This window comes from Gymnodraco acuticeps, unplaced genomic scaffold, assembly GCF_902827175.1.
Source record: "Gymnodraco acuticeps unplaced genomic scaffold, fGymAcu1.1, whole genome shotgun sequence".
NCBI lineage: Eukaryota > Metazoa > Chordata > Actinopteri > Perciformes > Bathydraconidae > Gymnodraco > Gymnodraco acuticeps.
The window spans coordinates 1,550,354-1,622,442 of record NW_022990590.1 but is presented as its reverse complement, the minus strand read 5'-3'; positions in this window follow the sequence as shown (position 1 = coordinate 1,622,442).

The window sequence follows — 72,089 nt, the reverse complement described above, 5'->3', positions numbered from 1 at the left end:
CAAAATGTGGTTGAAGGTATGCAGATCAAGGGCAAAACAGATATACCCGACCAAGAATGTGAGGTGTGTATTCAGGGGAAATTTGCACAAACCAGAAATAGAAACCCTGATAGTAGAGCAAAGGCTCCATTACAAATGGTACACACGGACCTAGCCGGTCCAGTAGCTACAGAGTCAAGAGATGGTTACAAATATGTACAATCATTCACTGATGACTACTCGGGTGCAATATTTGTATATTTTCTAGGGATGCACGATATTGGTTTTTTGAAACCGATACCGATACCGATAACTTCCTGCTTCTCAAGACCGATACCGATAATACACATTTTTTTACGCCACTAATTATTTTAACGCGATTAACGCATGTGTATTTTTTTTCCTCGGCCACCCCGTAGTTTCAGAGCGCATCGAGTTTAAAATACCATCTACAAGCTGATGCTGACATCCCCGCTCCTGTCGCCCGCTTGTGGCAGACCACACTTCCACGCTCACCGGCAGGCACCGACTGGCCATCTGGAGGACCGGGAGGGTGTGTGTATGTTTGGCCCGAGCGAGCGAGAGAGAGACCTTACGTGCATTGTTGTTGTTAGCATCTGGTGCTAGCTAGCTGCGCTAACGGATATACGGAGCTGTTTAAATGAAAACAGAGGAGCGACATTTCGCCACAACTGCGCCGAGCACTTGACTTTATGCAGGAAGTAAAGTCAGCACACTCAGCACGGATAGTGCGCAACATGATTGCAGCGTCCAGGCAGCTCCGGTTCGAGCATATGCCTTGAGTTGCATATAGCTCCAACGCCCATATCACCGACGACATGTTTGTTCACTGTCCTGGCTTCACGGCCGCACACCATTTACGTCACAGCCAGGCATGAGTTAGGGAGCGCTGGATTTGTGAAAAACTCCCCTCTTCAAAAACCACTAATACCACAGTACTGAAAAAACGGGAGGAGCCGAGTGAAAAACAAGCGCCCCTCATCCCAATCCACCCACACCGCAGTATCTTTTTCTTTTTTTTTACCCAAAAAATATATTGTATATTATCGGGGCTATTAATACTGGTATCGGGTTTATCGGGATGACGTCATAATTCCTAATATCGGACCGATAATTATCGTGCATCCCTAATATTTTCTAAAAACTAAAAGTGACACGGTACAGGCAACGGAAAAATTCCTAGCAGATACAGCCCCATACGGGAAAGTGAAGTGTATAAGGTCAGACAACGGCACAGAGTTCACATGCAGGGATTTCCAAACGTTGTTAAGGAAAAATAGGATAAGACATGAGACGTCAGCCCCGTACTCACCCCACCAGAACGGTACAGCTGAGAGAAGCTGGCGTACTCTTTTTGAGATGGGTATGTTTATGCTAACTGAAAGTCAGCTACCAAAACAGTTATGGAACTACGCAGTCCAAACAGCAGCCATAGTACGTAACAGATGTTTTAACAGGCGTACAGGACAAACCCCTTACCAGATGCTGACAGATAAAAAGCCTAACGTCTCTACAATGCAGAAGTTTGGGTCTGTATGTTACACATACAAACAGGACAAAGGAAAACTTGATTCCAGGTGTGATCAGGGGCGTTTTGTGGGTTATGACAAGAACAGCCCCGCGTATTTGGTCTATCACCCAGATACTGAGAAAGTACAAAAGCACAGGCTAGTCAAGTTTGTAAACAAGGTAACTGTGGAGAAACAGACACAGACATTTGGGTCAGACCCAAATGATGACAAATACAGTGTGAGGCAGCCTAGGGCTAGCAGGGTCACACAGGAGATACATGAGAGCACAGAGAATGCTAAAGAGACTAGTGCACAAAGTGACAGTCCAGTAACTATGTCTGACGACAGTAGCCAAACATAACCAAGTGGGACAGATGATGAATCTGAGGGTGAGAGATACCCGACTAGAGACAGAAGGAAACCTAAGTCACTTAAAGGACTTTGTAACTGAAGACGGTGATAGTGATGGGATTCATACTACCGTAGACTACTGCTACAGAGCAGTATGTGGCATTCCACAGACATTTAAGGAGGCTATGACGTCAACTGACTCAAGAGAGTGGGTCAAAGCCATGGATGACGAAATCCAATCATTAAACGACAACAACACATTTACCCTGACAAATCTGCCAAAAGGCAAAAAGACAGTGGGGGGAAAATGGGTTTACTCTATCAAAAGTGATATTGAGGGAATGGACAAGTACAAAGCAAGGTTTGTGGCCAAAGGCTATAGCCAGAGGATGGGGATTGACTATGGAGAGACTTTTTCCCCAACGGCCAGCTTGACGAGTGTAAGAGTGTTGTTACAGAAAGCAGCACAGGAGGACTTGCTACTGCATCAGATGGATGTAAAAACAGCGTACTTACACGCTCCTATAGATTATGAAATCTATATCGAACAACCAAAGGGTTATGAAGAAAGAGGGGAAGGTCTAGTGTGTAAGCTAGAAAAATCTCTTTATGGTCTAAAACAATCCGGTAGAAATTGGAACAGGATTCTGCACGATTGTTTAACTGAAGACGATTTTGCACAGAACCCAGCAGACCACTGTGTCTATGCCAAAGAGACCGAAGGTGGAAAGGTGATAATAATCATCTGGGTCGATGATCTGATCATTGCAGCTAGCAATGACAAAATAATGAAGGAAGTGAAAGAGATGCTCTCTGCCAAATTTAAGATGAAAGATTTAGGCAGCCTAAAACATTTTCTGGGTATCGATTTCAAACAGTCGGATGGATGTGTAAAGATGTCACAGGAAAAATATGTTAACAAGATACTGGAGAGGTTTAACATGCAAAACTGTAAACCCAGAGAAACACCCTGTGATCAAAAACTTGACTATACAGAAAATGCAGTGAAAATGGATGATGTCAGGATGTACAGAGAGGCGGTAGGTAGCCTTATATACCTGACCACATGTACAAGGCCAGATTTAAGTTTTGTTGTGAGCAAACTATCACAATATTTTGCTGAGCCTACAGAGGAACAGTGGGTAACTGTGAAACACGTGTTAAGATACCTTAGAGGCACTATAGAGAAAGAGTTGTGTTTCAGAAGAAATGATAGTGAGAAGCTAGGCTTACTAGCCTACAGTGATGCCGACTGGGCAGCTGATTTCACCGACAGGCGCAGTACCACAGGATACTGTGTAAGCCTCAGTAAGAACAGCTCTTTAGTCTCATGGAAGAGTAAGAAGCAGCCTACAGTGGCACTTTCCACCTGTGAGGCGGAATACATGGCTCTGGCCTCAACTATACAAGAGTGTATATATCTAGACCAGTTACTGGAGGGTATCGATGATTACAAATATACACAAACAGTAGTGTATGAGGACAACCAGGGAACAATTGCCCTAGCCAAAAACCCTGTAAGCAGACAGAGGTGTAAGCACGTGGACATAAAGTACCACTTCATAAGATCAACTGTAAAGGATGGGAAAGTAACTCTGGTGTACTGCCCTACTGAAGAGATGGTGGCAGACATAATGACAAAACCTGTAACTAAGCTGAAACTGAAGAAGTTTGCAGGAATAGTTTTTGGAGTTTAAAATGTGTGAGGAGGTTCACATTTTCATTTTGTTTACATTTTTGGAGTACAGCAACCTGAGAACAAGTGGGGGTGTTAAGGGAAATGTTTACATATGTCCTCAGTTATTGTATGTATAGACTAGAGATTGTGTCTATTCTGTACTATAGGGATGTAATACTGTTATTGTACCAGTGTGAGGCACTGTAGTATTACATGCTACGTAATGACCAGTCTTGCGTCATGTAAATGAGGGTGTGTTCACCTGATGCACGTGTACACTGTCTATGTTTGTTCTCTTCTAAGTTAGCTCGGCTGAGCGAAGGAATCACCTGTGAAGCAGAGGAATAAATCATGCTCAAGGGCTAAACAGTTAATCGTCTCCGTCTCCAATATTTCTCTCCGAGTGCAGCGTAAGAAGAAGCTGCCATCCTAAACCTCAACAACCCCCTCTTCCTTAGTAGCAAAAACTAGTGATGTTACGTATTGCGCCGAGGCTTCGGAGCGTGTGTCGAGTAATCCCCGAAGCTTTTTGTGAAGCATGTATCGAGGCTTGTATCGTTTTGGGCCAGTGACGTCATCGATGACAAACGAAGCCTCGCTGCCTGTCGATACCACGTGACTGCTTCAGGAAGCGATTCAGATCCGTTGAACCGTTGAACCACAACGCTCATACCCATGGCCATGGATGTATACTAAGAACCATATTACCCCTCCTGTACCCGGGCCCGGTGACACGATGGAATTAAGAGAGCTCAGACCCTCACTTATATAGAGGTCGGAACATGTCATAAGTATAAATAGATACAAGCATAAATAAATGAATAAATACAGGAATAAATATCGTGCAGTGTTTTCAGGGAGATTCAGTGTGTGGGCTGCGGCTCAGCTGGAAAGCAGTTGACTCACGACCGCAGGGTCCCTGGTTCAACAACTGGTCAATATGCCTACGTATTTTTTGTTGTTTATAAAAGCTACAGCTAAATGAGATAATGTAGTTAATAAATGTATTCTTTGATATGGTTTAGCCTTTCTTAGGCTACAACATGGTTACGTTTATGAAGGAATACAAATCCCTCTTTGCAATGTTTACCAGCCTCCATCACAATCATTCAACTGGAATAAAAACAATATTGTTTACATGAAAATATGATTTAATTCGTTGTTTAGAGTTATTCTAAGGCTTTACTCATTGGGAACTCGGTATGAGATAGAGCACACTGTTGAGATGTCCAATCTGCCTGTTTTACACACTTTGACCAACAGGGGGTTTGTGTTCAAAGCCTCTATTGCCGAAGCCGCGGCGGGGAGCTGTGGTCTCAAGGTCCTAGGTGCCTCAAGGGGCGGTAACCCTCGAACCTCCTGGTGGACATCGGTGGTCAGGGAAGCCGTCCGACTGAAGAAGGAGGCCTTCAGGGATTTGTTATCCTGGGGGACTCCCGAGGCAGTTGCAAGGTACCGACAGGCCCGAAGGGCAGCAGCCTCATCCGTGGCCGAGGCAAAGCAGCGGGTGTGAGAGAAGTTCGGAGAAGACATGGAGAAGGACTTTCGGGCGGCACCAAAGTTGTTCTGGAAAACTGTCTGACACCTCAGGAGGGGGAAGCAGGGAACCATCCAAGCTGTGTACAGTAAGGATGGGACGTTGTTGACCTCAACTGATGGAGTGTTAGGGCGTTGGAAGGAACACTTTGAGGAACTCCTGAACCCGACAACTCCGCCCTCTATGTTAGAGGCAGAGCTGGAGTATGACGGGGGATCAACATCAATCTCCCGGGGGGAGGTCACTGAGGTCGTCAAACAACTCCACAGTGGCAAAGCCCTGGGGGTGGATGAGATCCGCCCGGAAATGCTGAAGGCTCTGGGTGTTGAGGGACTGTCATGGTTGACACGTCTCATCAACGTTGCGTGGAAGTCGGAAACAGTACCGAAGGAGTGGCAGACCGGGGTGGTGGTTCTCCTTTTAAAAAGGGGGATCAGAGGGTGTGTGCCAATTACAGAGGCATCACACTACTCAGCCTCCCCAGGAAAGTTTACTCTAAGGTACTCGAAAGGAGGGTCAGGCCGATTGTCGAACCTCAGATTGAGGAGGAACAATGCGGATTCCGTCCTGGTCGTGGAACGACGGATCAGCTTTTTACTCTCGCAAGGATCCTGGAGGGGGCCTGGGAGTACGCTTATCCGGTCTACATGTGTTTTGTAGACTTGGAGAAGGCGTATGACCGAGTTCCCAGGGAGTTACTGTGGGAGGTGCTGCGGGAGTATGGGGTGAGGGGGTCTCTACTTAGGGCCATCCAATCTCTGTACTCCCAAAGCGAGAGCTGTGTCCGGGGTCCTCGGCAGTAAGTCGGACCCATTTCCGGTGAGGGTTGGCCTCCGCCAGGGCTGCGCTTTGTCACCAATCCTGTTTGTAATATACATGGATCGGATTTTGAGGCGTAGTCATGGGGGAGGGGGTCTGCAGTTCGGTGGACTAAGGATTGCACCACTGCTTTTTGCAGATGATGTGGTTCTAATGGCTTCATCGGTCTGCGACCTTCAGCATTCACTGGATCGGTTCGCAACCGAGTGTGAAGCGGCTGGGATGAGGATCAGCACCTCCAAATCTGAGGCCATGGTTCTCAGCAGGAAACCGATGGACTGTCCACTCCAAGTAGGGAATTAGTCCTTACCCCAAGTGAAGGAGTTCAAGTATCTCGGGGTCTTGTTCTCGAGTGAGGGAACAATGGAGCGTGAGATGGGCCGGAGAATTGGAGCAGCGGGAGCGGTACTGCAGTCGCTTTCCCGCACCGTTGTGACGAAAAGGGAGCTGAGCCAGAAGGCAAAGCTCTCTGTCTACCGGGCCATTTTTGTTCCTACCCTCACCTATGGTCATGAAGGATGGGTCATGACCGAAAGAACGAGATCGTGGATACAAGCGGCCGAGATGGGTTTTCTCCGCAGGGTGGCTGGTGTCTCCCTTAGGGATAAGGTGAGAAGTTCGGTCATCAGGGAGGGACTCGGAGTTGAGCCGCTCCTCCTTCGCGTCGAAAGGAGCCAGTTGAGGTGGTTCGGGCACCTAGTTAGGATGCCACCTGGGCGCCTCCCTAGGGAGGTGTTCCAGGCACGTCCAGCTGGGAAGAGACCAAAGGGTAGACCTAGGACCAGGTGGAGGGATTATATCTCTTCGCTGGCCTGGGAGCGCCTTGGGATCCCCCAGTCAGAGCTGGTTGATGTCGCCAGGGAAAATAAAGTTTGGGGCTCTCTGCTGGAACTGCTACCCCCGCGACCCGACCACGGATAAGCGGGAGAAGATGGATGGATGGATGAAGCCCATGATGAAGCCTCATGAACCAACCCTTTTGCGAACCAATTGGCTGGAAAGCTTCAAAGCTTCATAAGGCTTCATCTCGCCATCACTAGCAAAAACTCCTGTCTCCTTTAATGTCGACACTATAGAGTCTTTTATGTTGTCTTTCACCCTTCTATCACCGACAATAGACACAGAGAAATGCTCAGCAATTAAGAGCTGCTCTCTTGAGAAAGTGGCAAGAGACTCCTGAGACGGAGCTTCAATAAATGCCTCTACGTCAGCCATCTTAATTTACACCGACCCCTCACCGGAACACAACACCGGACCTTTAAACCGAAAGAAGAGAACAAAAACTAAAACACAAAAACAAAAACAAACCGGACAGATACCACCACGTTTATTATGCATCCAAAGTGGAACACTAATTTTTTATTGGAGTTTCCCCACTAACTCACCATCCCACTGACCAATCTCCTCCCTAGTCTTCATGCAGTTACTTGTGGTGGGTATTTATGCACTGGAGACCGTTGGTCCAGCAAAGCGACTAGCAAGCTAGCAACACTACTGAGACCACGGCCATGCTCCCAAGCCGAAGCTTCAACCACTTTCTCCGCAACAATACACACCCCGCTCAACGATCCCAAGGGAACCGCCGCTTAACCTGCCAGGGAAAACTCTGCACCGTTCCGCACTGCTCCACATGCAACGCACCAACAAACCCACACAAGAGAGAAAGGAAAAAAACAAAACAAACAGCTGACCACGGCTAAGAACTATAGCAACCACTCTCCCGAAATATAATACCAAACAAATCAAAGCCTCACAAAGTAATAAAATCAGTCCCCAAACAACAATCTGAAATATAATGTCCTTCTATACACGCGCACCAACTCCCAACACAAATCTCACCTATCCGTTGCTGTATCCAGTGGCGCCTCCAGAAATTTGTCATAGGGGTGGCCAAATGGGACCACTGAAAATCTTGGGGTGGCCCACCAAAACCAAGAATTTAATTGTTGGAAAAGTATAGACTAGATGAAAACAATGGCAAAGAGAATCACCTATTGATATACTTTGGTTTCTTATTTTACATTTTCTGATACTATTCATCTGAAGTGAATATAATACGGATAGTTAACATTTTACTTCAAACAACATTTAAAAGAACCTTGTTTTGTGTTATGTATACATGTGTTGGTGATTTATTGTTTTGTTTTTTATATATGCTTGTTGTTCTTTCCTTTTAAAAAGACAAATACAGCTTAATCTAAATAAATTCCTTTATTGTAAGGCACAAAATGTTCAGCATTCTCAACTTTTGCAGCCTGAAACGCCAGGAAAGCTCCGCTCTGCTTCCCACAATGCAGTTCGGCGAAAAGTGACGTCACCCCATTCAAAGTGAATGGGCAGACGCGTTGGAAACCGTTTTTGAAGCTGTCGAAGCTGTAGTGTGGACGGGCTGTGACTGTTTCAGAGTCATCATTTTTGAGAAAAATCTCTGGAATCCATCGATCTGATTGATTAGTGGAGCAAATGATCAAAATAGTATGGAGGGAAGATATTTGCGTTTGGATTACTGGTCTGGGGGAAGCTCACGAGTGTGTGTGTGTGTATACGTGTGTGTGTTTGTGTAATTTTGCATTTGTGTGTATTGTGTTTGTTTCCCGGGGAAAACACTCACGAGAAACACCGGCTGTTGTTGTGCCTGCTGTGACGTCAAGTTACTCCGTTCTCCACTTGTAATTATGCTGTTACAAGCTTCAAAGTTGTATTTATCATCTGAATTTGCCGAAACAAGTTTAATATTCTGAAAGCCAAGACTTTGTTTAATTGAAATCAGATGAAAACAAACTGTAACGGACCCTGCCGTGTTATCTATGGTTACTATACACCTTACATTCATAATTTCAGCCGGAGGGAGGGGGGGGCGGTGCTGTGGAAGTGCAGGGTGGCGAGTGAGAGCTGTCATCTTCCCTTTACAAGCTTCAAAAATGTATTTATTGTGTGATTTTGGAAATAAAAGTTTCATATTCTGTTTATTTAAAAATTTTAAAAAAACACCTGAAAAAAAAATATATATATTTTAATTTTTGTTGTTGTTGTATTGGCTCATGATAGGCCCCCGATCTCCGTAGGCCCCTGGGCTTCAGCCCAGGTCATTCCGTGCATTAAGGCGGCCCTGGATATAAGAGGGATACATTAGCAAACATCTGTATATATCTAGGTATCATTAAATAATGCTGTCAGATAAATGAAGTACACAGTAATAGTCAAGGTTATTTTCAATATTCTGCACTTACACCAGCTGATAAGATATTTGAAACGTCTTTTGTTTGTCCTGAAAACGACATTTAAGGATACACACAGGCTATTTATAGATGATAAAACACCAGTAATACAATCTCAGGACTCTTCGATATGGCTTTGATTACAGGATCGTTTACTTTCAGTCAACAAATCCTTTGGAAAGACAAAAAACAACTATTCAATATCCTGCTTTAACGCGACCGCTATAACTGCCGAAGATGAAGTCTATGACGCTATCGCGTATAGCTACGTCGATCCTTGCGTAATGCGGAAGTGGGCGTGGTTACATCTAAACTGGGTTGGAAAAACGATAGACGCGTACCGGTCGCCAGGTGTCCTCAATCCCAGCTGATAGACCAAAGGGAAAACCCTAAAGGAACACACACACACCACACACACACACACACACACACACACACACACACACACACACACACACACACACACACACACACACACACACACACACACACACACACTAGAGATAACAAGGCAGGGGTCGTCACAACTGTTCGACATGAAGCTACCTTACAGTACACAGTTGATCCTGAGTCCTGTCAGTTAAAGTGTTTCATAGTTAGCTTAGCTAAGCATCAACCTAGCACTGAAATATATTTCATTTCATTTATTTGTCCCGCTCATGGTACGCAAAACCAAATGTACAATAATTGCCACAAAACATGACTCTACCATTTAACGAAAAGGAGCAGGGAGAAGAATAAAATCTTATGTGACCTGCCCCTTTCTAAAAAAAACAAATAAATACAAATAGATGGTCTGCCCTTCATAATAATATATATTTTTTTCACAGCCAAACATAACAGTATCTTAGGATACTAAGAGAAACACACAAAAAAAATACTTATTTCCCACTTGACGGTTAACGGAAAGAAACAAAACAACACCAAAACATCACATGTATAAGGAAAAGAAAAGTGCAACACCCTCATCTGAGTCCTACTGGAGAAGAAGGTGGAAAGCGACACATGATGATAATAACAATAACTAAATTTGGATGTTATGTCACAGTATTTCTGAGAAAAAGTAGGCTGAAATGGTGGCATAGTTGCCACTGCTTTACGTGTCGACAGCATGTTTGAACGTATTTGCAGCAGTAAATGTGGCTGTTTGGCCACTGACGTTGCCATAACAACACCTGAATTTAAATGTGCAACCTCTTTTTGAGACAGATTTTTGCATGAAATTATAATTCTTCTGAATTATATTCCTATTGACAGCTAGTTTCTATGTGAACATTATGAGATGGACAGCCAGAGAGAATACATGAAAAACAGTTATCCATAGATCTCTTAATTTTGTTCTAAATGCACCAGATTGATGCTTTTAACATCAATATTTAAAAAATAATCCCCCCCAAAACAATAAACAGAAATACGTTAAAAGTCTTCGTAGAGCTGATAGAACCGCAGAGTTACAGAATATTTGTCTTTGGGTCTGCACATTGAGCCTTTCTATTACGTGAACTTGTAATGTTGTTGTTAGTCATTTGATTCATTGTTATTGTACAAAGAGATAAGTGTTGCTAGAGTGATTTGTGAAAAGCTAAATCTTTACACCACTTTATTTTCTGTTCACTTGATGCAAAACTGAGGCAACCATGAGTCACATGGATCCCATGATGCATCCCACTTAAGTATTTATCATAGGAGCATGTTGGAGTAATAAACAGCCTACACTTGAGCAGCCATAAGTATAAAAATGCTTGAATCAGCCATTTGCAGAATCGAGTGGTGGCCTCTAGTGGACATGAGCATCTGCTGAGGAGTGAGTGATTCTCTACATATAAATTAATGAAAACATAGGCAGGGAGAGATGTGTATGTGGGGATGCCTTTAGGCACGGGCCAGGATATTACACTGACAGTGCGTAATATAGTGCAATATGTCTCAGTGTCAAGTTTGAGCACTCTTTGGCAGGTTAAAGTAACAGCTTACATGTGAAGTTTCCACAAAGCAGCAAGTGAAATCATCAGCTGTTTGACTTTTACTGCTTGACTTTGTATGATCCTGCACAGAGTTTTTGAGTAGTAAAGCACAATGATGCAATTCTATGAGCAAACCTCCCCTGTAGGAATATAAAGTGAAGGCAGGAGGGAGTTCTGCTTCTTAAGACTTGACCCTGCTCCCTGGTGATACTGCATCCAGGAAGACAAGACTATACAGCTCATCCTTATTATTTCTAACTGATGGGCCAATCCATCAAGAGAGACAGTCTTAAAGAGGGAGGGGAGGAGGAGGAGTAGGTGGGGGGAAACAGGGAAGGACGGTAAGAACTCATGCTGAGGCTCAAATGTATTGTTTTTTACCTCTTTCTTTTTCATCTTTCCCCTTTCACATCTTTTAGTGCTTTCTCACTTATACAGTCATCTCATGCTTTGCAGGAAAACATTCTTTCTTTAGTGTCACTGTACATCATATTTGGCAGGTTGCAGCCGCTAACACAAGTAAACCAGGTTGTCATGTCCGAGAATATAATGCACAAGCAAGCGATCTCCTGTCCAGAAGAGTCAACGTGACTTCAGAAAACCTATTTAGCTTTATTCCTCATGTGAGGATTCTATGACAAATGTCCCGGTACATTGGGTCATTAAATTCAGATTTATAAGATTGATATCAATACTTATCAAAACACCAACGCCCCCTTACGCCATCAAAGCCTCCAGGCGCCAATTCTCTGATGAAGAGAGAGACGGATAGTCCCAGAGAATGGAGCGAGAGAAAAAGAAAGGGATAGATAGAGGGAAAAAATATCCTCGGCCACAGCAGCTGAGTACGATTCACCATCGCCGCATTAACTGACGTCTCCTGATAACAATGGTAAGGGATTAATCAATATTCTATGCATAGTTTAGGGCTGTACTAGTCCTTTATCACAGCAGCAACTGCAGCCTTCCTCTAAAGGTAAGGTTAAAATGAAGATTACGCTTTGTTCCTGCTCACCTCCTCTAATGAACCTTATCTCCCCTCACTACCCATCTCTTCATTCTGTTCCACTCGCACAGAATAACACACCTACTGCCCCTTTTCGCTTCTCAGGAGAAAAACTGAGAAACGCTCTCGGTTTTCTCTGTCTCTTTTTAAGTGCATTGGGCTAGTCACCCTGTTGCCTCTTTCATTTCCACTTTCAGTCATTCACATTGAAGCATTTACACTATTGCGCTGCTTAGAGGCTATCCTGTCCAATGTCTAAATACTGTCTAAAAATCCCTGACCATTTGCTCTTAATATGCTTGGAACAGGGGCGGATCTAGAAAAATATTCATGGGGTGGCAAGAGGGTGGCAGGAGAATTTGAGGGGTGGCATCCACTGGCAGAAGTATATGCTGATTTAATTGCAGTCATATCAATCAATGTTAACTTGGAAAGCCACAATATTGATATTTTAACTCAATAACATTAGGTGACATTATTGTGGCACATCAGTATAAGGTGGCAGACATAATGTAATGAATTTTAACTGAATGAGTTGGTTTCACTCTTAGACCAGCAGGGGTACCAAATCTATGCAGACTGCTGCAATAAGTACATTAATTAACTGTCTCATCGATGTTTGTCTGTATGAATATGATAATATTAACAATCATATTATTCCTATCAGCTGTCAATCACTGTTATGATTCACATATTCAGTATTATTATTAAATAAACTATATTTTTTGGAGGAGTTAATGATGAATGTTCCTCAAGATGATTGCATGCTCACCCTCCTTCAAATTTGAAAGACAAGTAATTACTATCATAAATCAAAAGAACAGTTCAGCGCCCCACAACTTCATTGCAAACAGTTACAACCTTGACTTTACATCAGAAAGAACAAACATTAAAGAAGTGACTAACTGAGGGTTAAAAACGTGTATTCAGCTAAAACATATACATCGCTGCAGTTATTATCCAGTGGAAAGTCCTTACCTACTGGCCTAGTTAAATCAAAGTGGTTACTTTTTCTTGGCTGGGCAGTGTAGTTTTACACCGTCTTATTTGACTTTCTCAGGACTTGCAACTGTTTTTTGGGGGCAAACCCCCACAAAGACGAAAAATATATTTACACACGTAAGGTCATCGTCTTAACAGTTTATTATTCTCATCGACTCATCCATGAGCAGAGCATCAAGTTGGCATGCCTATAACAGCTGAATGTGGCGATTACCATCTTGTTCAGCAAAACGCCTCACAAACTTATTAAGATTTAAAGCTATGGTGCGTTTTGATTCAATGCTGAGTACAGCCAAACTTGACAGTCTCTTCTCTGTCATTGTAGACCGCAAACAGTGGCGGCGCCAGAGTATTTGTGTTGGGTAATCTGTGGTAGGGCTAACCCATACAGTGGTGGGGCTCAAGTCAGTATTTGCAATGTAATTACATACACGCTCCCCTTGACAGTGAAACGCCACGCGTGAGGTTTAGATTATTTCCCTGTCTCAATCCAAATTGAACTGTATGAAATAAAAAGGCTCGCGTCTTGTGCTGCATTCACTTGCACTCGGACATTAGAGATTTTCTCTCATAAATGTCCGATGAGCCACAACTTTTCTTTCAAAACAAAGCTGCCAACTGGGGTGGCAGCTGCGGTGGCAAGGCATTTTTCTGAGGTGGCAGCTGCCACCCCGTGCCACCCCGTAGAACCGCCACTGGCTTGGAATTACTTACTGCTTTCATCGAAAAACTAAAGTAAAATCCACTCGTGCAAACCAGTAAACACTATGTATTGTCTACACATGGGATGGAAATCAATTTAGTCTGACTGAGTAAAACATATTGTTGCTTATCCAATCCCATCCGTCTCAGTGGCAAAGAAAAAACAAATCACATGTGCTAAATCACTGCAGGAAGATATTATATTAAATTACACAGCCAACACCTGAAGGGAAGGAACAATCTGTTCATAATTTAAAGCATGTGACATCAATTTAACCTTGAACATGTCAAAGAATTGGGAGTTGTTTTCAAAAGCTCAGCTATTCAAATGATGAATCATAACAAAACATGTTTACCAAGAGGATATTTATGTATCACATTTACATATCAAACAGTTCACACTACAAAACAAGCTTACAGCATACTCTTACATAGAAATTAGTTGATAAGAAATGTTAGGTCTATCTGCCAGGTGTATTTAATATAGGCAAACTACAACACTAGTGTTAGCTTGCTAGATATAGATGACTCAGATCCTGATTGTATACAAATTCTGTTTAATAATGGTGTTCTCAACTTATCAAATACAAAAAACAGTAAGCTAAACATGCTAAAGGTTAAGTTGCCTCAGATAGGTTGGCAAAAATAGGATATTCCCACTTAGGCTATTTCTACATTGCAAACTAACCTTCTAAATATTCCATGTACACATCAAAACAGACTGATACCCGAAAGATTGCATTTTTCAGTAAATCAGTATTTTTTATTAAGTAAGTGATAGTTATCATCTCTTTGCATCATTAGCACTTCAGAGGGTTCCTAGCATACTGTCTTTTCTAGCTAAAACATTTATTAAGTTTGATGGTGAAACTCAATTCAGTAAGCCACCTTATTAAAAAGCTAATTGTTACTAAGAACATGTGGAAGCACCTTACACACAAATGCAGGGATGGATTTACGGGGCAACCCACTTCCCAGTTCTCACACATGCTAATGGTAATCAGTAGGTATACTATGGCTGTGTCAAGGCCACTTTCGAAATGCCACTGATTACATTTCTTCAGAATTCATCAGGGTCACATCAAGATATTTTAAATGCACAATTCATCCCTTTTGTTCAATGTTCCCTCTTGTTTTCACCTACATGGTTAAACAGCAGCAGGCTTAAACGTAAGCAGGTCTCAGGCATATGTAACATGGTGATGTAACATCATGTCTCTCATTAAAGAGCACTTTGTACATGGAGGTTGCATCTTTCAGAACATCAAGCTTCATCCTCTCAACTATTATCAGGCTGAAAAGGAGTTGCAATGAATCACACTGTAACTGACTTTTAAGGGTTCCCTTTGAGAAGAAAAGTGGCGGTGAAGAAGCTGAGACACCAACATATACAAAGATAACATCCCTATAATGTATTGTGTTGTTCCTCTGTATTTTAAGACATGTAAATATCATTTCAGAAATATAAAACAGAGATTTTCTTGCAGAAGGGAATTGCATTACCTTGATAAGGCGGTATTCATATTGGCAATGTTGAAAGAGAGGTCACAAGAGATGTTAAATGGGTATTCTTGAATATTAAGTAATGTTGTAATGTCCTTAAGTTTCTATCACTCGGCTACAATTTAAAAAAACATTTTCTTATCTTTACGGGGGCTTTGTACAGCCTTTCTATTTCTCGAGACGAGAGTGCTGCTGAGGGCCAACTCAATGAATGCTCAGGCAATTTGGGAAATTTTTTAGCTTTTACCGGTCTGCTCTTAGAGGGCAATGGTTTCTCTTGAAAGAGTTCCATCCCAATGTATTCATTGTTTCTCCATTCAACTGAGGATGTATCCTCATCAGTCTCTAAACCAGATGCATGTCTTCTCTGAACGCAGAGGTTGCTGATTTTAAGGAATAACTGCAGAGCCATGAATCACAAGCGACAACATCGGGTGTGATGTGAATAAAATGCTGCAAAAAAAAGCACTGAAAGAAAAGCCACAACACATTTGTCTTTCTATTTACTTTTTGCTTTCAAATTAGCAGCCTTTGATATGACTTTTACTGAACTTTATCTGCATCACAACTTTCCCAATTGTCCATTTTCTTTTAAAAAGCGTCTGTCTTATATTTACAGGCAACTTCCAGTGCTACGTAGAAATTATGGAAGTGATGTTGTGGTTAGCCTGTTACTTATAAAGTACTTTTTTACCTTTCTATGCCTGGAAAGAAGGTATCACAGTCATATTTTAAAGGGGAATTCCAACCACTACACTCATAAAACATGGAACAAAGCCTTTTCGTGGTTTCAGAGGGTGCAGTAAGAATCCTGATGAATGCCTTATGTGATGTCACTAGAGGCAGCATTGGTTGGTGCCGAAATAACATCAACTACCTGTTTGTAAGTGCGTAGGTAAGTGCGGAAGTGTCTAAGTATATGTTTGACTTATATTGCACTTTTCCGATATGTCATTTTCTTTTACAATTTCTAACCTTTTCCCTTTTTGTCTTTACATGGTATCAGTCTGGTTCCCTTGTTGTGTGCAGCTGAAAAGAATTTCACAGGAATCATTTCCATACAAAATTGTAAAAAGAAATCTTCGGCTACAGGCGACATATCTTTCATACATGCACTATTGTTCACGCCGAATCTCTGCGAAAGAAGCTCAAGTCATTCTTCTGCATGAATGGCCTCTCTAAACCAACAGGCTTTAGATGAATTATAAATCACTCCACACTTTCTCTCTCAGACCACTCACATCCAGAGCTGGCATGATAAATCTGTATGCACATCTGCCAAACCATCCCTGTCTCCTCTCCATCTCCCCCCCCCTCCCTCTCTCACTCCCAGACTCATTTGATCTGGGGTGTAATTGCGGGTGCAGATCTGTGGCAGGGTGTGGAGAGGAGTGATTGCTGTGCTCCACTGAGTGCTGAGGATGAGAAAGACGAGAACAGTGCCCAGGAGACGCCATGCTGCTATAGCTGGTTACCTAGACTCATACCTAGCTCCAAGCGCACTACAGTGCCAACGGGAAGCCGAGGTTGGCTCTGCCAGTTTAAGTCACTCTGTCTTTGCTTTGCTCTCCCTTGTTCTCAGTCTCTTTCACACATGAGTCTCTGCCCTGTGGTACCTCCTTATTCTCTTTTAATCAAGTATCTTTCTATCTAGCATACAGGTCCAAGATGTAAACCTAAAATACAACATATATCTCTGTCTTTCTCTTCCACGCTCTTTCCTCAATGCATTTCTTTGTTTGTTGAAATGGATTTAGTGCCTCCAGATTTACCCTGGCTAGAGCTGGAGTTACCAAATACCACGGCAGGTGCCTTCACATTTTCCATTTACACATTCACTTGGCTAGAAAAGTAAACCAGAATATGTGTGAATGCATATTACAGTGAAGCCCATCAGGGAACCAGACTAACCTTGAACACAGGAAACATTTTGTAGGTTTACTTGCAAAAGCTGACATGATCTTTTGAAAGAAAACAGCTGTGCAGCTTCTCCATGCTAAACAGGCTGTAAGCTACGCCATCAACAATGTGACAGCGTTTGTGATGATGTTTACTTTACTATAATGGCTAGCCTGAAAACTGGAAGCTGGTAATCAAGTCCCTCAAACTGGATAATTACACCAACAGCCCACTGTTAGAAACCATCAGCCTCCTGCGGTTCCATGACAATGTATTAAACAGAGGTATAGCCTGTAATTATAGTCAAGACACAAAGAGGAAAAAGTGAAGTGCCTATGGACAGAGGAAAATATTAAGCCAGCTCCCCTGTGAGTTAACACCCTTGCAATTAAGTCCCAACATGCCACAGTACATAGCAATCAGACACTGGGTTATAAGGCTTAATTGCATGACATTGACATGCAAAGCTCTACCTAAATTGGCTTCCATAAGAAATGATCTGGTGCTTTGATAAATATTCCGAGTCTATTTCAGTGAGGTGAACATACAGACTCAGCTCCCTGCTCTCTGTCGCGGCCTTGACATCCACGCAGGAGAGATTCAGGAGGGAAAAGATTTTGAGTGCGGGAGCTGTTGCTCCGCAGGACACTCCAGGCCTTCACAGGAAATTATTCATTCAGGAAGTAAGCGCAGCAGCGGGCCACGGGGCCTTCCCTGCCATCATTTAGGTGCCTGGGCCCGCTTAATTTATCCTCCCCCTTTTATTGATTAATTCATGGCCCCGATTAAATTTTCACAAGTTTCCAATTGTCCTTCACAACGTCTGACTCCCCTGTCGATCCAGAGCCATTGGGGATGACTGCCCTCCTGGTAATGGGAGAAAAATATGCCACTGCTCTGGAACGCTTACTCCCTCATCACAGATATGAAGCTGCTCTCAGAAATCCCTTCTCTGAATATTTTACAAATTGCAGCCCATTATAATCTTCCTTTTTTTGTAACCCAGCGAGAGATTATTTAATTATTGATGATATGGTAATTCATCAATAATTGCCGGCTGCTGGGATAACAGCCCACATATAGGCAGAGCAGAGTATCAATTAAGCAGTCAGTCATTTCTCACAGAGTGTGCAGTGATTCCTCATTAGTCTAAGGTGTTTGGCATTATGTTTGGCATTAAACAGTGTTATATAAGTGTTATATGGTGAACATGTTGGATACCCCATCTCCACTGAGATGTATCTCATTAGTCATAAGGCCTTGAAGACGTTCTGGAAGGAAAATAATGTGCAAATACTACAATTTCAAAAGGTAATTATGCAGATTGCAGCTCCACATCTCAGATGGAGCAGTAGTGCAGGAAGCTCTCAGAAAAGCTGTGGTTTAAGATTTAAATTAAAGCCGGATGGCAGCTTGAGCACCTTAATACACTTAATGACCATGTTCAAGACGAAAATATTACAGGTTTGACAAGAGCTACATTACTAAAATAAAACTGGAATTTAACAAAGTTTCCTCAAAGTAACAGCCTCTGTCACCTGAACTCTTTTCTCTTTCATGTTCCTTTCCATGTTCCTAGGGCTACGACATACGCATGCGGAAACCCTTCTGACTATGAGAAATCACTTTCATTTCTTTGCAATAAAAGAATCAAAACCTACAATTATTCCCATACTTCTCTACCTGATTGCCCGATATGCAGCAGTGCGGGCACACTCAATCCCAGAAAAAAAGAGAGAAAAGAAACGCTAAGCTAACTTTGAATTATATCTCCACAGCAATAGATCAATCTCATTCACACAATACGGTGCAACTTTGGGCTGCATTATGCCTCCACACATCTGGAAGAGAGTGCATTTCTAGGTCAGCTGTGGATCCGCCAGCATCACCAGCCTGTATGGATAAGAAACAGAGCCACAAAAGCAGCACAACATCAACATGTATTATTGAGTCCCGCTGCTCATGTTCAGTGAAATTACTGTCGTGTCACAGCTGGGTTTGTACTGTTTTGTTTCACTGGAGTTGAAGATGTTGGCAATCCGATACCACACCATCCGAGATGTCTGAGTTGGACCGGCAGAAAACTGCTGGTACATTTCTGTTTTCCAGACGCATGAGGCTGTACAAGAATGAGCAATTATTGGATTCTCTATGAGTCATATAAAACAAAAGCATTTCTGATCAAAGGATGGATTTTGAACAAGTTCTGCTGGATAATATTTCACATAAAACAATCTACAACAAGGGAATGACGGATGTGCATGCACATCCGACAGGCTGATAATATAGCTACTGGTTCCTTCAGTAGATGCTCTGGAGCTTTCAATCACCTTACATTAGCATTTAATTCATTTCACTCATTTAGCTTTTGATGGAAAATACTTCTCATCCAAGTCAGTTTGAACGTTAAATGAGGATTACAGTATCTTCCTAAAAAACTATTTCAACTCAAAATAATCCCTCTCAATCATTATTTGGTGTATCGAAGTGACCAGGTGCCAGATCGTAAGCGTTTTTCCAAGTAGAAACAAGGAAAATGGCACAACCCAGCAAGAATGCAAATATAATGAGAAGATACGCCAGGAAAAACAAAGCTTATTCCAAAACAAGAGTGAATTGGCTTTCACTCGCTGGTGCTGGCTGGTGTTGTTTATTTGGGTAGGTAGGGGCACACTTTACATTTTGGGTTTACTATCCGCAACTAACAAATGCTACTGATTCTGGCTTTAAAAACAGGATGTAGACAAAATACAATCAAAGAATCCACAACAGGTACTGGACCTTGCGGTGAGATTTGTGTTACCTGCTGTCTCCAAGATCATGAAATAACTTAAAAAAAACCTTTAGATAACTGTCTATGAATGCCTTAAAAGCTGCATTCAAGGCAACACATACCAGGAATTTGATTCTGCTTTGGTTCAGTTTTTAGAGCTTTTTCACTGAAAACTACCTGCTGCATCTGGAAACAAAGTTCATGTGAGCTGACTGGCAAACAAAACCAATATCCAAAATGAACAAAAAAACAGTTATACAGTATAGTTTTGATGTGGTTCTCTCATGCAAAATGTGTGAATCCGGGAAATCCTGATGAATCACTTGGATTTTAATAAGTGAACATCGTAGACTCGTTGTATGGAAGAAGTGTGTTAACATCCCTTGTTCTGTTCAGAGACGGCACAGCGCAGAAGCTGTCGGACGGGTATTTAATAACTGAAGTGTTATCCAAACCGCAACCCTGAAATTAGTCGCCACGTTCAGTTGCCATGGAGAGTATCAGACGGGGCTTTGTCTGTGTGTCAGAGAGAAGCATAAACCCCACAGCCTTGCGATAAAAGCCACTCGATTATAAACAGGAAATGTGCTGAATGCATCTTTTCTATCTTTCTCCTTTGTTGTCATGTTCTTTTTCACTCTTCTCATTCCAATGTCTCTCTTCTCACCACCTGCCTTAAAGAGCAACTTGCAGGTTTTTTTTTTTACTACATTTATGCTTAACCTTGCCTGCAAATTACAATTAAAAATGTTAATGCAGGATTTCATATGTTTTACAAGACATAAGGGCAGGAATTCAGAGGAAAAGGAGCCGTGTTGAGCTCTGCTACTACAGTATAAACTGCTTTTTGTAAACGTCATACGTCAAACGCGTCATATTACGTCACATGGGGGAGCAACTTTCTCGGACTCGTTGTCTGCCCAATCCGCGTTAGTAGTTTGTAGTTGGTTTGAGCGGTTGTGATTTAGTGAGCTGGTATTTTTTCGGTAATTTTACGTTGCATTTCACCATTTGTAATCATGGTGAGCTTGTGTTTGTGCAGGTTGCACAAACTCGAGCCTGTCAGGACATCGAGTCCACAGTTTCTCTCACGGGAAAAGGACCGGAGCTAGCGTTCGTTCCTGGGTGCGTTGTGCATCCACCTCCCTGCAGCACATACTCTCCACAGCTTTATCAGGAAACCGTATTACATCTCTCTCCCCCCCTTCGCAGCTCTCTCTCTCCCCTCCGGTACACGGCACCGTAAGACGTAGTGTGGAGTTGCATTAGGTAACGCTGCTGTGGTGGCTGTACTGCTCCAGCCTTCTCCTTTGTATTTGTTTGTTTCCCCCTGTCTGTGTTGTTTGTGTGGGCGTGGTGGCTGTCACTCCTGGCTCCCGGCTCAACCTCCACTCACCTGCTGCAATCAGCTGTGCACCCTCCCCGACTACACACCTGCTTTCCATCAAGCCATTTACAACGGCATATCAACGGAGGCTCCACAACCTTTCTCCGCCAGATCGTCAAGTATCAGCCGTATCTCGCGTCTCCCCTCCGGTACACAGCACCGTAAGACGTAGTGTGGAGTTGCATTAGGTAACGCGAGATACGGCTGATACTTGCGCATTAGTTTCTGTTATGGATCAGTATCAACAGTCCTGCCAGTAACGCGTTTACTATAGTTACTATATTATCAATACTACTTTAGTTATAGCCTGATATATGATTGCTAACTTTACAATGTTGTGATGTGACTGACGTTAGCTAACATTAACTGTAGCTAACGCCGGTCACTCACCAAGACAGCTGCCCTGTTCTCCACTGGTTCTCCACACACCAAAGCTCCATTTCTCTCCGATGGCCGTTATTTTTTCTAATCCTTGGCTGCTCCTGGTCTCTTGGACACATAGCAGGCTCATAATTATAATCCTATGCATTCGACTATATATTTTCAATCTCTTCTGTGTCAAAACTAGCATTGTGAACCATGTTTATTCATACGTTAGACCGGCCGCTCTCCCCCATGTTACATCACACGCGGGAGGTCACGTGCGGAGGCTTTTTTATGCGGAAGTGAAAATGTCTTACTAAAACGACGCCAGATGTCACTGTAGTGTATATTTCTGTATATGTTTTTGAAAATCTAGTGTATTCATCATTTTCCTACACATTTATGGTGTCTCTAACCTGCAAGTTGCTCTTTAAGGGACAAATGGACTCTTCTTGCTGCTTTTCTGATATCAGGCAGACTAGTCTGGTCTGTGTCACTGTGTCCTCCAGTATGAGCCTTATATCCACACTTTTTCTCTCATTCTCTCTATTACATGGGCACTCATTTTCACACCTTATTTTCTTCCTATTTTGTTATCCTCACTTTTGCTTTCTACCCTTCCTCCTCCAGTTCCCCTCAGACTGAGGGGTTGCATGGTGTTGCCCAGGCCCGGACTGGCCATCGGGAGGACCGGGAGGTTTCCCGATGGCCTGGCCTGTTAAGTGGCCTGCTGGCCTGAGGATTCTTTTTTTTATGTATGTATAGTGAACGCAACGCTGCGCAAATGTGGGTCTTACTCTGCCTCACAGACACCTCATACACACCAACGGTGTTTCGGGGCCGGTTCGGAGCTGGAGCTTGAAAAGCACCGGGTTTACCTCTTCACACCGCAGCGGAGCAGCCTCTTAGCTCCGGAATCCGGTTCGTTTCAAGCACCAACAAATTGTCCGGCCAGAGCAAAAGCACCACATACGTCACGCTTACGTCGACGCGGGGGCAGGGGCAGGGGCGGGATCAACTCCTGAACAACAACAAGAAGCCCGCGTTTTATCCAGCTTGTACACAACGATGGAGAAACTTAACAAGCAGCAGTGGTCCACTGAAGAGACCAGCTACCTACTGGGAATCTGGTCTTCCGAAGAGGTGCAGAGGAAGCTGGAGCACAATCGGCCATTGTTGTTGTTGTCGGTGTCAGCTGTGAGGGGTTTCCGCGCGGTTTGGCTTTATGAAGCAGGCACGCAAACGGTTACGTCATGACGCAAACGATGACGCATTGACGCAGCACCAGTCGGACTCTGGGCGGTGTGAAAAGAGCCGGAGCTAAACCGAAGAACCGGTTCTGAACCTGAAAAGCTCTAGCACGCAGTGGCGTTTTCTCCCGGAGGCCAAGGGAAGAAGGCTTCCCCTGTTTTTTCGGATTGTAGTTATAATTTAAATAAATAAATAAAAACACTTTGTTTTGTTTCAATAATTCTCCTTTGCTGTGTGTTGCTGCCGGCCCGTCTCTCCCCCATTCTCATTGAGTATTTTACAAAGAGTGAAACAAACAGCGCCCCTCTAGATGTTATGGTGAAACAGTAGATTGCACTCACTGTTGCGATGGAGGCCAGCCGAATCTGGCTTCCCTTGGTGAAAAAAATGGAGGGATTGACCAATCAAATGAGGCTCACGTGATGCCCCTGCCAACCTGTGATTGGTCAGGGCCATGCCAAGGGAAGCCAGAGGCGGCTGGCTTCCCTTGCCTCACAATCCAATCAAATCGCATCAACTTAGTGTTGCCGTGACGCGTCCTAAAATCCGGAAGTAAGCTGCTCTCAGTTTCCCTCGACAAAAAAGCAATGGGATTTCTCCATAGGATTTAGGAAAATAGCTCGAAATAAGGTCAGTGGAAAACGAACCTGTTAGATAAATGCACGTTTTGTTCAGTCGGATAATATTCACATGTCTACACTACTTTTATAATTTCTGAATCAAAATTCTAATCGATAGAAGATAGATAGCGTCACTGCATCACTCTCACCACCGTTAGAAAGTAGCAAGCAACTGAAGCAAGTGCAATTATGGAGGGTGGAGATTTGGAGTATTTCATCAAAAATAATTGTACTAAACTTCCGCTACAGCAGCAACAACAAATACAATCTGATGACAGGCATCATGCCCAAACTGGAGCTGTGTACAGCGAGGAAAAAAGGAGCGAATCGGACGTAAAACGTTAAAGGTCTCCTGATTTAGTTTGTGAATGAATGCTTATTAGAGTTTGGGCTGGAGAGTGCGTGCGGACCTGTCGGTTAGATAACAGGCGTGTGTAAGTCCTGCATCTGATACAAATGTGTGTAAAATGATACCGGGTGCTGTAATCACTCATCTGGTTACGTTATTACATTGACCACCACACCCCGACCCAAAAGAAAGGACGTATTATTGGCTTCCCCTAATTTTTTTCCCACGCCACGCTACTGCTAGCACGGAGCTTGAACCGGAGTTGCGTTGGTGGGAATGAGGTAAGAGGGTGACTGGCTGTCTACATAGATGTGGCCCGCCGATATGGCCACTTTCATACAGATCATACACTAAAGCCCTCGATTGGTCTCTGTGTGTCATTCAAGCTCGGGAGGGTGTGTGTATGTGTGGCGCGAGCGAGCGAGAGAGAGAGCGCGCGCACCGGTTACTGTATTGTTGCTGTTAGCATCTGGTGCTAGCTGCGCTAACCGATATAAGGAGCTGTTTCAACAACAAGGTGGAGGAGAGTCCTCTCCAGTCAGACTGAGAGACTGATAACTACAGCTCAGGTGCTGGTGAGGTAAAGGACTCTCTTGAGTGTTTAGATAGTTAACTTTGTCTAAGTTATCTCTGTGGGTCTCAAACGGTTTGCTCTCCATTTAGGTAAACACATATTTCCATTTGAGGGGGGAGTGAGATTAATTAAATATGCATGAATAATAATAACAAAAAACGTTAACTAGGTGAACAAAGGTAAGATAAACTTTTAAAACTTGTTGAGGCAGGCAGGCAGGCCAGCAGGCAAGTTTATTTATATAGCACTTTTCAACACAAGGCAATTCAAAGTGCTTTACAAAAAATGAAAGACATTAAGAAAATGGCATTTAGCTCTCATTTAAAAAAATTGAGAGCTAAAACTAGTCTTTGCTTCTGCCTCAAAGAGGAGCAGGGGGGAGAGGAGGGAGACAGGAGAGGCTGATTCAGGAGCACAGACACACTCACAACTATAAATGAACCAAAAACAAATAAATAAACAAGTTCAAATGTTTTTAAATATTGGATATGGTATGTTATTGGTTATGGCCATATTCTTATGATTTTATGATTATTGAAATGTATACAGTTCTGTTTCATATGGGTGTTTCCATAGATCTAGTCTCTTTATTTCCCCCTCAAAGTGCACCAGATTGATGCATTTAACTCCAACATTTAACACAAAAATCTTGACCCCCCTATAGGATTTGAGGTCCACCCCCACTTAAAATATGTGCACATGGATAGGTTCCTAAATAGATTTTCACATTTTTTTTAAATAGTAACCCATGTCCATATGTTTATTTTTTGGGTAGTAGATTTAAACTATAGGGCTATCACTATGGGCAGCAACGCTGTAAATATTGACAAATAAATCCAGCAAAATGGCACAAAAAAAAAACTGGTAGTGGCCTGGCTGGGTGTATAATTCCCGGCCTGACTTATTGTCCCAGTCCGGCCCTGGTGTTGCCCCTTGTGAAGGCACCATCCCACTGTAAACGAATGAGTCTGTCAGACGGCAAACAATCTGCATTCATCATGTCTTATCTGCCTCGGCCTCCGCGGCAGCAGTCATGATACCCGGGCAGAGCGAGTGTGCCTGTGCCTGGGGTATGGAGGGTCAAGGTCTACGGCACAGGGAAAGAAAAGTGCAGGCTCAAGGCTTATTTGGGGAGCGGGTGTTGGATTTAAGCATCAGGCTGTAGAGGGGGAGCACGGGCGGCTTGACTCATCCTTGATGGAGGATAACGTTCTTCCTCTATTTTCCCTTATTTGTCTAGGGATGGTTTGCTGACCATGCATGCTCTTTTCAAGCAATGCACGGTTTCATATCCACACTGCTGCAGCACACACATTAACATCTGGCAGGATAATAGGATAACCAGAGTCTTAAACCTAAACATAAACAGTTTTAAGTGCCTTGCTTGAGGGCTTATCATAATTAATTGTTGAGAAGAGCGAGGAGAGAGCCCTGCATAATATCTTTCCCCATCCCGAATTTCTCCTCCAGTTGCAGGAATCGCACTGGAGCATTTTTATTCACATCCACTTTATCATGCTGCATTGATGTTACACATAAAAAGAAATGCACAGAGTAGTTTGGAGACAGCATGTGTAAAATCGGTGTTTACAGCGACCAATTACAAGGTGATGTATAGTTTCAGCGAGGCATAATAAGTCAAACAACACTTATGTTAGGACTGCTGCTTATCAAAGTCATTACCTCAGACAAAAACATGCAAGCTATTTCTGTAAACAGAAGGAGCCCCACAGTGCTTGTATTGATGGCCTGAATCATGAATATATATTTACACTGTCGAAGCTATTTTTCAATATCGGTGGGATACCTGATGGAGTTTTGATGGAGTTTACTGGATACAAGAGCGTTTTTGGACCTGATTTGAACTAGGAGGGCTTATCCTGTGCTGTAATGGCGCACACAGACTAACAGAAATGTTGGAAAAATCTGGCTAACAAGGACTACATTTCCGCAACTGGCCTTGAAACACTAATAACGACAAGAGGAAGTGTTTATGATCGCAATGTTTTGAGGCGAAATTGAATGATAGCAGAGGTTTGAAGGTCAGAGCGGCAAAGCTGACCGAGCAACAGAGTCACTGACTCCACCTGCTGCTTGGCAGACCTCTGGGCCCCCGATCACTCACCCACCCAGTGTACGGCTGCACCCCGGCCTGGACTACACCTCCCAGCTAGCCACTCTATCACAGCAGACAGTGCTCGCGGGAGCGTGGGCAGAGGGCATGTTGGAGGTCGTAGCCGAGTGCACGGCACAACTGTTTCATCTGGGGATGAGTGAGGGGGAAGCAGAGAGGTCAAGGGTCAAATGGACATTTTAATGGACTGATGAGTGGAAATTAAGATTTAACATGGCGGAGATATCACATGACAAATGCAGCTATTTCCGAAAAATAATTGCTGGTGTAATAATTAGGATGTCTTTAGCTGACCATGACCACATATGTTTATGTGATTATTGAAGACGGCAGTTGTGGCTACCTGCTGTCTAATTAAAGTCCCATATATTTCCCTTTTTCAAGTCGCTCAAACAAAGCCAGTTGTCTGTTGGGGGAGCAGAACAAAACAATACATCTCTCCTCCACAGTACATTCTGCAAATCAATTTTTCATTCCCCCTTTTTTGCATTCAAGTGAATTATATATAATATCCTTGAAGTAACAGGCAGGAGTTAATTTAAGTGCTCTGGTTGTGCAGTGATTGTTTCTTTTGTTGTGCATGTTTCTTTTATTTCCATTAGTCTAATCCCTGAATGGGAGTTCCTCGCTGCGGGGGGGTCATGCAACACCAGGCCAGGTTCCCAGCTTGCGACGATGTGCACAAGTTAATGATCACCTTGAACAATGATCCTCTAAAACAAATTGAGTTAACCTGCATTTTACTTTAATTCGCCCTTCGATTGAGTTGTAAACGCCGGTTTTCCAGCTGCATGTAGGGCATGAAAAGAAAATGCCTCCTTTTGTACTTTTGGCTCATTCTTCTACATGCTGGGATGTGAATGGATTCACTGATGGATGCAACATGAATAACAATTAATACAGATAATAGTAATGACCACTAAAGTTACTCCCTATACTAACAGTGATATTTGAGTGTTTTGTATCTGCCCACAGCATTAGCTGATGACGAACAATATCTAAAAGCAGTGGCCTTTAAACAGATTTACATTTCACCTTAAACAAGCTCCATCCTAAAGACCATGTGGCTGTCGACAGTGAAATGCACTATTCTTGACTGATAGGGGACACTGCTCCGCTAATGCATATTTAATTGTGAGCCATTAAGATGCTGGAATATTTCAATTACATACATGCATTATACTTTCCTTGGAGGAACAGCTCTGGGTTTAATTTGATTCCATATAATTACTGGAAAATGAATTATAATTGTTATATCCAATCCTTAAAATAAATTGGCATATATTTTCGGCTCCCTGCAGTGAGGTGCTTTTTCATTTGGATTTGAAACGTCGCAATCAGACTGTATTTGGCTGAATTAAGAACATGGAGTTCATCTAGATAACTTTGTTTAAGCAAAAGCTTGAAGAAAGTAAGTGCGCTATTAACCCACTTTGTAGCAGAATCGAGCCCAGTGGAAATCTCATCCCTGAGGGGGGGAAGTCGCGAAGTGAATGCATTTGAATGTAAAACTGGGACATGTGACCTTTTGTTTCACCAACATGAGACAACAGTTGTAGACCAATCCTATTCTAATTGGCCATGTTTTTTCTCCATCCAGACGTTGTCAAAAACATTATGGGTGTCACAGTCGCCTTACCCCCAAAACACACCAGGAGCGTCTGCGCCGCGTTACGTTGCGGCTGCGCCACGCTGCGACCTCCTCCTGCGACAACACACACCAGACGCGTTTCAAAACGTTGCGGAAGCGGAGCGTCGTGTGTGCAGCCTCGCAGTTGTTGTTGATTTTGGAATATTTCCTGGACATTTGTACTTCTGCAAGTAAATAGGCTATACGTAGTTAAATGGTTTATGTTTGTGTCTGTTTAAATCGTGTTTATTGTTGTTATTTCCTATTTTGTTGTGTTGTAGACTACAGACACAGTTAATAATAATTGTAATATTCCAGTTATAAACGACATGAATCAAAGATGTGTTGCTGTATTTTAGTGGTAAAAAAATATGCATTCATCATCATAATTATTCTATATATATATCATTTACAGTGCCTGTAAACCGGAGGAGAACGCTGGCATGTATTCTCCTACTTGAAAGACTACGGGGGGACGGGGGGAGGAGTTTACCTTATGGCTGCGCCGCGGCAAAAATAGGATTCATCCTAATTTTAGAGAAGCGCTGCGCCGAGCCGCTTCTGGGACGCGTCTGAGCCGTAACTCGCGCGTGTGGTGTAATAGCACCCATTGACTAGAGTGGCCGCGATCCTTACGACCGCCGCGGCGCGGCCGTAACGCGACGCAGACGCTCCTGGTGTGTTTTGGGGGTTAACATCTGCCATATTTATTACACCCGGCTGCCTATTTCTGTTTTAAAATGACAATGGCACCTGGGTCTGCTCTACTGTTAAAAGATGTAATATATGCACCTCTGTCTATCTCACTCCCTCTGTCTCTCTCTCCATCGATGACTTCTGTTGTCCGAGTGGATCCAGCAGGTTCCGCCGGGTAGAGATGAGCTTCCCCTATTCGAAAATCAGGAGACAAAGCTGCCTCATAATTAGATTTGCTTTCTGTGTGGCGCCAGTTGCTTCAATCTAATCTATTTATGCATTCCCTCTTTCAGGCCTCATTGAGATTCTATCGCCTTGTATTTGTACCCCGCCTGTCAAAATGGCCTTCTTTTCTTCACAATTTTGGGCTCATTTCACTGGCGGAGATGGGCGATGATTGCCTGGTGGACTCATCGCAAAAGCAATGTGCTGGAACTTAAGAGGCTTCTCTCCTCTCTTTATAAGGCTTGTGTGTGTGTGTCTGTGTGTGCATGTTTGTTTAGCAGGATGAGACATATGCTTAGCTGTGGGATGTGTTTGTGTTTTTGTGCATGTGTGCACATGTCCCGCTGTCTTTATAGGATTGATGTGGGCATCCATAAATAGTGTGTACGTGAGTGTGTGAGGAAGAAGTGAAGGGTGATGGTGCTGGCGGTAGGAGGGAGAAAGAGAAGCTGCAGTGTTAAAGTAAGATTAACTTTATTGATCCCTGGGAGGGAGAATTGGTTAGTGTAGGAGCAAACAATGGGCTATGGATGAAAATGCAATAAACTGAACCTGCAGATGGGTGCCATTGTGCCAAAAATAGATGTCCTACTGGCTTAAATGGATTCTTAAATCACAGATTATTGTATTTCTCAGAATGATGAAACCTAATGTTTTTTTCGCCAACAACACAACACGGACATTGCTTCATTACTATTCTCTTTGTACTACTGTAGCATAATGTTATACAATTCAGCATATCGTTTTAGAGGGGACTACACATGGACCAGCCCATTCTTCTTACAGCCTGTTATCCCAATATCAAATGCTAATTTTTCTGAAGACCAATCGCTCCTTAAACACAGACTCTCTCTGCAACAACTAGAACCATTTAGATAATTATTATGCAGAGATATATCATCAGACTTTGATGATTGCAATATTTGTTTTGTTTTGCTTCTACACCAAAGGCATGCCCTTCCTATTCTTCCTGATTGACTTACCCTGACATTCTTGACAAATTAACAGTGATTATCAACAAAGGCAACATACTAGCCAATCAGTCATTCTGCATAATGATTACATATGTGCTTATGGTTGTCTCAGGGAGGATGTGTATTTTCAAAGCAATGGCCTTCGGAACAATGATGTCAGGAAACAGGCTTGACATTTTTGAGGCAATAATAATAATACATTTTATTTCTATAGCGCTTTTCTTGAACCCAAAGACGCTTTACATTTGGGAGGGAGGGTAGACAAACAAAACAAAAACAAAACCAAAAAGAAACAAAGAAACAAAACAAAACAGAAAAGCAGTCAGGAGGAAGTTGGTAGAGAGGGGAGGGGGGGCTTATGGATACAGAGTTGAAGAGGTGGATTTTGAGGCGCTACTGAAACAGGGTGAGGGACTCAGACTCTTGGGGGAGGGAGTTCCAGAGCTTCGGGGCTGCCACAGAGAAGGTTCTATCCCCGAAGCTCCGGAGTTTGGCCTTGGGGATGGAAAGCAAACCGGCTGAGGTGGATCTGAGGGACCGGGGTGGTTGGTAGAGGATGAGGAGGTCAGTGAGGTAGGGGGGGGGGGCTAGATGGTGGAGGGCTTTGAAAGTGAGGACCAGGAGTTTGTAGTGGATGCGGTGTGAAACGGGGAGCCAGTGGAGTTCTTTGAGGACCGGGGTGATGTGATGCCATGATTTGGTGTGGGTGAGGAGTCTGGCGGCTGCGTTCTGGACACGCTGGAGTCTATTGAAGGATGTAGTGCTGATGCCGTAGAGGAGTGAGTTGCAATAGTCAAGGCGGGAGGAGATGAAGGCGTGAATGAGTCGCTCAGCTGCAGGGCGGGTGAGAGAGGGACGGAGTTTGGCAATATTGCGGAGGTGGAAAAATGAGGTTTTTACAACTTGACGGATGTGGGGCTCGAGGGAGAGGGTGGGGTCAAATATAATGCCAAGGTTGCGTGCCTGGGTGGAGGGGGAATCAGGGGTGCCATCAATGATGACTGTCAGGTTGGGGGTTTTGTTGAGGGTGGATTTGGAGCCGATGAGGAGGAGTTCAGTTTTATTGCTGTTGAGTTTGAGGAAGTTGTGTTGCATCCAGGATTTGATTGCAGTCAGACAGTCTTCGATGTGGGTGAGGGGTTGTGGGGGGATTTGGTGCTGAGGTAAATCTGTGTGTCGTCAACGTAACAGTGAACAGTGGGTGATAATGCTTAATGCTAACAGAGTTTTCAGGAATTTCTATTATACAATAACATATAGCTAAAGTAGCTAGCTAGCCAACCCTAACCCCAATGTCAAACAAATGAAGTTACTGGTCATATTAGGCAAGGCTGTTGCGAAACCGAAACCCCTCAAGTGTGTTAAACTTATGAATTTGCTTATGAATTCAAGTTTTCATTTGTGAGAAATAAAATGTGGGATTTCATACTTTAAAAAAAACATATTCTTGCTTAGTACACGTTTAAGTCACAAATACACTGTCAGTTTCTGGTGGTGAAAATAGAAAGTGGTTTTCCAAATGACATGACAGGCACATTGCGTCTGTGCCTCAGGAGGTAGAGGGGATCATCTAATTATCAGAAAATCGCCTGTTCCATCCCCGCTTCCACATGCTGAAGTGTCCTTGGGCATAATACTGAACTTCAAATTGCTCCCAAACCATTGGTGAGTGTGAGTGTGTGATTAAGCATCAGATTAGATGATGAGCCGTTTGGCAGCTTGTTTCAGTGTTTGAATGTGGGTGTAAATGGGTAAATATTGGCATGCAGTGTAACAGAGCTTTTAGAGGTCAGATGATTAGAAAGGCTATATATAAATACACGTCAAAGTGCAGTGTTTTAGAAGATGCACATAGACTTGCATGTATGTGTGTGTCTTTTGTTTAGATGTGTGCTGAGAAGTGATGGACATGTTATTTGTTCACATGAAAAAGAGAGAGTCTGAGAGCTCCAGGTGACTCGAGGCGTCTCAGCTGTCTCAAGTGTTTCACTCTGTGTTTGTCAGAAATGAGACGCGTCGCAGTTTGTTGCCAGTCCTATCAGCGTGAATGGCAATGTCCCCAGAAGGGCATGGCAAAGCTTCAGTACATTCGAACAATAAATTACCACGATAACAACAATGAATGCTGTTCCTGACAAGTCGCTTGCTATTCTATCATTGTCCAGCTGACACCATCTCCGGTGCCAAGCTGACATCGGCACCCAATCAAACCAAATCAGGCTTTGTGGTGAAGCCACCTGCATAGAAGGACAGAAAGAAAGAAAGACACTGTGAGTGAAGGTTTTGTAACAACTGGATTAACAGGTTTTGGTAATCATATTTTTAAACTTTGGACAGATCCAAACTAGCTGTCCCCTCTTTAGTTCCATTTTTAATGCTAAGCTAAGCTAATCGCCTCCTACCTTTAGCTCAGTACTTGACACACAGATATAGGAGTGGTATTGAACTAACTTTTAAAATTGGATTAGAATATTTCCATAAATACCTAGCTGTTCTCCTAAGGCTGGATATTGTTTTGTTCTGTGAGGCTTATCTTTAAAACAAATTACTTTTACAAGTTACTTTTTAGCATCTTTTAAGTCAAATAAATTGTGCCAGAATTGAATGAGAGGAAAAAAAATGATTACGGTAAATTAAATAGTTACCCTTTTACAACATCCACAGATTCACCTAGCAAGGACCATAACCTCAGACTATACAGCCAGTCGCAGAAAACAGCATAAGACTGCGAGTACAGGGCAAAAATCCTTGTGTGAAAAAATAGTCTGTATTTGAACTTAGGTGTACCTTTAAATGTTCACTCCTTCCCTGCTTAATTTAAATGGTGAAAAAAGCTGAGCATCCTGCAGCAGCCATTTTAATTGACTGCATTGAGTAGCAGCTAAAGCCGGTAGGACAGCCTGTTTCTGTGATGCTTGTTTCCTGTGCGTTCAGATCTCTTGGGCATGTAATGCAGCTATGCTTCCTGAGAGATGCAACTGTAACAGCACTGTTCAACTGGTGACACCATTACAGTGAGTGATGGTCTGTCTGACAGGGGCTTCTGTCACTACTCGCAGAAGGAGTCAACGAACTGAATAGTCTCTCAGCGACTGAGAAGCTCTGCTTGTTGCCAGAGGGATAAACAGTTGCTTTTAATTTTAGTCTGTCTAGTTCAGCATTCGTCATTGGAACCACTTGATTGTTGTCTCCAAAGCATTTAAGTCCAGTATTCACTTCTTGTCACTGTGAAGGCTAATGGTTGTGATTTCCTGGCTTTTAACACTCATGGAGTCATGGTTAGATGCCCCTGTGTATGATAAACATATGATCTCATCTGCAAGTTTAATTGGGTTTCTGTAAACACGTTAACATTTGTGTAGCTTTGCACGTCTTAGTGCTGCAACAAAACCAAAGTTCACAGGTGCACCTTGAAATTAAACCTTGCAATACTCTACACATACGATTAGAGCAATTTAATTAGGCAGGAAGCCGCAGTAATAAAGCTATTAAATTAGTCACTGGTGCAGGACAACAGTGGCAAGGAATCCCACTAATTAAACTGCGTCTCTTAGACTGTTACAGCACAGCTTGTCATGGTGGCAAAAGCTTGATGCTGCGATGACCCAGATGTCCTGACCTTGTCCAAAACACTTAAATTATCGTTCTTAGCTGCACATTTGGCAGTGTTAAATGGACTGTACTTTTATAGCAGTTTTTTTTATTTTTACGACCCCTCAAAGCGCTATACATATACATGTCATTCACCCATATTCATACAGAGCAGTGTATGTTACTCTAGGAACTAACATTCATACACATTCACACACCGTTGGCCATGCCATCGGGAGCAAGTCAGGGCCCCATATCTTGCAAGGATACATCGACATGTTGGCTGCACGGGCTGGGATCGAACCCACAACCTTCTGGTTGAAAGACGACCGCACTGCCTTTCAGCCACAGTCACCCTGTGTGCATTAGTATAAATACAGAACAACCTTGTCTTGTTCAGTTCATCTGGGCGTTTGATGGGTGTAAAATGTAAACAGTTATAATAACCTCATGTGAATGATCGAGTTTAGGTGGTAATACATTTGTGCATTCATCGTCATCATTTATTTATTGTTAAACAGCATTTTATTTGAGCCTTCTGCGTGGATTTCAACTAATGTTTACTCCACAAATTGACCCTTTTTGCTTGCCATGTACACAACCTAACATCCATCTTTTTGGGACACTTTGCCCTGTGATGCAGAAGAGAAGCACAACATCTTCTTTTATTTAGTGAAGTGGATCAAGCAGCCGTTTTTCCTCTGAATCACTTTCTAGTACTTGACCCGCAGCCATGCCCAAAGCTCAGAATCAAAAAGATGAAAGTATTACAAATAAATCTCAACTCTAAACTCAAAATGAAAGCTGAGCTCGATTGCAAAAATAACATCTCGTGGCTCATCACCTTGTGAACCCTCTTCCACATCCCATCACACAGAACAACACTTTAAAGTCATTAGATGATTTTTTAAAATTCCCATAGGACTTTATTTGAAATGGTATTAATAACTTCACACATCCATATTTTCCTAACACTGCAGCTAGAGGGCAAGCTAGCATAGAGAACCATACTGTATGTCTCAGAGTCATGAGGGTTAAACTCAGCTACTTTCTACTCTGTGGTGCTAAAAGCCTGTATGTTAACATACCATCATTTTATCATAAATATTAAGGATGGCCAGCATGCTAACAGTAATAATGCACTGCGCATCAATATGCATTTCCCTTATTATCCCAGCTGAGGATGATATTTTTCTCTATTTTTAAATAATGAGAGGTGCACCCTTCAGATTATTTGACAACTCAAAACCATGGTCTTATCTTTGAGGCTTAGATTCACAGATATACCCTTACACGCAAAGCCCTAGCGAGAATCTCTCAGACGTGAAACATGACATCTTAAAGATTTAACATGAACGCCTGAGCAGCGCTTTATGTTTCTGTTGGTCTTTGACACATTATCCGTTTTGGGTGGGTAGTGCTTCTGGCATGCGTCGGCTGACTGCAGCACCCATGGGACTGTGCATTGCCCCTGGCATTGTCATTCTTCATTGATCAGAGGGGAGAGGCTAACAAGGTCTCCAGGCTACATGATGCTCTCTGCCTGCCGTAAGAAACCTGCTCCAACTGCTCAATCCTAGCTGGGCTTTAATGCCTTCTCACACGAGACCAAATACTGTCTTATTCAGGGTCTATATTTCTTTAAAGGGAAATTACAGTACATGACAACTTAGGTCAAGTATTGTAGCTATAGTCGTCTTTTCTGTCAGTTGTTATAACGTTCTCACAAAGCAAATTGCTGAAATAATGTTCCTGGGATTTCACAGTTGTGGGCTTTTTCTTATTCAGTAATGAGACAAGGTGAAATTTGAGTTGCCTCAATGAGACTCAAAGTCACACAAATGTGTGGCCTACTGTTGCTTTACATCAAAAACTAAATGAAAGAAAGTCGACACAATTAAGAATACAATTAATGCATTATACTGTATTTCCTGATGATGCTAGCTGTCCTTTCTGTTTGTTCAATAACAAATTCAATTGGTATTCTTCCGCAGCGCTTGCTCTGTAAATGGGAAACACCATTGCATAGTTTGGCATGGCTCCACTCTACTATAGTTCCTTTTAGGCTTCCATTAGCAAAAATAGTTAAGGTCACTTTGAATTGTTTTGGTTGGTATCAACTCAATCAAGATTCAATGCCAGTTGAGGACGGTGGCATTAAAACAGTGCAGACCACTGATTGGTCGGAGATAATGGTCACATGAAACACGGAACATCCTGCACAAAGCCGCCATTTCTAAAAAGATAAGCTACCATATATAGCAAACTTTCTTTTTATCAACACAGATTTAAAAAAAGGTTATCCCACATAACTATGCCTTCCACTATGTCGTACAGTTGATGAAGTGCAGGAGCATCACATTGAAAATTATGTCACGTCAGTTTCACAGTGTGATGCCAAGGAGATCTGTTAAGAATCCTGCTTTACCTGGGCTATTATTCGCAGTGGATAACAAAATATAGAAAAGGACCTTGCACCAAAAGTAAGTCAAGTTGCGCAGAAACATACCATGAAGTGTTCTATTCCAACCAATTAGCAACAAGACGCGTTAATGCTCATTCACAGGACACAGGAAAGGCCATCGATGTATTTGCTTGGGAGTTCAAATATCACATTTTTTTCTCAGATCTTGCTGACTGCTTCTTTAACAACAGTAAAGTGATCCCCTCTAATGTAAATTGAACATTAGCATGGGATACAAATACAAATGCATGGGATACAGTGCCAGCACAGATTCAAGCAAAGTTATGTACAGGGCACAGGTTATTAGATTGCCTGCAAACAATCAAATCCAGTGTGGTGATCCTGGCCCTCCTGCCTACACCCTGCATAGCAATCATCCTCCCTGTGACCTACACAGCCGACCCACCACTTGCCCTCTCTCTACCTGCCTCCTCATTAGTGGCTGGCTCTCGATGAGGACAATCCATTAGTAATCCTACTGTCTCACATAGCACAAATCTGGATCTTTCCACTTTTTTTGTGTGCACTCAATACATTTCTGCTTTCGGTCTAATTGGCATGCAAACAAACATAAGCACAAGGCACCCTTTTTAAACGCTTCATGTTTTGCTATTCTCTCTCGTGGCACTTTGTTTGTCTCTCTCCACGGCTTACTTTTTCTACTCTTCATCCACATGTCTGCAAAATACCCATAGAGCGCACATACACGCTTACTCCCACGCACTCTTCCTCCGGCATGCTGCATCTCAGCTTGGGTGAAATCATGGTCAGAAGATGTCTTTGCTGCTTGGATCTAAATTGGCCAGTCCTGAACTCCGAGCTTCAGAGGATAGCCTCTAACAAGCGGGAAGAGGTGAAGCCCTAAAAAATATGCAGCATCCATTACTCATTACATTTGCTGGAGAACGTTGCTGTTCATGAGATGTGGAGGAGGATTGTATAATCATTTGTGAATATTCAAATGTAGGCTACATAATGGCTCACGTGAATATTTATGTCATCCATCTACGAAATGAGAGTATGTTTGCAATATCAGAGCACACAGATGGCTGACAGGCATGACATGGGGAAGCCTTGTAATAAATTCGAACATGAGGAAAACAGACAGACGCTTTAAAAAATGCACTAAAAACACAGATGATTTGAGAAAATGCAGCCTGATATACATCCAGTATTTGGATAGTAAGCATATAACAAAGAAATGTTGCAAACTCAGATAAATGGAAGCAGATTGGCTAATCATGCAATTAATCTAGTTGTTACCTGTATCACCCCAAAGCTACATGATACAAAGTAGAATAAATTACACCAATTAGTTTGCTGTGTGCTCTTCATCTTCTTCCCCTAATTAGTTATTTTTGTGCTGCAATTTTTTCTTATTGAACACGTCAGGAAAACGCATTTAGCACAAACAAAGCGTAGCTAATTGTGGTGTGGAACAATGGCAGGGGCAAGAAATGAATTAGCTCGGATGACATGCGTGTGTGTGTGTGTTTGTGTGAGAGAGATAGAGTATAGCTTACAATTTACCTTGTGTGAAACATGGTGGGGTGTTTCCATGCAAGTCACGAGTGCTTATTGATGGAAATGCGTATATAAGCACTTTCAACTGGAACTGACTGGTTCTGTTTTAAAAAAAACATCTGGGTAATTTTGCACCTTAAGCCGACTAATTATATTTGTGTGTACTTTACATGACTGCTGACCATTCTCTAAAGCATGCCATAGATTTTTTAGATTGATTTCCTACCTTCTAGGCAGCCACTGGCTTCCATATTTTCAGGACTTGGAAACTCAAGTGTTCTCAGAGACTGTAAATATATATCACCAATTAGTGACTGAGAGGAGTGCTCATACCTGTCCATCATTGCCTCCCAAAAGGACATAAGCATTTTTCTAGATGGTTAGTTTAGACATCGACCAGATTAAGGTAAGGAAAGGATTGGTGTCATGGTTTAAAGATGCTAACAAGCTGCTAACCGTGTTTGCTTCCACAGCTCTGAATCACTGCTAACATTTCTGATTTGTTCAGAGATTATAGGTCTCTTGTTGTGGTAATTGTTGGCTTTTACCACCGGTTAAAGATATAGATAGGCCAATCAGATTGTATGACTGGGGATAGGATCTTGCTACATAGCTAGCTAGCTACTTACTTAAGAAATAGCAACATATAAATGGCAACCAGGGTTTATTAGATGAGTACAGCTGCACCAGTATAAATACAAATTCAACACAAAAAATGTCATCATCAGGGAGGTAGAATCACTCAATAAAGCTTGGTAAGAACAAATGAAACTCTTCCTCTCCCCTAAACAAGTCCGATTATCAGGCTAATGCTACATTTTTTCTCCTCAACTACATTATGCTACTTCTACCTGGGCTTCTTAAAAAAAATATTCTAAAATAAAGTACTTACATTTAGGTGTCAATACTCTGATGACTCTGTATAGAAACCGTGTAAATGGTACATTTACACGGTTTCTCCTTGAAGTTTGATTTTCCAACAAAGTTAAAGCATCTCGGCTTCAAAAACAAATCTTAAATAACGAAGTATCCTTAAAGTATATATACTGATGACTCTGTATAGAAACCGTGTACATGACTGAAATCCTGGTCCTCTCATTCGTCACATCCCGGATTGATTACTGCAATGCACTTCTGACTGGCCTTCCCATCAAACTCCTCAATAGACTGCAAATAATCCAGAACTCTGCTGCCGACCACATCACCCCCATTCTCCCTCAGCTACACTAGCTTCCTGTACGCTACCGTATTGACTCCAAAAATCTTCTATTCACTTATAAAGCTCTCCATAACCTTGCCCCCATCGACATCCCCGACCTCCTTCAGGAGTACACCCCCTCCCGCACCCTCCGCTCTTCGTCCGTAGGACTTCTCCCGTCACAAGCTCTCGCCTCAAAACCATGGGTGCTCGAGCTTTCAGCTGCTCGGCTCCCAGACTCTGGAACTCCCTGCCATTACATATCCGACATTCTGATTCCATAACAACATTAAAAACCCAACTGAAAACCCACCTGTTCAAACTGGCATTTTCTTTATAAACTGTACCCTGTGTCCTTTTGTGTCCTTCTGTAGTCCATTTCCTGTTGTTTGTCTTGTTTTACCCCGGCTGATATTTCACTAAATCCACTGTTTTAATTGTTCCCTATGCCCTGTAAGGTGTCCTTGGGTGCAATGAAAGGCGCCCCCCAAATTAAATGTATTATTATTATGAAATGGTAAATGTATACAATTTCTCCTTGAACTTTTCTGTGTTTGATTTTCCAACAAAGTTAAAGCATCTCAGCTTCAAAAACAAATCTTAAATAACGAAGTATCCTTAAAGTATATATACTTTAAGGATACTTCGTTATACTTCACACTTATAAGTGCCTACAATATGCTCTCTAATAGACTGCATGTTTAAATGTAAATGGTTCAAACAGCTGCCCAACACCTACTGGTTTCTTTCAGTTATTTGAAAATCACAATATTTACTGAAAATGCGAAGAAGATATTACATTTACCTCTGATTTGAGTGCATTTTTTCACACCAACAAAGGCCAGATAATGCTGGAGGTTCATTCCAGCTGTCACTTCAGCGATGCCAGCAGATTGACTTCACCTCGACCTAATCTTGTCATTCCTCCCATTGCGCCCACCAGTTAGACTCTCCCATTTTTCACTCTCAGGGGCTAAACACACGTAGCCTTTATTAAATCTAGCCCTTGATCATGCAGATAATGACTTTAGGGAGCTAGTTAGGCCGAGAGACATGAGGAGGCTCTGTGCGCATGACAGCCAGCAGACGGGATAAAGAGGCCGGTGGTCTTGCCAGGATGACATGCTGAAGGCTTTCCTATTCAGTATGCAGCTTCTTACGATAGGATGTGTATGCAATCCAAAGAGTACGTGGGCGAGGTAAGACTGTGTGCTTGCATATGTGTGTATTTACTGTTAAAAATGTGCCTCTGTGAAACTGCATGTGTTGAAAATACACGTTGAGATTGCTGAGAGAACATGTTTAGCTGAACTGTAATTGTGTGATGTGTAATATTCACAAACATAACTGCAGGCAATGTCAACAAAATGTCAGGAAAAAAAACTTAAATATGCAAACACACTGTAAAGTACAGTAGTGCTGCTGTCCCTGAATCTGCAAACTGTACTTGTGTAGAGTAGATTTAGCACATGAATAGTAATGCAGGTCATCTCCTATTAAGTCACAACCAGGGAGAATCGTTCTGACACACACTTGCGTTAACTCTTAAATGTCAGAGCAAATTTACTCATTCTCTCTCGCCCTGTCCCCATTTATTTCATGCCATCTTTCTTTCCAGCACTCTATCTGGCTTGCACAGGAAATTGAGCAGGATGTTCATCCTCCAGAGACGACACAATTTCCCTCTCTCGTCAACATCTCTCACTCTACATTTTAGCGTGGCAATCATGGGGGGAGAGAGGTGGCTGACTTCTCCATATGGGGAGGAAGAGGCTGTCAAGTGTGCAACACATGCAAATTGAGGCCTCATTTTAACTTGAGTCTGAATCTTTTTGAGATTATTTTCTTTACCAAACCTAAAATTAGGTGGTATTTTATATTTGATAGCCTCTCTTTCATTAGGGTTAGGGGATCAGGTACTCTTGCACCACTTTAATATCAATATGTAACTTTCTATTTTTATATATAAAGGATAAGGCTATTCTTGATTATTTTTTGCCAACAAATAGCAAAAATGTAAACAATCCAAATGAGTATTGTCTGTGCATGGTGAGAATGATTTAGCATATTCCTCATTGCTAACTGTTGTCAAACATATATTAAAGAGCAAAATGTTGCCACACCGTTTCACATGTTCCTTCATTGCACTACTCCAGAGTAGACCAGGTAACACTAGTCTCAGGACATTGAAGACAGCTTCCAGGACAATGAGAAAGCTGGGGTAGTGTACCTGGACCTGACTGCCGCATACGACATCGTCTGGCACCGTGGACTCCACCTGAAGCTGGTTCTCTCGCAGATGCTGTTCTACATATATGTATTGTACAAGACCGACACATCATCCAGAAAGTACGGCTATGCAGACGATCTAGCCATCGTGCTGAGACAACCAACATGGAAGGCGATGGAAGATGGCCTTAACAACGACATGGGCACCCTGTTGGCATACTTTCACAGGTGGCGTCTACAGCTCAACATCGGAAAGACAGCAGCGGCATACCATCTTAGCACCAGAGAAGCTAGGAGGGAACTTGAGGTGCACGTCAATAACAAACGTCTGGAGGTCCAGCAAGCCCCGAAGTACCTTGGTGTGCGTCTGGATCGGACACTGTCCTTCAAACAACACCTGAAGAAGTCAAGGCCAAGGTAACATCAAGAGTCGCGCTGATCCGCCGCCTCGCTGGAACAACCTGGGGAGCCTCCGCTAAGACGCTCTGCTAAGATGCTGCGATTATCAACCCAAGCCCTGGTCTTCTCTGCAGCGGAATACTTTAAATTAAAATAAAGGGCGATGCCGGCCGTAAGCGAACCGAGCCGGCCGTCAACGGCCCGCTGACGACCTGCCGACGACCTGCCGTTCTGTGATTCTCCAGAACAAACGGATGGCCACTCAGTCCGCCCCTGCCCCGGTCCATGAAAATCCTAGCTTCAAATAATAATTGTCTGCCAGACGCTGTCTCCTCTCTCACTTTAGGTAGACTAACTTCACTAAAAATCGATCCATGTTGCCACTCGCATAAAGTTAGCTGAAGTTAACTCGCTAGATTTCACTGTTTTTATTTTGTTCTCATGCTGTGCCTCCCCTGAAGCTCTCTGGCGCCCCCCGGGGAGGCGCACCTCACACTTTGAAAACCGCTGCTCTGGGCATTACTCTCCAAGAGTGCAGGCCTTTTAGTAATGCCCAGAGTCCGGAAAACTAGGAGTCAGAGCTTTCAGTAACCAAACTCCCTTTCATTGGAACCAACTTCCACTTTTTAAAAGGGAGCCAGACAGTGTCCAACATTTCAAGAGCGTGTTGAAGACTTTCCTGTGTAATAAAGCCTTTAGTTAGAGCTGGTTTTAGACTTCCCTATGTTTGTACTCATGAGTCCTAAACCGAAAAAACTGATACGTTGACTTTAATTCAATGTATTAGGTCAACAAATTTCACATAACTCTATTTAGTTATTTGAAAACAATTATATTAAGTTCAACCTAATATTATTGCTTTCAACTAACCAAACACTGTTGACATATACATTTAATTAAAGTCAACATTTCAGTTTTTTCAGTGTGTTATTTCATTTAACTGTTTTCACTGTCTTTTTGTGGTATTTTATCACGTTACATTTGTAGCTATTTTATTTCAATCAATCAATCAATGTTTATTTATATAGCTCAATATCAAAAATGTAAAATTTGTCTCAGTGGACTTCACAGTTTGTACAGAATATCAGTATGACAATACGACACCCTCTGTCCTTGGACCCTCACATCGTACAAGGAAAAACTTCCAAAGAAACCCCACAGTTTAAAGGGAAAAATGGAAGAAACCTCGAGGAGAGCAACAGAGGAGGAACCCTCTCCCAGGACGGACAGATGCCATGCAATTTAGATGCCGTGTGTAAATTGAAAAGATAATACATTTACAACATAGTCCAAATGTTTGGAAATGCATGTGTCTATAATAATAAGATGAATCCAGGACGTTGTCAACAATCCTGTGGGAGCCATCAGTATGATGAGAGTCAGGCAGGACCACAGTGACAGGTTCAGCCACGACTCAAAATCCACGACTCAGGATGCAGGACTCACTTATTTGTATTTCACGTTCTATCTATTTTATTTATTTACTTTTACTATATTTTACGCTGCCATCTATGTTTGTTATTCTTTAAAGGCTACTGTTTTGTGATATTGGGCTATATAAATAAACTTTGATTTGATCATCATCACATTAAACTGTTAACTCCCACCCAAGGGTCCCACTCGTGCACTTAATCCAAGACACAATATGTGTTCATGCATTCAGTGGTTGACATAGATACGCTCAGAACCATATGGGCCTGGGGGGGGGGGGGGGGGGGGCAGCTGTGGCACATTGGCACTCACGCTCTTCTGCTCTGGGTGACCCTCCCCTGTGCCGGCCCGAGTAAACACTGCAGCTGTGGTGAACCTCTGCTACACGCTCTCTCAATCCCCCCCACACTCTCTGATGCGCTTTCCCTCACACACACACACAGGCAAGTAAACAATCTCTTAGCCTCTAGGGATGTATATCTTCATCTGTGCATTCAGAGAAAAACAAACCGCCATCAGAAAGCAACATATGGCCCGTTTCTAATGGAACACATCTCTTGGGGTCTAACTGATACAATAACACAAAGGGTCCACTGGCTGGAATGTTTGCCACCTCTGTTTGAGCTTTGGGTATAATTATTTGTTGTGAGACTTTCTTTGTACAGTCTTCAGTTGTGCATTGTTAATTATTTCTTGTCAACTTTGAACCCCAAGGACCCCCAAGGATATGGGAGAGAATGACAGAGACGGAACTTAAACTTTGTAAAGGCGACCAAAGGCGAATTGAACTTCTGAATTTGATTGTGCTCTACAAGCAGGAAAAGATTCTGTCATGACAGAGAGCTCGAGGTGACGTGTTGTTTAGATGGGTTTCTTGTAATATGGTATATGCTAGAACCTCATATTTTAAGTTTAGTTTTGGCTGTAAATAATATATCAAATATATTATATATTATATCTAAGAGTAATTACTTTGATTTAATATACTATTTGACCAAAGTTATGCAAACAACAAGAACAAGATGCAGATACCTGCACATGTGGGTTTATAATGTGTCATGTCTCGGAAACTTATCATGAAAGTTTATTCTTTGTATTAGTTTCGTCATGTCCCTTTGTTCTGTGCCCTCTGTCTTCTTGTGAAAAGTAATTCTCCCTCTCGTTTCAGAACTCCATGCTCCCCGCCCCTATCTGTCTCCTGTGTTCGTGATTGGTCTCCCCGCCCTGATTGTTTCCACCTGTTCCCCTCACCTTGTGTGTATATATATTGTGTTAGTCCCCACCTGTCCAGTGCCAGTTTGTTTCCTCATTCATATACGCTCTAGCCTGCTCCATGGTCATATCCCGTTTTCTCATGCTCCTGATGTCTACTGATAGTTTTTCCTCGAAAGAGTGATTTTGTGTTTCCTTGTTTTGTTACCTAGTGATGGCTAAATGAAGCTTTGAATGAAGCATCGAACCACTTGGACAATTGTGTCGGAAATAGTATGGAAGCAAACAAGAGACAGAAGTATTTGAATTTTATCAGACACCGAATTTATAGCATTGAAAATAATTACTTTGAAAATCATGTAGGCCTATCTGAATTTTTTTTTGCTCCGAATTTACCTATGTGAAATAAAAATGTAAAAATTCAAGTTAAAAAAATTCGAATGTTCAAATTCAGATCCCAAAAATTAAAGTGAAAAAAATTCGACGTCAAATATTTCGGTGTTTAAAATTCGATGTCAAAAAATTCGGTGTATAAAATTCGACGTACAAAATTACGATGCAGTATCATGCGGGCTACTCAGACAGGATAAGCAATCGAGCCTGAATAAAATCAAACCGACTTCTGGCCTATCAGAGCCAAGTGGCGAACCCCGGGACAGTGCGGTGAAGACCAATGCTGCAAACTGTAGGCGATGGATGCAGATGGGAGCAATTCCCGTAGAACCTATGTTAAAATGTCCAACTTAACATCAGAAAATGAACATGTTTCTAGCCTGGATCCACAAAAACATATTCTGTATATAGTTAGATTCCCCCTTCATGACAACGGGACTGCTGCTCCTAGCTCCTCTGTCTCACTGCTAGCTCCGTTAGCTCCATTGGCTCCGTGATGCTACAGCGGCTCAGCTCATGAGGAGAACACTACTTGAACTCGACCGTGTTTGTTGTGTTGGTTCCTGGTGGACTATTCGTCATGCAAATATAGGATTTATCTGCGGTTAAAACAGACCGTCCATGAATGCAGTTTCTTCGGTAAGTCAACCCTGCGTACTTTACGTTATGTTACTGGTGTTTTTATTAAGCTAACGTTAATGAATGTTTAGAGTTGGGTTAGTATTTGAGCAATCGTAGTTCAATCTGTGCTAACGATGCTATGCGTAGCATCCAAGAGTGTAAAACATTAAGTGGGATGCTACTGTATACCAAAAGGCTTCTGTGCGAGGTTGCTAAAATAAGGTCATCCTTGTACGTTAGATAGTTAGTTTGCTAGTTAGGTTACTGTATACATTGTTAAGGTTAATTTAAATTCGCTATGCTCTACTATAGCATAAAATAGACTAGCTAACGTCAACGTATTGTTGAAGAGAGTTAGTGTATATTAAATCAACCTCACAACGAAATAATATACATAAGTTACACTAAATGTTAATCTGTTAATTGATTAAGTAAACACATTTTGTCAAATAAAGTGACAGGCTAGGCCTGTGTAGGTGTTAACAGCTATGCCCAGCATGGGCTAAGTTCTGTAGGTGCAGCTGGTGCAGGTCCTCCTCCCTCAGGCCTGGTCCTCCTCCATCAGGCCTGGGGGGTATACTACGAAGCAGGATTTTCGCTTAACCGGCTAACTTCAGGGACAACTCGGGGTTTCCGGTCCTACGAAGCTGGTTCTCTTTTTAGCAGGCTAGATCTCCATGGTAACTTATGCTGTGCGGCTAACCTGGTCGGGACCAGGGGGGTATACTACGAATCTAGTTCAACCTATCCTGGATATGTTTTGAGTTATCCGGTTGACTTAATCCAAAACAAAGCCGCTCTCGCTAAACTGTCCTACAACGCTGGCTATCAACTCGTTCGCTCAAGCCAGCCGTGTCCTATCTAGTTAGGTGCGCGTTCACATAAAAGGGGTGGTATCTGCAGTGGCGACTGGTCATTAGGGGCAGGTGGGGCACAGCCCCACCTAGTGTCAGCAGAAAGTATTACAAATAATGATTACAAAAAAATGCTAAAAATAAATTAAATATATTTTAAGATCATGTTTAATCATCTGATTCGTCTGTACATTGCTGTTTTAGTCTGTTCTTCTAATTGGTGTCTACAGTGTGTGCCTATTGAGCTGTTTAGAGCCATGTGGGACAAAACCCGATCCTGCCCCTCCCTCTTACTGTCTAAGTCAATGGTGACTGTAAAAACTACTCTGCGCATGCTCAGAGTATTTTCCTATTTAATGTGTGTGGCAAAAAAATAATGACCATAGGGGCATAGAGCTGCCATCCCCACCATACGTCATCTCACATAATTCAGAGCTGATTGGCTGTAAGTACGTGTGCCGCGAAAAGTGTGGTGTGTGAAGAGGAGACGAGAGAGCTGCAGTGACGCATCCTAAAACCCGGAAGTAAGCTGCGCATGGCTTCCCTCGACAAAAAAGCAATGAGATTTCTCCATAGGATTTTAGAAAATAGCTCCAAATAAGATCTGTGGGAAACAAACCTGTTAGATAAATGCACGTTTTGTTCAGCCAGATAATATCCACATGTCTACCCTACTTTTATAATTTTCGAATCATAAATCTATTGATTAGATTAGATTTATGATAGACTTTTGAAACTACAAGAAGATAAGGAGGACTTTTTACAAAAAAGTAATAGAGATGTTTGTCCAGAAGGATAGGCAAATGGACTTCATCTTCAAGTCAAGGTAAGACTTCAATTTGATTGAAAATGGGATCTTACTAAGAGAGAACAATTCAATATTTAAATGATAAAATTACATTTTTTGGGTATCCTTCTGTTGAACTGTCTGTTTAAAATTAATTGAAGCATCAGACAAAAAAAGCTTTTGAAAATAATATTATATTTTGATTTAGGTCAAAATATAATATTTGTAAACCTGAAGAGTCAGTGCCAGTGCCTCACCAGCCATGAACCTCACTGCAGAAGCGTATAGACATCTACGTTTTTTGTGCCCCACCACTTTTGTACATATACAAACGCCACTGGGTATCTGGAGCATTCGACCAATCACAAACATGGAGAAGCGTACTGACAGTGCAGCGTCATACTTCCTGAATGAAAAGTCAACTATAATATTAGACATATGAAGAAGTTAAACTTTAAACATCCATGACTTAAACACTTTATCCAGGATAAAAGCCACATAGCTGCACCTGCAAGGTGAATACAGCTGGTAAAATAAAAAGTGTTTGAATGTGTACATTAACAGGTTTATGATATCACTGCCCCGTCCAAGACACGAGTGGATCTGACTTTAATTACATTTGACTCGAGTGTTTCGTCAACTTAATGTGTTGCTTAAAATAATACTTATGCATACAGTATGTGACACTGTGAGTGTTGCACAGCCAGATACGGCTCAGCTGACTCAGATAAGGAAATATATGATACATTATGATGTGATATGAATGATAATGGGACACATCACTGCGGTCAAGCCAGCCTCCACTTGGGAAAACACAGTCAAGCCAGCCCGCACGTGATATTGGGGTGCGTGAATATTAGAAGCATTACGGTAAAATCCCAGCGCTTACTTGGTCAATAATAAAAGCACCTATAAAAACAAACCAAACATATTAAATTAAGAAATATATACTATATAATGTGAACAATAATTATTTAAAACAAACTACGTTTAACTACCACGAGTAAATGTAAAATGTAAGGAGTTTCAAAATAAAAGTCCTTTGAAATCTCATATTGAAATCTCATATATGAGCTATCAGCCCTGTGTTTAGATAAGAATAAAACGAAATCTCTCCCTGATCCAAGACTCATCTCACTGCAGGGTGATAGGACACCCCATCTACTCACCCAGAAAAAATCAGGACATTCTGATGTGGAGTTTCAAAATAAAAGACCTTTGAAATCCCATATATGAGCTATCAGCCCCGTGTTTAGATAAGAATACAACGAAATCTCTCCCTGATCCAAGACTCATCTCACTGCAGGGTGATAGAAGGACACCCCATCTACTCACCCAGAAAAAATCAGGACATTCTGATGTGGAGTTTCAAAATAAAAGACCTTTGAAATCCCATATATGAGCTATCAGCCCCGTGTTTAGATAAGAATAAAACGAAATCTCTCCCTGATCCAAGACTAATCTCACTGCAGGGTGATAGAAGGACACCCCATCTACTCACCCAGAAAAAATCAGGACATTCTGATGTGGAGTTTCAAAATAAAAGACCTTTGAAATCCCATATATGAGCTATCAGCCCTGTGTTTAGATAAGAATAAAACGAAATATCTCCCTGATCCAAGACTCATCTCACTGCAGGGTGATAGGACACCCCATCTACTCACCCAGAAAAATCAGGACATTCTGATGTGGAGTTTCAAAATAAAAGACCTTTGAAATCCCATATATGAGCTATCAGCCCCGTGTTTAGATAAGAATAAAACGAAATCTCTCCCTGATCCAAGACTCATCTCACTGCAGGGTGATAGGACACCCCATCTACTCACCCAGAAAAAATCAGGACATTCTGATGTGGAGTTTCAAAATAAAAGACCTTTGAAATCCCATATATGAGCTATCAGCCCCGTGTTTAGATAAGAATAAAACGAAATCTCTCCCTGATCAAAGACTCATCTCAATGCAGGGTGATAGAAGGACACCCCATCTACTCACCCAGAAAAAATCAGGACATACATTGCAGTGCACTGTCACAACCTACTGAAAACTCCTTAACATATAGCCAACATTTTGGTAAAACATATTCAACATATTCCACTCAGTTAAACGTTGAAGGCTGGCCAACCGTCATGGTCCAGAAGTAACAGGAAATAAATGTTGAACTACAATTTAAGACCAAATAAAAAAAATGTGGCCAGCATGGCAAATGCTGGTAGGGCTGCTCATGTCATCTCTTAAAGATTTTTTGCAATAAACACCAGCCTGTTTACATGGTCTGGTTTCAGAGATGAGCGCAGGCAGGTGACAATATTGCCACCTGTTCTGAAGACCCTATCTGAAGAGGAACTTGTGGCAGTGCTGCCACATATGACACAGGAAAAAAAGAAAAGACTCTGAACCCTTTCTTTGCCATTATATAAAAATAGTGTTGCTACAAAAGTATAAATTAGGCTTACTAATAAGACAACTCAGATCTGAAGCTACAGGAATCTGCTGCCAACGTGCAATAAAAAAGACAACATTAATAGTATCAAACCCTTTTTTTGTTGCATTTTATTAGAGTATAAAAATAAATGCCTTTAAAAATAGGATGCAAGCAACACTAGTTTCTTAACCTGAATTGATAATAGACTATAATCAATTTAAACAGAACAGATCTTAATGTTTGCATTCTTATACCATTTTGTACAATAATTATAATGAATAAGTTCAAACAAACTAAAACTTACAGCTGATTAATAACGGTATCTAACTTGAGTTTTTATTATATCAAAAACCTGTTGCTTCTGTTATTTTTACTGTCCCCAAAAAGCGCGTCGGCAGCCTCCAGGAAAGCTTATTTCACAACTTCGCCATCTTTGAAAGACGTCATGTGTTTCCCAAGAACGTGACTGACACGATAAGATGCTCTGGTAGCAGCCTTGCTCTTGTTGTTGGGCCTGGTGAAAATGGACTGCTGTGCATTTAGCTGTCCTTTCAGGTCCCTCCCCTTTTGGGAGCGTAGGGCAGAATTAGGAGGGAATTCCGTCTCGTAGCGTTTGTGCACTGTTATGAAATGCCGCTCCTAAATTACCCTTCTTCGATAAAGCCACGCTCGCATTGCAGATGAGACAGATGGACTTTGAATTGGAATAGATACAAAAATAATCATCCTCCCACTCGGAGTGAAAATTATATATTTTGGGCTTTTTTGCTTCTGCCATAATTGCGGTCTTGTGTGTGTGCGGACTGTCACTGCACTGCCCACCAGCCACGCCGGCCAATCACAAAGCTTTGATACGTTCAAGTGCATTATTCTGGCACGGGAAGATTATGTTACAGGACATTAACGATAAAACAGAATATTGTTGTTCTATTTTTAGACACATCTCGCGATCGACTGGGGATCTCCCCGCGACCATTCTTTTTAACGAGTTGCTGCTCTTGTTCTGACATCTTCGCTCGCGCTGAACACATGTCACTCCCACGTGGCCGAGTGGGCTTTTAGGGAGGGGCGAAAGCACACCCAGCAAAATAATCGTATTTTGTCAATTATGCTGTTTTCATAATCGTCACAAGCCATAATCGTAATCGTGATTAAAATACGATTAATTGCACAGCCCTAACTCACAGTGTCACATACTCTATGCAGAAGTATTATTTTAAGCAACACATTAAGTTGACGAAACACTCGAGACAAATGTAATTAAAGTCAGATCCACTCGTGTCTTAGGCAGTGTGTGGGGTATCTATATTACTTTGTAAGGGTAAAACCCCAGCTCGGTTCAATAACCAAAATCCAGTGAACAGAGATAACAGTACTCGAGTTTCAAGTTTACTTGCTGCAAGGAGAATCGGCGAGTGACATGCAATGTCCACTCCTTAACCAACTCTGCTCGCCTTCTCTCAGTGCATTCTTTTTATTTCAACAATACAGTAACATGACAATCATGTGGTGTTGACCAACGCCTTATTTGTTAGTGTGAATCTTGTGACTCTCAGTCATGTGAATCTGTGTGTGTGTGTATGTGTGCCATTTGAACAGACTGTTCTCTGTTCCTCCATTAACACATTTATGAGAATATATTATGAAAACACATTTATCCTTCAATAAACTCTAACATTCCCTCCTGTTTTTCATAATTACTAGCTGGTTACAATGTCTTTATTACTTTCAGAATTAATTCACTTGTTTTTGACATTTTCGAACCATTCGTCATATGACAGACAGTAACCTAGCTTTAAGTCTTACACATTGGAGGTTAGGTGAGTATATTCGTCCTTCTGAGAGGGGTCTGTGTCATATAGTCACCGTTATCTGTCTGTTGCAACATCGTTGAGTAGTGACCATTTTTTCTCTCGATGGACTTCTTCTTTTGTTGAGGATTCCTCACTCAATTGTCTTATAGTCATTAGCGTCAGACCCAGCAGGGTCACTACAAACAACACCTATCCCAACATAGTCTATTTGTGATAGTGGTTCTGTTGTTTTCTTCACCGGGGTTGAGACCAGTATTTCCTAATGAAACACCGCCCTTTGTAGCCGGACTTCCACCACTTATCCGTCGTTAAGTTGGAGAGGTATTATCTTTTTGCAGTGGCTCTGATGTATCCACGTAGTTCTTTCGGCGATTTTTAGTGCAGTCGGTGTTGTCAGCAGTACCGTGTAGGGACCGTCCCACCGTGGACAGTGCCAATGCTTCCTCTTAATCACCTTCACGAGGACCTGGTCACCAGTCTGCACTCGAGTATCCTGTAAGGGAGTAGAAATGTCTGGCAAGTTATTTGTTCGAGCTATCTCATTGCTTCTGAAGAGTCTGCTCATCCATTCAGTTAATGTAGTCTCTGCCTCAGCATCATCCTCCTCCCTCACCTCGTCTGTGATTGGTAGTCTGAATTGCCTTCCTGTTATGATCTCAAAGGGAGACAACCCTTTTGCCGTGGGCGTGATTCTCATGCATGTTTCTACTAGAGACACACATTCCACCCATGGTCTTCCTGTTTCCTCCATTGTTTTCCTTAGTCTTAACTTTACTGTTCCGTTTGTTCTTTCCACTAAGCCTGCACTCTGTGGATGATATGCACAATGGTTTTTTAATGTTATCCCCATATGTTCGGACAGTTTGGTAATAACCTGATTTACAAAATGGGAACCATTATCACTGTACAGTTTCTCTGGAATACCTCTGTTTGGTATTATTGTCTTGCATATGGCTTTTGCTACGTCTGCGTGTTTTGCTGGGAATATTTCAACCCACTTTGAAAACGGACATATCATTACCAAACAGTATTTGTACCCTTGGCATGATGTTAGTTCGATGAAGTCCATATGCATGTGTTGAAACGGGTATGTTGGTGGAGGGAACTTTCCTCTCTGTGGTCGCTCATTGCCTTGAGCATTGTGTCTGCAACATACTACACAGGCTCTACAAAAGTTTTTAGAAAATGTAATGTAGTTGTATGTATGGAAGTGTTCATTTATTATTGTCACCATCCCTCCTGTTGAGACATGGCATGGCCCATGACTCAAATGAGCTGCTGTTTTGTAGAGACTAACAGGGAGTACTATCTTGTTGTTTATTCTGAATGTTCCCTCAGGGTCTGTGGTTAGTTTTTGGTCTAACGTGTACAGGTTTTGCGTTCACCATGCGACCTACATCACATTTTCCTTGTGACCATACGCATGGCGGCACCGTTTTCAGGACCTCTAAGGCCTCTTCACTTAGCATACATCATTGTTGTTCAGGGTCGTCTAGGTGGGCGCGTGGTGTCATCACTAGGGTAAACCCTAGAGTTGTGCGCTTTAACCCGCCTCCAGTTTGCCAACCGTTTTTGTCATCTGTCCATTTTGTTATCCTGTTACCTCTAGCCACTAATAAACCTAAGTCTCTCCATGAAGTCCCTGGGCCCCTAGCTACTGATATGTGTGGCGTGGAACCTGGTTCCATTATCAAGGCAGTGGTTGATGGGACCCTAGCGTCAATTACAACATCCCCGTGTTGGTTTGCATACATCGAGTGGAACACTACCCTCTGTGGTGTCAGTCGATGCACGAGCACATCATAGTCTTTGTCTGGGCCAGGGGTGTTCTTGTACTTTAGTGTAACGTGCAATGCGTCAGGTTTCATTACTTCTTGGCCATGTTGTGGGGTGAATAGTGTTAACAGGTGTTCACCTGTGTTTGTCACGTCAGGTTGTGGCATGTCTAGTGTAGTTGGGGGTGTTTATGGATTTTTGAAGGAAGACCTGGTCTTCCACCTTTTCTCCGGGCCCTACTGCTCGCATTCCCCCTTTGACTGGTACTACACTGATTTTTAACATTTCCATGCCGTCTCTCCCTAGCAAATTGACAGGGCAGTTTGAGATGAACACAAATTTGAGGGATGCCTGGAGGCCTGACCTTCTATCTTCCATAAAAAGTGGCTTTGAAATCGACCTCTGATTTATGTGTCCATTTGCTGATTTTACAAACATAGTGCCAGTTGGTGGCCACATTCTTTGGACCTCTTTGTTCACTACTGATGAGTCTGCACCGCTGTCACATAAGAATTCTAATTTTTCCCCATTGATTTCGATTGTCCTGGTAGGTTTAATACTGTTTGTTGTGGAAATATTTTCCAAGGCCCATAACTTTGACCCAGTGTATCAGTTCAAACTGTCCTGACTGAGGACAGGCACCTGTAACCTTGGCTGCTGTGCTCTCAGTGTTTTGTCTCCCTGTTCCTGCCTGTTGGCGTCAGCTGATAGAGGTGTTATCATTCTATCTTGTTATGCAGCATGTTGATGATGCTCTCTGAACTAGCTAAATACATGGGTCTGGGGTAGAGTTCTTCAGAATTGACGTGGCAACTCTACCGTGAAGTCAGAACCTCTGACTCTTGGACTTGTGATGTGAATCCTCCGGCCGTTAACTCCAAATAAACCATCATGTGTTTGACATCAAAGCTACTGCTCTTCCCGTGTCTCCTTCCTGAGTCGGTGACTCCCACTGCATAGCTACACAGAAGTTTCCTCTACAAATTGGCGTTGTCGGCAGGATGCCAACAGATCTTCAGATTCTGGTAAGTGTGATTTTCAAATCTACTTTGGACATTGCCTTATCAGAATCTGTGATTGACGGTATCCTAAAATTACCTGTGAAACTGATCGGCTGCGTTTCCTTTTGGTTAATGAACATTTGGGGATGATAAACCCAGGGGATCAGTGTTTGGGGACTCAGTCCTGGCTTATTTCCTCTGTGTATGCTGCACGGGACGGAAGTGCCATACAGGCATACACAGCTCATGTTTAGAGATACCTTAAAGAAAGGGCATCAGTGAAGTGGAGCTTCTGTGTGAATTAAAAGCAATGTAAAAGATTTGTACTGGACAAATCGCCGGATTTTGAGGGTCTTAGCGGCCAAACATAGCAGTTGAAAATAAGCAGCCAGAGATATTTACTGCTATCACCTCTCTGTAAAAACACGGCTCCAGCTGCAGCCTTGCGTGTGTGTGTAAAACCTCCCCGTGTGTGTGTGGGGCTGGAGCAGTGCAGGCTGAGAGGGAGAAAGTCACAGCTTATTGCCTATAGGCTTTAACTCACGGCACCACCGTCCTTCAAACGGGACGGTCTAAAAGCACTCGTTGTTTAGGACCGCTTTTCTCATGGTTAGACGGGCCAGCGCGAAGTGCGTGCATCACCCGATGCGCTACGGCTCTCTGGAGCAGGTGGCGGTCAGGAGTGCATACATACAATTATAGGCTAATTGATCAGAGGTGTGTAGTGGCAAGCAAGCATAGGCAAACTGTGTTTCACCTTGAGGTGAACTCGATGGCGAGTAGATATAGGCTGGTCGTACGGACTACAGTCAACTGAGCTGTTGTTTGGAGAGAAAGGGCAGGGAAAAAGTCTGTGGGCTCCGATCGGGGGGGCACAGCGCCACTAGAAACAAATAGCCTAGTGGTTGTCGCAAGAGGATAAGCTAGTTACCGCTCTTGGACGGCTTTCAGGCACCGATAAATCACTTGTATACAAGGGTGAGGCGTGAGAAGACGCCCCACTAATTCCCCACCCCCTCTAAGATCTCTAAAATCCGGACTAAATTGAGCTGGATGAGCTTTGCTGTCGCGCTGGTGTTTATTACGAGTTCATGTTTTGTTTGTCTGATTGTTTGTATGGGGGTCTATATTGGTTTGTCCCGCCGTCTTGTGTATGTTTTGTAACAACTAATAATGAATCAGTCCATAGACAGGGTAAAATGAACTAAACTGTAGTTATCTCACCAAAAGTAAATGACCTGAGAAAAATAAAAAGTGTTTTTATGTCCTGCCTCTGAGTGCAGGGGAAAATGTAAACAAGAAGCACACTGTTCAGGGTGAGCTATAGGTGTAAGAAGAAAATAAGATTATATTGCTTTAAGAATCCATTCTTAAATGGTATTGCTGGTATGTTAAGATATCTTTGTGACCTTGTATAAACCCTATGCCCGTCCTGCGCCCCGAGACCCTCAGAGACCTGCCTGAGGAGATCAGGGTTGCAAAATCTGGTTTTAGGTCAATGTTGTATTATTTGTTTCATTTATTCTTAATCTATGTATTGTATAGTAATAATGAATACAAACGTAATGTATTGAACACATTCCGAAACAAAGCAGATAAGACAGAACTAGACTCAGACATAATACTAATTGTTGTTGAAACCTTTTGCGCTGTTGCAGCAAAATGGAAACTGTGTTAATTATTCTGTTCCAACTGGCCACTGGAATCAGGTAATTAATATAAGTTGAAGTTCAATTACAGTTTTAAAAATTGTTTAACATTCTTTATTAAACTGCTTCAAATTATTTCTAGTATCAACCAATTGGTCTCCATAGACAATACTAAAATTAAAATAGTTGTTAAACTACTGACAAGTTTTCTGAAACCGAGCTTATGAACAATAGAGTAAAGGTCGCTGGTTAAGCCAGGATCAATATATTTGTTGAAGTTTTTATTGTGTGCATAATAAATGTGTTAAATTAATTGAGCAATTCTTTAAAAGTATAATGTTGCAATTTCTTTAAAATAAGTAAATACAGTTACAAAATAGGTGTTGTTGTCCAAGGGCCTCTCTTTCACAGGCCCACACTTTGAATCATAACACTTCCAAGTCCTACAGAGATCAGTATCATTTTGTGTTGCAAGCCAAATCCAGGGGTTCTACTCGAGCCCAATTTTAAATACCATAAAGAAAAGTATTGAACCCAGCTCGAGCTAAATGTGAAATGTATTTAATTAATGTGCAAGTGTTTTGATTTATTTAAAATGTTCCAGTCTAGCTTCCTTCGAGTTTAATATAAACAACAGATTGGTTCTCATAACATTCTCACTGCTGTGCTGTCCCAAATGTTTTAAACCTTGGGCAGACAAGCACACACACACACACACTTTGGATGAGTAATCACTTCATCCAAATTGTAAATTGTTGCCTTCTTTAAAGTTATTAGTAATTCAAGATTAATTATTAAATTCAATTAGGTACATAACAATAAACAAAATAACTTTGACTTGATCATTTTGTTCACAACATTAGACCTTGTCCTCTAATCTCTACTAGAATAAGATAAGTGTGCATGTTTGGGTGTGGAACACTCCTGTAATGTACCTAATCTTCTTATCCTTTTCATTACAGAGCTGGGAAAATGGTGTATTGATTAGATTCTGACCCGTGCAAAGTCCAATTATGACTGACTTTAGTTCTAATGTTAATTTGATTTCAACCCATAAGGAATTATTTAGATTAACTCAACATTTCACATGATGGATTAGTGCTCCACATTTTTCCCACTAATTTGTTGTGCAATCAGGCCAATGGTAAAGAGAGACATTGATGACCTTGTGTCCCTTTTGTTGGTACGTGGTTCCATTCTGTCTATGGCCTTGGACGGCTTCACTAAGAGTCACCCAGTTCTGACAGTTCTGAGTGCAGTCACAGAGATGCTATGGCTGCTCTACATGAAATGACATTAATGGTCTGGTCTGAGAATGGACACCATTACCTGCTTCCAGAGACAATGCCGCTCCTCAAACTGAACAATACTGTCTCACGTGGGCCACTCCCCCCACCAAGCCATGAACTGAAAGCTTGACATCTGCTTTGAACACCTGGAAGCCTCCCGGTCACACCAGCACCAACCCTTGGGTCAGTCAGATGGGACTAACGGCTTAACTTAGGGCATTTGGTTCAGAAATATGACTCTCGTTACCGCAGAGTGGGTTTTTTTTTTTTAAGGCTATTCATACTGCTATGCAGAGGATGCCTGTAAGTTGGCAAGCTGTTAAAAGCCCCTACTATTTTTAAAATAGGCCTAATGTCAGGAGCCTCTTAATGTCTAGTTCTACATGTATTCACATTATATGGACAATGTTTCCACCTGGTAAAACTAAAGGCTGCACGGTACTCAGGCTACAATACGACCATTCTGTTCTGCTCTAACGATTCAATTGATAGATTCTACATCAAAACAATTAGCTTTTATTGTTTCCAATGATAACGTCATTTTAAGTGGAGGAATGCAAACCTGTTTTCAAATGTAAGGTTTTGAATGTGTTTGACATTTCTCAGTAATAACACCCTCAGACACCCACTATCATTTATGCTATGCCTTCAGTAGTGACTCAGATGTTAAGGGGATGAAGCTTTTCCTCCCAAATCAGATATGCTTTGTTTTTCAACAAAGGTATACAGTTCCTGCATAATATATGTTTCTCACAATTGTTTGTTTTTTTGTAAGCTGCACACAGGTGATACTGAGTCTTCTCGAGTAATAGATTACACCATGCTTAAATAGACTCCTAAGTTATTATTTCATATGAGACATATGTAAGAAAAGGGAGGGAAGAGTCAATTATATTGAGTAATTGATTTTATATTGGAACATTTATTTCTCAAACCTGTTTTATGGAAGAGGAAAATATTTCTGATAAACTAATATGTTATCAAACGGTAAATGGTGAATTAATATAACATTTAGAATCATTGAGAAGGGGTGATATCCGCAGGGACTAGCTCACCTTTAAATTACAATAACATTTCTCTACTTTGGACTGATGAGTTTATGATTCTTGCATGTTAAATGACTAACACAAACCTTACATTTATGCATGTGCATGTCTCAGGAAGGCTCCCAAATAATTCTGAGGGGCCTATCCTATTTTTGTATTTAAATGATAATGTGCTAATCCATTACCTTGAGTTGTCTGCACTCAGGAAAACATCCCTATCAAGTGTTCACCCAATAACTACAGTAGGACAGCTCTGAAGGCCAAGGGTCAGAGAGAGAGCTACGTGGGTCCACGCCAGCCACTGCAAGGTCCTAGTCACCAACAAAAGTAGATGACAACAAGTGATGTGTCCTAATCACCAACAGAAGTAGATGACAACAAGTGATGTGTCCTAATCACCAACTTGCACCACACTTGCACTACATACACCAAAACACACTACACACAAGGTGTCACAAGCTAGTGCCAGCTGAGCGGTTCCATATGCTCTCTGGTTCCTCGTTTGTGTTACCGGTGTGCGGAGTCTGACTGTCCGTGTCACAAAATCGACCGAAGGAATACACACACACACCCCATGGAGCATTCCCACCTCGTGATGACGGCTCGCCTGGGAAAACGACAACGCAACCGTGAGCAATACAACTGGCCTGGCCCAGTGATGTGGGGTTTAGCTCGCCACAAGATTACGTTTGGTTGTGCGGCGACAAGCTCTATCAAGTTCTGGCTCCCCTCTGGATAGGTACATGCACTCTAGTGGATTTGAATCCAGCAATCAGGCTTAACAACACTACTCTTTAATGTATTATCCATGCATAGAAAGACCTACAATGATGTTTCAAGTACTGGATTAATTTCAGTTTTGGCCCAAAACAAATATTTATAATATTTCATATAACAATTATGTAGCATATTTGATCCTCAAATTAGAGAAGTATAATTTAAAGAAATTGATATTCTCAACATTAGATAAACACAGAAGAATCCTTTCCAAGTACCATAAGTAGCTCAGGTAAGTATGGCTAATAGGAATACTTGATAGACTTAATTTGGTACAGATCAGTGGTAGCATTTACAAATGTAATAATTCAAGGTTTAAAAATGTTTAATCCTTCCTTTCCAGGTTTTTACAAACGTCTTTGAATATTTGCCTAACTTTTCCTTTTCAGATTTTGAACAATGTACTTGACTAAAATGAATGTATTGATTTCACTAAGTGCCTTACTCTTGACTAAAGCGTATTTAAGTAAACGTAAAAGTAATCCTAAAATTGAGGACACTGCACTTTTGCAGATTACAGATTGATCAAATCACCAGTGTGAATTCTATACTCTAACTGAATTTTTAGCTGGATCTCTTACGATCCTGAGTTTTAAAATGCTTTTGACTAGTGATTGCCTTGAAGTAAATCTTTAAAGCGGCAAGCTGGTTTTGATTTTATAGTTTGATGAATGAAATTAACTAATGGTAAATGATAAAATATATTAGTTTAAAAACAAATATTTAGCCATTGTGCACCTGTGTTTTATGTGTGTTCATTATTATGCTTTTGACAAAAGATGATCAAACACTGATGAGAGATGATTTTTCCTATTATGATTGGCTGTATATTATTATGGCTGTATCCTATTAATATTGGCTTAATTGAACTATTCATATTTAATTGAACTATTCATATTTAATTGAACTATTCATATTTAATTGAACTATTCATATCTTAGACTGCACTGTAACTTTTATCCATGTACTTTTTTCTTTTAATGTTTAATTGCACTGTAACTTTTATCCATGTATTTTTTCTTTTAATGTTTATTTTATTAGCTTTTCTTTTTAATGACTGATTTTAAATGCCATTTTCTTAATCTCTTTCATTTTTTGTAAAGCACTTTGAATTGCCTTGTGTTGAAAAGTGCTATATAAATAAACTTGCCTTGCCTTGCCTTGCCTTGTATCAATCATTGTGATTGAATGTTTCAATCTTAATGTGATTGTTATTGATGTAATTGATGTTGTGTAAGTCCACACTCAAATCTGAAGATTCCCATTGATTTAAGTATTGAACTAAATATTATTAGACTAAGGGTTTTAGATTATCAAAATTGATAAAAAGAAAGAAACTTTAGATTATCAAAATTGATAAAAAGGAAGAAACTGTTGTGGAAATATTTTCCAAGGCCCATAACTTTGACCCAGTGTATCAGTTCAAACTGTCCTGACTGAGGACAGGCACCTGTAACCTTGGCTGCTGTGCTCTCAGTGTTTTGTCTCCCTGTTCCTGCCTGTTGGCGTCAGCTGATAGAGGTGTTATCATTCTATCTTGTTATGCAGCATGTTGATGATGCTCTCTGAACTAGCTAAATACATGGGTCTGGGGTAGAGTTCTTCAGAATTGACGTGGCAACTCTACCGTGAAGTCAGAACCTCTGACTCTTGGACTTGTGATGTGAATCCTCCGGCCGTTAACTCCAAATAAACCATCATGTGTTTGACATCAAAGCTACTGCTCTTCCCGTGTCTCCTTCCTGAGTCGGTGACTCCCACTGCATAGCTACACAGAAGTTTCCTCTACACTGTTGTCTGACAGATTCAGTAATACTTCAGAAAGGTCAATGTGATGTGTGTGGACGTCCTCTTCTTCCTTTTCTACGTCAAGTCAGTTGTCATAACTATGTAGGTTATGTGAAGGGGGGGGGGCCATGTCTTTCGTCTTTGTACTGTCCCTTTTGTCCCCCTTCTTTGTTCTGTGGTCTCTGTTTCTCACAGTCTCTCGCCATGTGCCCCTCCTTTCCGCACCTGTAGCAGAGGAATTTGCCTTCTGCGTTTCTGCCTCCTCCTCTGCCTCTGCCTGTTCCTCTACCATTCCCTCGTCCTCTGTTAAACCCGCCTCTCCCCTGTCCTGGTCCCACAAAGAAAATCTGATTTTCTTCCCCATCTTCTCCTATGAAGAAAGCTGATGCTGACGCTTTCTTATGTCTTTTTTCTTTGATCTGGGTTGCTGCATGTTCTGCATAATTTAGGCACTCTTGTAAGTCGCATGTCCTATGGTTAACATTATGCTTGCGGATAAAGTCAGCAATACCTGGGTGGAACCCATTCATCAGGCTTTGTTTCAGCTGCTGCACATATGGGGAGTCAACAGCATTGTTGGGTGGAATTCCGCTATGGATACGGAAACAATCTTCCATTCTGATTCTGAAATCTTGTACTGACTCTTTTTCTCCCTGTCTACACCCTGAGACTTTAGTAAAGTCTCGTCTCAGTGCAAAAACCCTCTCGATTGAGACATTTACGGGAGCGAGTGCATTGATGAGGTCCTGCTGACCTGGTTCCAGGGGGTTTCCATTGGGCCAGGACCCGGTGAAATCTCCCTTTACCCTGGCCCATTCGTGGCCAAAGATTGTCATAAGGGTTCTTAAAACTTCATGTCCATTTAAACCATATGACGCTATTAATGCAGTATGGTCAAGGACAAACTGCGCCGGGTCCTGTTTGTATGGAGTCAGTCCCTCACAAGCCTTTTTACACTCATCCATTGTCCATGGGCGGAACACTCTTAACATTCTTTCTAGGTCACCGCCAACTCCATAGTGCGGGTTGACCACTTGTACTAATGGATAAGCGTCACCCTGATATGCTGTTCCGTCGAAGGATTGTTCTGCTTCTCTTAATTCTTCAACAGGATATAACTTGGTTTCCCCCTTATTTTTTCTGGTGTGCAGTGGGCTTAATGCATCTGCCATTTCTTTGTCGATGCGTTTTTGTGTCTCTCTTTCCGCGTCTTTTCTCTCTTTCTCTTGCTTCCTTTTTATTCTTTGTTCCTGCGCTTTGTGTTCTTCCACTATCGCTCTCTCTTTCTCGCGGCGTACAGCGTCAACTGACCCTGAACGCCCTGTCTCCTCGTCTGCTTTCACTGAAACAGCCGCTGCTATCATACCTTCTTCTGCTCCACCTGTCCTTTTATGGGCTTGTTCAGCCCATAAAGCTGCAACCCGCAGTTGAGCTTCTAACTTCTTTCTTTTCTTGCCTTGTGTTGTTCCAGCTGTTGCTGCTCTCAATTTGTCGCTTAATTCTTTTACTGCTGTTTTCTCCAGCTTTCCTTGGAAGCCGTACAGTTTATACCATTTGCTACAATAAATGGTGCTGCCATGACTATATATTTCCATATATCTCATGTCCCCTGTAGCGGCAGGCTTACTCCCATTGGACCCCATGATTCTAGCTTGGTGTTCCTACTGGACAACGTGCCGGTCAGAACCTAATTCCTAATTCACCACTACGTGTACTTCAACAGACCACAGAGTTTGTGTTATCACCGTTAGGTTTCCACTCTGTGCGCTGATTCCACTGGTGACACTTTTACACACCGCTTTCACTCAATCACTCATAAGTGTACCCAAAGGCACGTCGATCCTCCTTCTAGGCGGAGTAGCCTTTCTCTATCAACGTTTTATTAACCTCCTTAATGGCGGAGTAACCGTGTATATCAACGTTTTATCAACCTCCTTAATGGCGGAGTAACCGTGTATATCAACGTTTCATCAACCTCCTTAATGGCGGAGTAACCGTGTATATCAACGTTTTATCAACCTCCTTAATGGCGGAGTAACCGTGTATATCAACGTTTTATCTTACCCGTTATCTGTGGTCACTGGTCCGGTTGGATTCCGTCAATCGTGCATAGGATGAGGGAGGTTGGACATATAAGCACCGGCCCGGCCACGAATTCTGCATCCCGGGTCTTTCTCGGGGTCGGCTGATGATCCCGGCGTGTCTTTTCCTTCCTCCTTCCCGTCACGATGTGTTGGAATCCGGCTCGAAGGACCAATTAATGTGGGGTATCTATATTACTTTGTAAGGGTAAAACCCCAGCTCGGTTCAATAACCAAAATCCAGTGAACAGAGATAACAGTACTCGAGTTTCAAGTTTACTTTCTGCAAGGAGAATCGGCGAGTGACATGCAATGTCCACTCCTTAACCAACTCTGCTCGCCTTCTCTCAGTGCATTCTTTTTATTTCAACAATACAGTAACATGACAATCATGTGGTGTTGACCAACGCCTTATTTGTTAGTGTGAATCTTGTGACTCTCAGTCATGTGAATCTGTGTGTGTGTGTATGTGTGCCATTTGAACAGACTGTTCTCTGTTCCTCCATTAACACATTTATGAGAATACATTATGAAAACACATTTATCCTTCAATAAACTCTAACACAGTGATATCATAAACCTGTTAATGTACGCATTCAAACACTTTTTATTTTACCAGCTGTATTCACCTTGCAAGTGCAGCTATGTGGCTTTTATCCTGGATAAAGTGTTTAAGTCATGGATGTTTAAAGTTTAACTTCATATTTGACTAATATTAAAGTTCACTTTTCATTCAGGAAGTATGACGCGCTGCGCTGTCAGTATGCTTCTCCGTGTTTGTGATTGGTCGAATGCTCCAAATACCACCCCTTTCATTTGAACGCGCAACTAACTAGATAGGGCACGGCTGGCTTGAGCGATCCACTTGATAACCCGCGTCGTAGTACCGTTTAGCGAGAGCGCGTATGTTTTGGATTAGGCCAACCGGCTAACTCAAACATATCCAGGTTAGGTTGAACCAGCTTCGTAGTACAGGCCCCTGGTCCTCCTCGCAGGGAAAGACCCTCAGCCCTTTCTGGCCAAACCAACAGACAGGACGTTCATAAAGCTGAGGTCTCCCCCAAAGTCTCTAATCATCCATCCTGTGAATATGAGGGGAACAAATAGTGTAGATGCTTTGGACAATAAGAAATATAAAGTTAACTATTGAGTTGCTCAGTTTTTTAGATTGACAGGGTTTAATAATACAAACAAAAGGAGAGGCACCATAAAATAAAGATTGGTCTTTCAATAAATTGTGTTTTTGTCTTTTGAATTGTTTGTCTAAAGTCAAGTAGCTAGAACTGTTACTTATAGTTTGAATGATACAGTCTGGTTATAATGTGTGGAGGAGGCATCACAGGTAAGAGCACCATTTGTTGTGTTCCATCCACAACAAATGCACACAGATTGATGTGTGTGTATTTATTTATCTACTATTTCTTGAATCATTACTGTCAGTCCAAAACAAGAGATTTTGTTTTAGTAACGTTTTTTAAAAAACATTATCTCTTTTCCACTACACTATCTTGAATATTTTAGTTTTTACATCACTACATTTATCTAACAACAACTTTAACATTGTAAAGGTGTCACTTCGGACTCTGGGTAATTATGACAGCATGTCCTATTATTTTGAGAGTTTGAACAAACCAGACCTTGATCTATTAATGTAGAAAATAATCAGCACATTAAACCATTATGAAAGTAATCATTAGTTAGCTCATTGTTCAAAATGAGCTCCAACTATAACAGTTAAGTCAACTCTTGCATCGGTAATAACAATAAAACAAATGATATAATATAATAGTATAACTTGTGTCTACTTTAAATACTTTAACAACACTTTCCTAATTATACTAGCATACTTTTACTAAAGTAACATTAACATGTTTAAATGCAGGGCTTTTGAAAGAGAGTATTTCGTATAGTGTAGCATGGTCTACTTGACTTATCTAACCGAAGTGATCGTTACGTTACTTTGCAAACCGTCAAACCCACACACACAAAAGGACACGGTAATGTTGTGATTCACTTAATGATAACTATGGAGCTTGCTAACAGCAAGGCAAGGCTACTTCACTCATTTAGCTAGCTAATGTAAGATACAAATGCTGTCGAGCCCTCACTGCTTGTAAAATAAAGAGCACACACTAGGCTTGTTTGAGACAAGTGAGACCTGCGCAGACCAGACTTATGCGTTGCATAATGGTTAGTCATTTTGTCCGACTTGCTCTGGAGGCTCGCCTACATGAGACGTTGAAATCTCGCGGGACAAAGACGCCCGCAGCCTTGAGAGCGAGGCGCGGCGAGGCGGCGCAGTTCCTCTCCACGGGCTGCGGAAGCGAAATGCTTGATGGGAAACGACTCGCTGGTATCTCGAGCTGAGCGCTCATTGGTGGTTTTTACCCCGTGCTGCTGATGAAACTCTCCAATTGGCTCGGCAAAAGTTTGTTGTTGTTTTGTGTCAGTTTTACGTCGCCACATCCATTCCCATTTTTCATCATTGTTCCACAATGTTTATCATCATGAAATGAATATCTATATATTTTATACTATACTTGCACTGCTTACCGTTTTCATACTTTATATATCTTAGCATATTCATTAGGGGTGTAACGGTACACGTACCGAAATTATTCGGTACGGGCCCTTCGGTTCGGTACACGTGTGTACCGAACGAATATAACGTTAAACGTAAAAAAATTGAGAACGTGAACAACTTCTTGGAAGTAATCTCAGGTTCTGCGTCGCAGCATTCAGAGTAATTTGCTCCCATTGTGTTCAACGCGTCATAGAGCGAGCAAGTCATTTCATTGGACGAGCTGGTCAGAGGGATGCGTTCAAATGTAGTCAGTAATTTGAGGAACTGTCGAAATGGCGAACGCAGATAAAGTTGAGCTCGAAAATCCTCCAGCATCATTGAAGTCTCCGGTTTGGGAACATTTTGGTTTCGCACTTACGTACAAGGATGACGGAAAAAAGACAGGTGCACCGAACCAAAACTGTTTGTCGGCATTGTTCAACTAACATTGGTTACGCGGCTGGCAATACATCAAACTTGCACACTCATTTGAAAAGGCATCACCCGAACGTGAATATCACCGGTACCAAAAGACTGAAGTGCAAACCCAACTCCCGCAAGCATTTAAGCCTCCACCACTCGCAAAAAGTTCAGACCAAGCCAAAGCTATTACAAACGCCAAATATCCTTATGTTGCCATGTTAGCAAAGCGCTACCTGGCTGTATCTGCTACTACCTCTGTCCCTAGCGAGAGGGTGTTAGTGCCAGCAGATCTGCCCTTTCGGCAAGCAATGTGGACAAGTTAATCTTTCTTTAAAAACATGAAAATACAAGCCGATCGCAGCCGGGGGAGGTCTCAAAAAGCTCGCCTGAAGTCGGACAGCTCGGAGTCGGCTTCGTGTTCTTCTTCTTCTTCTCTCGGTTTTTTGGCGGATTGCAAACAGCTTGAAGGTGCATACCACCACCTCCGGAGTCGGCTTGACTCGGTTTGCATTTATAAAGAATGCACACATGTGTTTAATCGTTAATGTCAGATATGTACTAAGTAAATACATTTGTTCCTGCTCAAGATTAGATTCAACTTTATTGTTATTGCACATATTACAGGTACTGAGACAACCAAATGCAGTTTAGCTTCTAACCAGGTGCAACAAGCAGTAAAGTGAAAAGTAATGTACACAATCTACAGAATAAAATATAGAATGAAGTGAATGATGAATAAACAGTGAGGGGTATGCATATACACAGCAGCCTGTGAGCAGTATGAACAGTGTGTATGAATATGCTAAGATATATAAAGTATGAACACAGTAAGCAGTGCAAATATAGTATAACATATATATTAATGTCATGATGATAAACATTGTGGAACAATTATGAAACATTTTAATGGAGGGGGCGACGTAAAACTGACACAAAACAACAACAAACTTTTGCCGAGCCAATTGGAGAGTTTCATCACCAGCACGTGGTAAAAACCACCAATGAGCGCTCAGCTCGATATACCAGCGAGTCGTTTCCCATCAAGCATTTCGCTTCCGCAGCCCGTGGAGAGGAACTGCGCCGCCTCGCCGCGCAAGGCGGCGGGCGTCTTTGTCCCGCGAAATTTCAACGTCTCATGTAGGCGAGCCTCCAGAGCAAGTCGGACAAAATGACTAACCATCATGCAACGCACTAGCAAGACGTTGATCGAAATTGCGCAGGTCTCGCTTGTCTCAAACAAGCCTACTGCTTCTATGGAATAGGAAGTCCAGGGTTGAAGCTCCGTTCGAAGCTTCAGTGTCAAACTGCCATCACTACTTAAACCAGTAAAGTCTTTATTTTTGAATACCATCTGTGTCTGAGTTGTGCATTTGAGTTCATGCCACTAAGTTCACCCCTTGACATAATGTGCATGAATGACAAAATGAGTTCATTAATAAAATGTTTTCGTGGACTAACCCGTTTTTTTCTCGATGTTGCAGCACAGCATGAGCTCAGTCTTGGACTCCAACAAACTTAGTTCCTGAATTTCAAATGAACAATTAGATCAGTATGCTTGGAGGAAGAAAGTTATATTTTAGCTAGACTTTGACTGAAATGTTCAATATAAAGTTGACTTACATATTTACAGTTTTGATCAAGTAAAACTATATTAAAATAGTTATGGAAACAAAACTGAAATGGCAAGATGTATTCAACTATTGCAGGATGACGTGATTCAATATGATAAAAACTAAAAAGAACATGTAACACAAGACTCACACTAGGCTAAGACCAGAGTTGGATGTAACGCGTGTTACTGTAATAATATTACTTTTGTCGGTAACGGAGTGGTGTAACACGCTACTTTTATAATTCAGTAATCACACTACAGTTTCTAACATTGCCCCGACACACGTTACTTTTATAAAAATCAGTCATAATCAAACTGACAGACAACAAGAGGGGTTTCCGCCGCAGGTTTATATGGTTTATGATCTGTATGAAAGTGGCCATGTCGGCAGGCCACATCATGTAGACAGCCAGTCACCCTCTGTGAGTCAGAGTAAGACCCACATTTGCCCCTGTATGGAGGAGGTATCGTATGCCCATTATTTTTGAGTTCGTCCGAAGAATAGACAGGAATGTGACGGTGAGGTGCAAACTGTGTCCAGGCCAGAAGCTGTTATCCACTGCTGTAAACACCACGTCAAACCTCAACAAACACCTGCAAAGAACACATGCTAAGGTGAAGCTAATAGCTAAGGACCCCCAAACCCAGAGTGAGGATGTTGTGAGTGCGCCGCCGCCGACCCCGAAGCAACACAACATTTAGAATTTGGAGGACCGGTAACCAAAGCAGAGATGGACAGGCTTGTAGCATCCTTCATAGTAGAGGAAATGTTGCCCATTTGCACAGTAGGATCACCATCGTTCAGAGATATACTGCGCAAAATACAGATAGCAGGAGACAGAGGAGGACAGCCATGGTCAGATAGGAAAACATTCAGGAGCTATCTGGATCAGTCTTATGTGACAATGGAAACTGAACTAAAGAGAACATTTGAAGGGAGGGGCGGGCCGGCCCTGCGAGTAAGGTAACGAGTTACTTTATAGAGAGTAACGAAGTAGTGTAATATAACTTTTTTTAAAGTAATATGTAACATGTAATATATTACTTTTTTTTAGTAACGACCCCATCTCTGGCTAAGACTAACACTAGGAGAAGAGTCAACCCCCCCCTTCTGTCTCTGTGATGATATAGTTCACAACATGTTATGTTTATTGTTGAAGCAGGTTTAGTTGGTGCATGTAGTTGCCTGTTTTCGCCACAAGGCTCCGCCTGAGGGCGTGAAGGTGAGGAAGAGCGTTTCTTCCTTGGTGGTGGAGAAAATTGACTGACTGAGTTTTTGGAAATTTCATAATAAAGTTGCCACGAGTGAGAAAAGACAAGTGATGTCCGCCTAAGTCCTTGAGTGCAACATTGGCGAGCTAGCCAGGATATTAGCTCTAAACGGATTAAAAGAGGGCTTTTATCCTGAGACGAACCAGGAAAAGAAAGATAACACTGTACCGTGAGGAAAATATGGATTTGGAGATTCTCCTAGATCGCGCCACCATTGCTCTGAGTCAGCAAAACCGGGACCGGATGGTGGAGGTCTGTAAATATCTGCATTGTATAGAAGATGATGAAGAAGATACTTTTGCTGATAAAAACAGACGAACATTATTTAAAATAGCAGAAAACAAAATTGACGAAATTGAAGAAGAAACAGATGCAGAGGAAGCATGTAAAGTAATCCAAGATTTGCTAGTTTTCATGGAGGGCCTGACAGAAGACGGGGACAGAAAAGCGCGGGAGCGCCGCCATGACACTGAGATGAGAGATAAATATATGGAGCTGCAGCAGTCCCGAAAGAGTTTGGAAGACGAAATAAAAATGCTGGGTGAAAAACTAAACGTATCAGATGGCGTCAGCAGCAGCACTAGGGGGCCACTATTCACAGCTAAGGTACCAGAGGTAACTATCAGGCGAGAGTTCCGCATCTGCGGCCAAATCGGTGAAGGAGGGCAGCGTGACAAACTGTCATATACCAACCTAATACACCAGATAGAGAGCGGGCTTCGCAAGGGTCATGGTGAGTCGGAAGTAATCGAGGCTGTGATAAGGGCCATTAGCCCTGGCATAAAGCTGCGTGACATGCTAGAAATAAAGACTGAATTGACTCTGCCTCAGCTAAAGATCATATTAAAGGGGCATTACAACGAAGATGACACTTCAGATCTGTACCAAAAATGTATCAGCATGTCCCAGGAGCCGAAAGAATCAGCACAAGAGTTTTTGTTCAGAGCTATTGAACTAAAATATAGACTGCTGTTTACATCCAAGGACAGAGACTCGGAGGAGCACTACAGTGCAGACCTGGTCAAGAAGAAGTTTATACGGTCAGTTGGTACAGGGTTGCTCAGTGACAACATACCAGATTAAGCCATACCTTGATGACATGGAGGTGACCGATGAAACTTTGATTGAAAGAGTAAATGAAGCAGGAAACCTTTAGGCAGAAAGAATAAATAAGCTCAAACGTAACACCAAAACACCCAGAATGGCTGAACTACAGACAACTAACAATAAGTTGGACAAGTCACCTGACCCCTCCATGCAGAAAACACTGCAGGAGGATGCTAAAGGCACCCACAAGGAGAAGACAAAGACAGCTCAACCTCCACAAGAGCTTGTGATGCACACTCTGGTAAGAGAGCTTCAAACTGAGGTTGCTGAAATGAAACGTAAGGTGTTAGCTTCCATGAGCACTGGCAGGCCACAGAACTACAGGCAAGCTACAGGGAACAACAGCATCCGGAGAGCGTGCAGGGACTGCCAGGACAAAGGAGAGGAAGGCAACTGTAGCCACTGCTTCAAGTGTGGACAGCTGGGACACATATCCAGAGGATGCAGAGCTCCACGCCAGGCGCAGGGAAACTTCGGAGGGTTGCTGCAGGGGGACCAGCAGTAATCCAGCAACAGCCGTCAGGGTCCCACCGCTGCAACAACTGTCTACAGGAGGAGGATGCAACCAGGAGACTTGTGACATGTGCAGGTTGTTCAAGTACAGCTTATTGCTCCAGGTCCTGTCAGAAGAATCATTGGCCAGAACACAAACCTCTGTGTAAAGCAGTAAGTTTAGTTGCAGAACACTTGGCAGAAACCAAGAGACATAAGAACAACTTTCCAGACATATGCAAAGTTAATTACCTCTCAGCTAAAGAAGATAAAAGACTTATTAAGCTTATTGGCAAACGAAAAATGGTAAAATGTACTTTTGATAATGTACCGGTGACAGCATTGTGGGATACGGGTGCTCAGGCAACAGTAATAAATGAACAATGGCGAGCTGAACACCTTCCACACAGCACTATCAGACCTATAGCTGAACTCTTAGGGCCAGAACCACTAAATGGACTTGCTGCAAATAGAACAGAAATCCCATTTATGGGATGGATACCAGTAGAGTTCCAACTGAGCGGGTTAGAGACTTCTAGTGCAAGTCTGCTAGTGCCAGTTCTAGTTTCCAGTGATCAAAATGTGGCAGAAGACCCTATAGTTGGCTTTAATGTAATAGAGGAAGTGTTCAATGAACAATTAAAGCAACAGAAGGGCACAGCAGGAAGTGACAGCACTACAGCAGTTGTGAGCGGTGCTTTCGAAATTGACTCTTATGCTGCACACACTTTTATCCAGCTAATACACACTCATCAAGCTACTTCTGAGGAGACCATAGTAAAAACAGGCAAGGATAAAGTTGTGTTACTCCCAGGTGAAGTTACCACAGTGAAATGTCGCACACGCATGCAGACTGAAGAGGACACTGTCATGTTGTTCAGCCCAATTATGAACACCAGTTTACCTGAGGGATTGCACATCCAAGAAGTACTGTTCACTATGAGAAGAGGTAACTCTGCCACTGTCCCTGTTTCAGTTATTAACACTACAGCACACAGTGTCACACTAGGCCCCCGAGTTAGCCTTGGACACATTGAGAGTGTGAAGGCTGTGTACCCAGCAGCTACAGAACCAGCGGCACAAGGACAGACACAACCAGGTCCCGACAAAAATGCACAGAAAAACACAGACTGCTCAGGTACAAGCTGCCCCACTACTGACTGTGATGAAACCTGGGATCCCCCAGTGACTTTAGATCATTTGACTAGTGACCAGCAAACCTTAGCAAGAGAAGTGTTAAGGGAGGAGTGTAAAGCATTTGCTAGGCATGAAAATGATGTAGGCTCCATACCTTCTCTGCGTATGCACATCACCCTAAATGACCAGACACCTGTCCAGAAGACTTATATCAGTGTTCCAAAGCCATTACATCAGGAGGTAAAGGAATATTTACAGGACTTGATTAATAAGGGCTGGATCACTAAATCAAGGTCACCCTATTCGTCACCTATAGTGTGTGTAAGAAAAAAATCAGGGGAACTGAGACTGTGTGTAGATTACCGTGAGCTAAATAGGAAGTCAGTGCCAGATAGACATCCCATTCCTCGCATACAAGATATGTTGGACAGTCTTACTGGGAGTTCATGGTTTTCTGTACTTGACCAAGGCAAGGCGTACCACCAAGGCTTTGTAGACGAAGAAAGTCAGCCTCTCACTGCCTTCATCAATCAATCAATCAATGTTTATTTATATAGCCCAATATCACAAATGTTACATTTGTCTCAGTGGACTTCACAGTTTGTACAAAATATCAGTATGACAATACGACACCCTCTGTCCTTAGACCCTCACATCGTAGAAGGAAAAACTTCCGAAGAAAACCCACAGTTTTAAAGGGAAAAATGGGAGAAACCTCAGGGAGAGCAACAGAGGAGGGATCCCTCTCCCAGGACGGACAGACGTGCAATAGATGTCGTGTGTAAATTGAAAAGATAATACATTTGCAACATAGGTAGTCCAAATGTTTGGAAATGCATGTGTGTATAATAAGAAGATGAATCCACAAGGATATCCATCCAGGACCTATGATCCAGGACCACAGCCACGATTCAAGATCCAGGGCTCGCGATGCAGGACACAGGAGCGCAGGATCATCCATGACTCCGGAT